This window comes from Meriones unguiculatus, chromosome 12, assembly GCF_030254825.1.
Source record: "Meriones unguiculatus strain TT.TT164.6M chromosome 12, Bangor_MerUng_6.1, whole genome shotgun sequence".
NCBI classification, from domain to species: Eukaryota; Metazoa; Chordata; class Mammalia; order Rodentia; family Muridae; genus Meriones; species Meriones unguiculatus.
The window spans coordinates 83,826,274-83,898,362 of record NC_083360.1 but is presented as its reverse complement, the minus strand read 5'-3'; the positions used below and the strand labels follow the sequence as shown (position 1 = coordinate 83,898,362).

Here is a 72,089-nt window from a genome sequence, read left to right as displayed (position 1 = left end):
CTTCCGGTTTCACAGTCTGTGGCTTTGCTTCTGAGCCTCATCCGTGTCCATATCCATATCACCAACCATAGAGCTTAAAAATACACTGACCCATCTAGTCGAAGATTGTTCTTTTGTGTTTTTTCCATGACATACAGGATTGAGTCAAAATAGTATTTTCCCCATGAAACCCATGTCTTACATTTTATTCAACTGCTTTACAAATGGCATCATCAGTTCCATATTTTAAGTACCAAAATTAGGAGGTCTTTAAGAGTCTACCTTTACTCAGTTAGTGTAACAGGCAGCTCATCTGACCTGCCTTCAGGGGCCTTCAGGGGCCTGGCAATGTCTAATGTCGTCACTAGGCATGCTGCCAGTGAAAAGGATCTGCCCACCTCTGCTTACTCTCTGTTTTGTTCTGTCTCTGTTTATTTTCCTTGGCCTGTCTCTCAGCCTTTCCCTCTGTCTCTTTCTCTCTCTGGCCTCATGGCTCACTCAGACTCTAACTCCTTTCCCCTTCCCTCCACCCCCCCAAATAAACCTCCTTGTACCAAACCTGTTGTGTGGCGTGCAATTCCTCACATATGTTATAGCATTGGTGCCGTGAAACACAGAGGGGCTCTCCTGTTGTCTTGGCACACTGGGATCCCTTCTATACCCACCAGGAACAGATTTGCTTTCTCTCCTGGTGCTTCTCGTAGGCCACACGCCAGAACCCTGTTGTTAATGTGTCACCACCTTGCCTTCTGCCTCCCCGATAGCTCACCACTCCATCCACCACTGACAGTTAGGTCACCAGCTCCATCCTGCCATCCTCGGAGCTGCAGCTTTGCCATTTCTTTTAGGCCCTACTGTGCCCCTGGCCCCCTTCTTGCTCCTCTGTCCCCTCTGCTATGGAGCTGCTACTCTAGGTCCTCATGAATTTTCTGATTCTCTTTCTCAATCCATCCTATGGATGTGATACCTCTGTGAGAACTCGGGTTTCTTCCTCACGTTCTGGCTTCTACAAAAGTACTGATACCGTGTACTGGGCACCAAATCTCTCCAGGATTAGCCAGGCTAAGCTTTTACCCCTGTTCAGTTGAGCTGGGTAATGCTGGATGACGACCCATTGAAGACCTTGTGTCATTCTTCCTTCCCCTTTCTCATCCACAGGAACGGTGTCTTCATATTTTCTCCTTCCCCTTTGGGGAACTTCCAGCCTCAACACCTAAAATCCAATGTGATGGGCGTTAGACATATTCACCTTTCTAATCAAATTTCTAATGTCATTCAGAATCACTAAGCACAATCGAGGATTACGATTCCCGATTCCCTGTTTCTCTTTTTCTCCAAGTCCTGTCTTTCTCTCTGGTCTTCTTATCCACTCTATCTAACATCTTGTCTGTAAGTTGCAACTGATCTGGTGAAGAGATGTTTATTTGGGAGGAAGGGAATGGGAGAGAAGTTAGAGCCTGATTGAGCCATGAGGGCAGAGAGAGAAAGAGACTGAGAGAAAGACCCAGAGACAGACCAAGAGAAAACAGACAGAGAGAGACAGAACAAGACCAAGAGTAAGAGAGTGTGCAGCGGCCACAGGTGATGACATCAGAGGTTGCTAGGGCTCTGGAGGGCCCCTGAAGGCAGGCCAGCTTATTTCACCACCATTCCTCCATTTTTTTAATTAAAAAGTGAGGAACTAGGAAGGGGTGATGAGGTGTGAAGGTTGTGTCCAAAAGGGCCGCTTCCTTCTGACTTGAGGGTGATGACACCTTTGGGGACCCCAAGAGAATGGGGACCTGGCAAAGTCCTGGGAGAGCCAGCTGTTTCACTGCTGTCCAGGATCTGTGAGGACATCTGTGGCTAGGAGGGAAGTGCAGGTCCAGCTGATTCTGTCTGTGAGGTTAGGAGGGGGTGCCTGTGGGTAGCTGCTCCAGGGCTGTCCTGGAAACACCTGAGCCTGAAAGGATGCTGGAACATATATATGAGCAGAAGACAAAGTTAATTAGGTTAGGGATAAAATTCTCTTTAAGTGTATTCTCTCTCTTTAAGTGTATTCTTTAAGTGTAATTCTCTTTAAGTGTATTTGAAACTTTCACACCCACGGTGGGAGGAATAGGCAATTAGGCTGTTCCTTGGCAGTACTTATCTGGAGTTCATTTGACCCATGAGAGGATGATCCAAGTGGATTTCCTGAAGCTTGCAAGAATCCTTTTTACGTTTACAAAGAAAATAAGTTTTAACCATGTTAGCACCACCATTGTTTGTAATCTGCAGTGAAATACACAGTGTAGAAAAAGGCAGTAGGCACACATCTTTGTGTCATAGCACAGCAGAGGCTTGGGAAATTATTCTGGGTTAACAGTATGAACGCTCTTTGAAGCGCACTCAGGGAAGACAGAAGCCTTCCATGAAGGAGAAAGGGCAGCAACTCACTTGATCTCAATTTTCAGATGTTTACACAACATGGAAGAGGGACTTCTCCCTTCAGCGCAGAAGCCTAGATGGATATAAGTCTAGCACAATGAGAAACATTTTAAGGTCTATACTTAAAAGACAAACCAAGAGGAATTTAAAGTCTTGAAGCTTAGAACCACGACAGTGTATTGTATAGTGGAACGTCTTACCAGAGTTAGATCAGTAAGTCAGAGCTCTGGTGACTGATGTCAAAGCTCTGACCAGCATCCTTTCAGGCTCAGGTGTTTCCAGGACAGCCCTGGAGCAGCTACCCACAGGCACCCCCTCCTAACCTCACAGACAGAATCAGCTGGACCTGCACTTCCCTCCTAGCCACAGATGTCCTCACAGATCCTGGACAGCAGTGAAACAGCTGGCTCTCCCAGGACTTTGCCAGGTCCCCATTCTCTTGGGGTCCCCAAAGGTGTCATCACCCTCAAGTCAGAAGGAAGCGGCCCTTTTGGACACAACCTTCACACCTCAACACCCCTTCCTAGTTCCTCACTTTTTAATTAAACAAAAAAAAAAAAAATGGAGGAATGGTGGTGAAATAAGCTGGCCTGCCTTCAGGGGCCCTCCAGAGCCCTAGCAACCTCTGATGTCATCACCTGTGGCTGCTTCCAGGTGTGCCACCAGTCAAAAGGACCTGCCCATAGCTGCACACTCTCATATTCTTGGTCTTGTTCTGTTTCTCTCTGTCTGTTTTCTCTTGGTCCGTCTCTGGGTCTTTCTCTCTCTGCCCTCATGGCTCAATCAGGCTTAGTCTAAGTCCTCTCCCGTTCCCTTTCTCCCAAATAAACCTCCTTGCACCCAATCTGTTGCATGGCATGCAATTCCTCACATATATTATAACATACTTCCTGCTTTTCATCCAACCAGTTTCCAAACCATGATGCTATCTCCTCCTGAAGTTCTCTCTTCCCCATGCCTTTTCCTTTCAGTACCCCTAAATGCCCACATCAGGTGCCCACCACTGATTCCTTCCCTTGCTATTTGATTTCTATTATCCCTATCACTACAGAGTGAAATTTTTAACACACAACACTGAGAATGTTAGTGTTAGTTAATCAAGAACCGCCCACATTTCAGAACAGGAGTTTCCTTATCCCCACCCTGCCAACAATCATGGTCATCACCAAAGGCCAATTGGACACATTTCTAGCAGGCACCACTGTCCATATGCGTGTTCCCCACTCCCCCCATAATGTCCATGCCATCACAGTGTTTTTCTCACTTTCCCTCTGTATCTCCAATATATGACATGTAGATGTAAATCTTAGCCCCACTCAGAAGTGGCCTTTCATTATGCCCCTTCTGTGAAGTCTATTTTGTGGTGTGTGTGTGTGTGTGTGTGTGTGTGTGTGTGTGTGTGTGTGTGTTTAGCATTCCTTGGCACTCTGATTCCGAGGATACCCTTTTTCTTTTGTAGAAACGACTTTGTATCGTTGCGCTTACCACCTTCTGTTCAACTTGAAAATTTTGAGCAGAAAGACCACTTCTACAATTAGCAAGCTTTACTTAATACTGGCCAGGAAGATGAACACTGGACAGGTCTGTGTCATAGAGTTCCAGGGAACCCTCAAGCTACCTTGGCCAGGTGCTTAGAAAGGCCAAACCAAAAGGTTACGTACTTCCCACCTTTGTCCAATCGGAGCAAGCATATTTCCTGGTGCACTTCCTGCCTATGTATCTCCTGCCTACCTGTGAGCTAGCATATCCAGTGCAGCTGAATCCATCAAGCTCGTTTGGAGAGGCGGAAATATGTGTGTTATACAAACGCATCTCATGACGTATCTGTCCTCAGGCAAGTGGGACTCACAGGCTAACTTTAGCCCTTAAACTTTCTCAGAACTCTTCAGTGGTTTCCTACCAGGCTCATAAGAAGATGACTGAGCAGAGGTGAGCAAGACAAATGTTTGCCAGATTTCACATGACAAGGACAAAGGGGACGTAAAGGCAAAAGTGGTAGATGATGGCACATTTGTTGCCCATTTGATCTTTCTACCAACTTTCCACACTTTCTTTTGTGCTCTGTGCTTCTGGGTGCTGACATCAAAGGCTCCCAAGTTCAAAGGCTTCCTTAAATTCACCAGAGGAAATGGGGCCCTGAGGGTGGAAGGAGGCACAAGTGGGCATTATTCTTTAGACTTTCTCTGAGGTAGATCACCTCAGACTGGCAATGTCCTTCATTCAAAGTCATATGTCCTGTCAGGTGCTTTCCCCTCTGAAAATCCTCTCTGGGTTTCTGAAACCATTTCCTCTCCTTAATCCTTCTAGCTTAACCCTACCCCTACAAGCACTTCCTGGTGTCACCAGCCACAGGGCGTTTCACTGTTCTTTGTTCCCCTGATCCAAGGTCCAACTGCTATTGTGAATTGTTCTGTCCCATAACTCTCTCCAACAGTTTGGGAGAGCCATCTGTTTCTAGCCAAGATGTTGACTGATACAGCTGGTGTCCCTTGCATCTTGGAAAAAAAAAATGGTTCTGATTGCCTGAGAGTCTTAACACTACCGCTGTTACAAATTTACACTCCACTGAAGGTCCCAGATTTCTGGATGCAAGGATTCTTGAAGAGAAACAGTCATTTTGTTGTTGTTTGTTTTGTTTTTGATGGAACTGTTAATAGGGCCCTTTACCACCCTTCTCCAAAGCAAAGGACACTCTAGGATATATTAGATGGAAATTTGGATGTGTTAAATTTGCTGTGACCATGAATTCCATAGCTGTGGGCACTGGACTGAGTTGTGTGGCAAAGAACTGACAGCAGCTGTTGCTGGCTGGCTTGTGAGGACAGGGTTGCTGCAGCATAGCAGGCAGGAGAGACTGTGTGCTCTTCTCTCAAACTGCTAGGAGTATTTCCACACCATATTAATAAAGAAAATGCATTCAGCTGTAAACTAAACTATGGGAGAGAGAACAGAATGACTTAAAAGAAACACATATCAAGAACAAGACCCATTTACTCCAGGCCCTCTACAAACCTTCTCTGGTCTCATCCATTTTGTGAGTAGGAGTGTGAGTGGAAAGGATATCAGCTGTCAGAGCAAGACCCTTTTGTAGGCATAAGGTTATTGTGTAATTCAAATGCTAATTTCTGCACCCCACACATCTGGCTGTAATCCTTGTTCTCAGAATCTCCTGTCTCAATGTTGTGTAAACACTGCTCCCCTGATATACCAATAAAGCAGCTTATAGCCAATTACTGAGGAGGGAAGGAAATAAGACTGGATTTCCTGCTAGCCAGGGCAGGAAGACTTAGAAGAGGAAATAGGAGATTCAGCTGTGGGATTCAGCCACAGGCAGATGTCTAGGAAGTATCAGGAGAAGGAGTTGGAATATGAAATCTACAAAGTGCAAGTATCTCTGGATGTCCAGTGGGAGGAAACCAGTTTAGAGGGTTAAGAATAGAGTAATAACTGCTCAGTTATTGTGTTGTGAAGCTTATTATTAAACAAATGTAAAAGAGTCTCAATTTTTGTGTGATAGCCAGGTTAAGAGAGAAACTGGTAAACAAACACAGTTATGTAAAAATAACTTTAACACCCATTAGAAAACAGACTAGAAAAGTATTGATAGGCTTGGAAAAGACATTTCTTAAGTAAACTTACACGTAACTGAAAAACTGTTAGGACTGAGGGCAAATTATTTCCTGATTTATTTTTGATTACTATATGTTATTTGAGATTATAGACATTTTGAGTTAAAAATCATTTTTTCTATTATAGATTATTTGAGAAACAAAGGTTTACTTATTAAATGATGCTACAATCCAAGTGAACAAAATTATATTGGGGCCCTCAGACATATAGATCAATAGATCGATAGATAGGTAGATAAATAGATATCATTAAAGCTATAGATGACAAAAGTTTTAAATGTATATAGTAGGTTATATAGGAAACTATGTGATAATGGTGTAAAATGATTTCTTAAGTAAGAAATAAAAAGCCATCAAGAATATATAAGGACTTCAAAATACTTAGCAACAATCAAATACAATCTAATACATATATAATCTAATTAAAATGTGTAAATATTTGAATAGACACTTTTTAAAAGAAGAAATATAGTCAACAAGCATGTGGAGACTTTCCAATATCAAATCAGGACTACTGTGTGACACCATCTAACCTCTGGTGCAGTGACGATTGCCTCAAACCAAAAGTGTTGCCAAGACTGCAGAGAAAAAAAGAACTCTTCTAAGTTGTTGGCAGAAATATTATTGAACAGCCATTATTGAACAGAAGCTCCTCAAAACCAGAACCAAACTAAAATTGAATCTGTCATACAATCAAGCTATCTCAGTTTACACACCAGCACAGCTATGTTTATGGTGATACTGGCCACAATCTCTAGGAAAAGAAATATCATTTCTGTGCCCACCAACAGATGAATGACCAAAGAAAATGATAGTATATAGACACAATGGAACACTACTCAATCATAATGAATGAAATCCTATCATTTGTAGCAAAATAGAGCTGGTGTATGTCATCCTTAGTTATGGCAGATTCAGAAATCAAGGTTAGCATATACTCTGATAGGTGTGAAAGCCATACTACTCATGATTGGATAAGTCATTGGCCCTAGAGGAGAACCTTCTGTTGCCATTTTCCCAAACCAATGTAGTGTCTACCTGTCTTCTGTATACCTTATCCTTATACCCACAGAGAAGTGACGCTTTCACCCCTCATCAAAGAAACTTTTCATAACAAATGAAGTCTACCACAGAGATCCTTTACTGGGGTCAAAATACAGAGAACAGTGAATGTGGGATGCTCAGCTCCAATTGATACATCTACAATACAACCTCTAAACATAAAGATAGGAAAAATCAGGGAAGAAGGGGTAAAAAGATGGTATTGAAAAAGAGCGTGGTAAGACACAACTCTGAAGGACTTGTATATCTACACAGCAGGGTACTGGGCACTGAAGATGCCCTGTGTGTGTGTGTGGGGGGGTGCCTGACACTGGAGGTGCCCTGCTTGCTCAGCTTGTTACCAGCTTCCTAGACTCTTCCACTTTATTGTTGTGCTTTCTAGCTTAACTACATATTCTCCAACTAAAATTACGTAGGTAGGTGGGTGGGAGTGAGCATCAGAGTTTTTGTTATTTGCACTTGCCTGTAGTTCTGGGATTTGCAATATTTCATAGCAAAGCCAGAGGGAAAAGATAGAAAAATGTGAAAAACTCACTCTTGTTATGAGTGTTTGCCAGGAGTGGCCGTCCTCGGCAGTCTATGAACTTTTGAAATCCTTAAGTGCTCGCTTTTCTCATATTGAGGGAAAGCTTTTACAACCGGTGGAAGATGCATAAAGGCTGAACTGAGTGTCCTCCATCCTGAATAGGCAAAGTCCACTCCTTCTTGCTTTGTTGTTGTTGTTTTGTGTATTTTAACCCATATAATACTATGTAACACTATAACCGTCAATGGGACCCCATCTGCAGACGATTCCATCCTCCACTTGGGTAGACACATTAAACAAAGCAATTGATGGAGTCTGACTCTAACAAGAAGAAAAGAAATACAGCGGAGATCAAAAGGGGCAAACAGTAAAAGCAAATGGGGAATTACTTTTATTGAGACTCAGTCAAGTTGGGTCCATAGCTCTGCTATCATTTCATATTTACTTCTGCTCAAATGCCTGAATAATAAGCCACAGGAAAGCAGGTTCATACCTGTGTTATGTCATCCTTCAATCATCCCGCACAGCCGGTGGTCATGCTACATTTGCTGACAGACTCTGTCTAACTTGGCAGCGCCCGCCTTGCCAGGGCTCCTCCACATCCGTTTGCCCCTTCCTTGAGTACACACCAATCCAAGCTTCCATTGCAAACTCTGGAGTATCTCTGCCCACAGCCCTCATTTCCCTGCCCTGGGTACCCTAGTGCTATGAAATTAATTTCTCCTGGAAGAAGAAATTCAGCTGTCAATGAGTGACAGCTGGTTTATACATCCTCTAGTACCTTGTCTCTGGGAGAGGGTTATTTCCTCAGCAGGGTGAATGTTAGTTATCTTTACTGGTCATAGGCTTGAGTGCTAAATGCAGTTCAGGGGCTACCTTCTGCTCTTTGGTGAATTTATTTCTCTTGTGAGGTTTCACTGTCCTCTAAGTCAGCCTTTCTCAACCTGTGGGTCATGGTTCCTTTGGGATCAACCGACCCAGTGATAGGGGTGGCCTAGGACCATCCTGCATATCAGTGATTGCATCACAGTTCATAACAATAGCAAAGTTTACAGTTAGGAAGTGAGCATGGAAATAATTTCATGGTTGAGGGTTGCCACAACCTAGAGAACTGTGTTAAAGGGTCACAGGATTAGGAAGGTTCCGAACCACTGCTCTAAGTCAACTTCTTTCGCTGGGCTCCTTACCCCAAGGTCTACTTCCAGGGCGGCCCAGTGGGTACAGCTGCATCGACAGGAATGAGACTTGTATTCAGTTTCCCTGGCTGCTGAGATGGCCCAGTGTTTAAGAGAATTTGAGGCACAAGGAGCAGCATTCAGATCATAGCATTCATATAACAAGTCCCTTAAACACAAGTATCGCCAGCTCCAAGGGCCTCTACACACCCTCCCTCACCTTTGAGCACACACAGTGTACGTACCTCTAACACACACCCACACACACACACACACACACACACACACTAAACATCTCTTTGGAAAGAAGTATCATTGCAGCTACTTCTGGACTTCAAGCAGGGAATTGTGGTTCATCTCCTGACTGGCAAGGGAGCCTTGGGAAAGCCACTTGATTCCTCTGAATCTTAGATTTCTCTATTTGGAACACAGAGTTTAATAAAAAAAAAATCTACCTGAAGTAAAATTCAATAATATATGTGAAAATGCCTTTTCAAGAGGGCAGCGTGAAGCAGGCATTCACGCATGAGGGGGCGCTAGGTGAGTAAGGTATGAAGATATCTCAGAGATATCTCAGATGCGCCTCTTTGTGGTTTTTTTTCCCCAAGGGTTTGTATCAATATGCTCAGTCACCATCAGGAATTGCTAATTGTCGGGAAACACTGGGGGGCTGGGTCTTTTCATCTGGAGGAGTGTGCTTCTAATTAGAAGAGGCTGTTTTTGTTTCAGCATAAACTGTGACTCAGCAGCTGGCCCAGCTATTCCCGAGTCCCAGTGTGCGCCACAGGAAATGGACAACAAATACTTCAGAGCCAGCACATTGTCTCTTAATTTATATAGCGCTCGCTTTTATTTGAGAATTGCTCCATGAAGTTTTCATGGCTTGAGAGAAGTTTGAGTCAGAAGGAACCCAGTGATCAGCAGCGCTCACAGCCTGCTGTTTTATAGGTTGTACGTCAGGACCCCAATAATGCCCCTCCCTGGGAGTATTCTGGACAGATCTAAAGATCAATGAAAAGAGAAGGCAAGGTTATTATGGTGAGTTCAAACCTTAAAGGAGAAAGGCTTTTTTAAGATAAGAGGGAAAATTCTATCAACCAGAGCCACGCGGCAACAAAAACTGATGGGAGAAGTTTTGCTATCCCCACCACCGAGGTACAGGATACTGAACCCCTATGGAACATTCTAGAGAAACCCTCTGCTCTGTGAGAGAGACACTTGGCTGTACTCAAGTCCCTTCTCCTATCATGACTCCACAGTTCTAGATTTTTTTTTGCCGCAAACACTTTTGTCCTGTCCAGAACATATAACTTCTGATAGGATGCAACGGTGAAGGTATGGGTACCTTTGGAAGGCTGTGTTAAGGTGTGCTGCTAAGAAATTACTCCGAGAGGAAAACCCTAGGGAGGATGCAGAATGGTAAACAGGACAGACACCAGAAGCAGTGGAAGAGAGCCAACAGGATGGGAGCCTGCTATAGAGGGTCCTCTGAAAGGCTCCACACAACAGGGGATCGAAGCAGATGCTGACACAGCCAAACTTCGGGCAAAGCACAGGGAGTCTTGTGGAAGAAGGGGGGGGTCAGAAGGACATGGAGGGGACAGGAGCCCCACAAGGAGGCCAACAAAACAAAAATCTGAGCCCAGGGGGTCCTGAGAGATTGATGCACCAACCAAGGACCATGCATGGAGAGGACCTAGACTCCCTACTCAGATGTAGCTGATTGGCAGCTCAGTCTCCATGTGGGTTCCTGAGTAAGGGGAGCATTGGCTGTCTCTGTCATGAACTCTGTTGCCTGCTTTTTGATCACTTGCCCCTGGCGATTCGGTCTTGCCAGGCCACAGAGGAAGAGGAACCAGGCAGTCCTGATGAGGCTTGATAAACTGTGGGCAGATGGCAAAGGAGGAGAACTCCCCCTTTCAGTGGACTAGGGGAAGTGGGAGGGGCCTTCAATTGGGATATATAATGAATAAATTGTGAAAAAAAAATTAAAATTAAAAAAAAAAAGGAATTACTCCATGAAACAGATCTAATGGAAGAGGTTTATTGAGGGATGGGAAAGTGAAACACCATCTTAGAGTAGGGACATGTGAGAGACAGAGATGCAGAGGGACAGAGAGAATGAACAAGACAGGGAGAGTGGGAGAGAGGGGAAGAGAGAAAGAGGGTAGAGGGGAGAGAAAGAGAAAGAGAGAGAGAGAAAGAGAGAGAGAAGGATAAATGAGAGAGCTTTTATGAGCTGCACCTTGCTGTGGCCAGTGATGACTTAAGCTGACATAGGTCCCTGAGGGCAGGCCAATGAAAATGCCTAATTGCTGTGGTTCAGGCTTGTGAAGCAGCATCGTGATTGGTGACTGACTACCAACCCCCATTCCACGGTCTGCCTAGGACGGCCACTGACTTCAAGCATTGCCACCCCGTTCTAAATATCTTCTTTCTTTAGTTTGTCACTCTATTCCTTTGAATTCTGTTGACCTAAGACATCCCAAGTCCTGCTCCCATCTCTATTTCTAAGCAAGACAGAAGCCCAGATATTTGTTGTCGGAGGGAACCTGGAGGCCAGTCCAGCAAATGGATGAAGATAGCTGTAAAAACAATGAAGGTGCCACATTTAGCCCTGCTTAAAAAAAAAAAAAAAAAAAAAAAAAAAGATTCTGCTGACCAGCTGCAGTGAGTGACACAGTAAGTAGGTGGGTGGCAGCTGCAAGTCATTAACTTTAGGAGCCAGCTTTAGCCATGATCTGGCAATTCCTAGGCCCACTGAAGATGACTAAACAAGGTCCTGCCTGGCCGTTCTTACCTGATTCCAGGTCCCCTGTTCTGTAGCTCCTGGTTAAGGGGTACGCGCGTCAGACCTACATCATGATCCGAGGCTAGCCCCGTCCCATCTTGCCTCTCCTCTCTCCCTTTTACTGCTTTTGGATAAACGGTAGACCAAAGGTTCTCTTAGCCCAACCTCCATTTCTCTTGCTGTCACCTTGCGTAGACACTGCTCTCTAGAAACCTCTCATACTATTGACTTCATCTCAGTTTGTGTTCCTAGAAGGACTAGTTGGTTCAGTGGGTGACCGCACACCTGTAGAGTCACTCATAGAAGGAAACTAGAGTCCGTGTATAAGCGGGAGAAATTGAATTATTTACATATACAAAGATATTTGGAAAGCAAGAAAGACACAGGAAAATAGGAAGCTTAAGAAAAGAAACAGCAGTGGTCTTGGGGAAGAGACCCTGGGGAGAAGCCCTGAGAAAGATGTCTTCAGGGAAAGGAATGTGTTTGTCCATAAGGACTCATAGCTTCACACTCAGGCTTGAGTTCCAGGGAAGAAGCCCACTAGTGCTGTGTCTTGATGAAGACCAGGGAAAGGGAAATGATCTGCCTGTGTTCACCGCCTTGGCCCTTGGGCATTATATAGTGCAGGTTAGGAACATCAGTAATGGGCTTCACAGATGTGAAGGTGCCAGCCTTTTATGAGAAACGAATGAAAACAATAATTGCTGACACTTCATATTATTGTGTGCATTAATCACTTATTATTAAGCAGCCACTGATGTCATGATCCCGGGAGGACCAGCTGATCAGCATCTTCATTTGGTTGCAGTCAAGATAAAGGGTGCAACCAAGTGAGAGTGAATGTGTGGTGGGAGGATGTCCATCCAAGGCTGCTCTTTATAACAAACCTGCCAGATAATTGCTCTAATTTATAGACGCTGGAAGGAAATTCAGAGAAACTCAGCCAGTGCCTTTTCATAGCTACACAGGGATACCCAGTAGAGCCAGACCCACGTCTTCATCTGTTAATCACTGAGCTTTCACCTATGCCTCCATTGTTCTTGCTACTAAGATGGAGGACAAGTTGGTACCTCAGAGTCTCTGGCTAGTGAGTAAGATGACTGAAATCAGTTAGAAACCTGCTCGTTATTCATGAGGTGAAGGAGGCCTGAACTATGGGTAGAGACAGAGTTGGGCGTTCCCCAGTGTTTCTTGGAATATGCAGAGAAAAGTGCATCTCATAACTACGACCTTGCTACATTTTCATATTTAACAGAACAAACAGAACAAGCCTCGAACCCCAGAGTCCCCTTTGCTTCCCTTTTCTGTTACTACACACACACACACACACACACACACACAGGGACAACCACAATGATTTCTGGAAGTATCAGTTAATTCTGCTAGCTCCATGAGATGGGCAAATGGAATCTGTAACTAGTTTTTCTTTTTTCTTTTTCACTTGATGTTATATTTGTAAAACTCCCCTGTATGGCTTTGTACCTGAGTATTCTTGTTGCAATGAACTTTTCCACTGTACGGATATGTAATTTTTCTATCCATTGCCCCTGGACTTGGCAAACCACAACCATTGGGACAAATTTCACTGCGCCCATTTTTTTTACTAGGATCAGAAGGAAGGAAAAGAAGACCTCCCCTATCAGTGGACTTGGGGAGGGGCATTTATGCAGAGGGTGGAGGAAAGGAGGGATTGGGACGGGAGGAGAGAGGGAACCACAGGGGGGAGACAAAGTGAATAAAGTGTAATTAATAAAGAAAAAAAATTTAAAAAAATGTTTTGCACATTAAGTATTTAAAAAAAATCTAAACAAAAATACTTCACAGCGTATGAAAATGTTATAACTTTTAACTGTCATGTCCATAAATAACATTTCATTGGAACGCAGCACACATTCCGTTTTGTGCTGTGTGTGGCTGTTGTCACATTACAGTGGCAGGGAGAAGCAGTCCCAGAAGGCGCTGTAGGCACCATTTCATTGCTCTGCACTGCTTTCCACTCAGGGTAGACGGAGCTGGGCTGCAGTCGATGCCGATTTTTGTCTTGTGGCCTGCAGAGTCTATCCAATGTATGGTGTTTTAGAGAAAATGCCGGCTGGCCCCTGCACTACTCGTTTGCTGCACATTGCATGCTGTGCTAGGATGAACAGTGCAGCTTTAAAAGTATAGTTGATGCTGTTGATAAATATATGCAGGTGGTTATGCTGGGTGCATACTTAGGAGTAAAATTGCTAAACAGGAAGGTGTATTCCCTGCATCAAGCTCTGCTAATAGATGCACCAATATTAGCATTTAGAGACAAGCCCCATTTTTGCAGGGGTAGAAAATAGTGTTCATTGAGATTAAGAAATGTTCCTGCAGAGACTGATGAATCAACCAAGGACCATGCATGGAGAGGCCCTAGACCCCCCTCTCCACCTCAGATGTAGGCCACGGGCAGCTCAGTCTTCATGAGGGTTCCCTAGTAAGGGGAGAAGGGGCAGTCACTGGCATAAACTAAGTTGCCTGCTCTTTGATCACCTCCCCATGGTGAGGTAGCCTTACTAGGCCACAGGGAAAAAGGATCCAGACAGTTCTGATGAGACTTGATAGGGCTAGGGTCAGATAGTAGGGGAGGAGGACCTCCCCTATCAGTGGACTAGGGGAGGGACATAGGGGGAGGAAGTGGTGGTGAGGGTGGGACCTGGAGGAGATGAGAGAGGAGGTTACAGCCTGATACAAAGTGAGTAAATTGTAATAAATAATAATAATAAAGGAAAAAAATGTAAAAGAAATGTTTTGCTTTGTTGGGTGTTTTGGTTAGGTTACTATGGCTGTGACAAAATGCCATGACCAAAGGCAAATTGGGGAGGAAAAAGATTTATTTGACTTATGCTTCAACATCACTGTTCATCAAAGAAAGCTAAGAAATAAACACAGGCAAGGCAGGAATCTGGAGACAGGGGCTGATACAGAGGCCATGGAGAGGTGCTGCTTACTGGCTTGCTCTTCCTAGCTTGCTGTGTTATAGCAGCCCGGGGAAGCAGCCCAGGGATGGCACCACTCACAACAGGCTAGGCCCTCCTCCATCAATCACTAATGAAGAAAATGCCTCACAGGCGTGTCTGCTTTAGAGCCTCCTTTCCTGTGAGTATAGCTTGTGTCAAGTTGACATCAGACTTGCCGGCACACACAGCCATTTTGTGGCAGGATGAAGAACCGAATTCACACGACCGAGGGCATGTTTTCTGTGTGCCTCCTTCTGCTGCACTGGGTGGCCTCTCCACATGATGGCTTAAGGAAGTCCCCACACGCTTGAGGACCAGTGACAGGAACATCTTCAGCTAGCATCCAAGTATTTGTTAGAAAGAGAACAATGGGTTATGAAAAGTAAGAATGGGTGAAATGTGGGCAGACATTCCCTCTTTCAGCCACAGTGGTTAGCTGTGTTCTCTGCCTCTCTCTAACCCTCTGGTGTGTTGTGTTTATTACATATTCTGACAGTGAAGACCAGTGGTGAAAAATGATAACAGATTTGTATTCTCAAGATCATCTCCAGATGCTGGCCAGAAGCACCTCTGGATTCATGAGATATTTGTCTTTAGTACTTCTTGAAGATGGATGATGGGGAAAAAATGCTCTAGGAACATTTTGGTATAAATCATAGGGCATTCCTTTCTTTGGCAATCTGGAATGCATTTCTCTATTTCTTTAAGAAGAATAATGTGTGTGCTAATAACTTGGTTGGAATGGGGTCTGGGCCAACACGAGATGATCACGGAAATAGTTATTGATGGTTTCTTGTAGCCAGACAATCTGTTGCTGCAGTCCTGAAGTTTGTCATCTGAGGTGAATGGCCGCTGAAAGGACACATCTGAGCCACTTGCGTGAGTCCCCACCTCTCCATTTACCCCAGACCGCTACTCACTTTGCCCAGTTACTTTGTATTTCATCAGCCCAATTTACAAAAGCCTTGCACCAATTTTAATTTTCTCTCCCACCTCCTCACAAACGTTCACGTCAGTAGCAGTCTTATTCTGGTATTCCGCTTACCATATCACCTTAATGAGTTTCACTATTGCCTACAGCACGCTCTGAAGACAGTTTGGGTTTCGCAGGTTCCAAGTGTGCATGGCTGCTGGGGCTCACTGTGATGAGTCTTCACCTACCAACGACTGCATTTGACCTATGGTGCAGTTTGCAGATGCCCACACCGTGTTCTGCGCATCTCTGTTGACTTTCAGTGCAGCCAACGTCAAACTCTATGCAAGAACCTGAGTATTTCTGGGTGTGGACTTTGTGCTCCCGTTACTGTGGGTTGGCTTCTGCTCTGATGCCTGCTAGCTGGTAAAGCTGAGGAGCATCCCGTCCTGGCTTTCGCTGATTTTGCCCAACTACAGGCTGGAGTAATTGTGCTGTGCACATTTAAGATAGTCTAGATTAAGCCATGGCGCCAGTCTGTGAGGTATATCAAATGCAGCTCTAACTCACGATATTTTCAATTTAAGATATGTTTATTGGGTTGGGACCCTATACATCAGTAGCATGAACTCATTCGCCCATTCTGTATTTGCATTTTTATTTCCCAGCAGCCTTTGAAAAAAAACAAACATTATTCATTTTTATAGCATATCTTATCATCGTTTCCTACTGTGGTTTATATTTTTTGTATCCTGTATAAAACCGTCTATTGAAGTTTGCTAGGTTTTCTTCCAGGAGTTCTATAGTTTTATTTTAAAATCAGGTCTATGAGCCATGCAAGTTGCTTTTGTTTCCCAAAGATAAGATGAGAACCAACGTTCACTGACACTCAGTTTCTCTGGCACTGTGTTTAAGGCTCTGCCATCTTTGTTGAATTATTGTGACACATTATCTTTGTAAAATTAGTTTTGAAGTTTCTAAAGTTTATTTTAGGAACTTGTGTTTCTCTATTTGACTATTCTTTCACAAACACCATACTCTCATGACTACTTTTTTTTTTTAATGTGGGGCCATCTAAAGAAATAAAACTGATAAGGTACATGTAGTGAATTAAAAAGGAACTATATTAAGGACATTAACTCACTTGATTATGGCTTCTGAAAAGTTCCACAGTGGAAGGAGGGACCACGTGAGAGGTAGAAGCAGGCAGAGTGACTAAGGCCAAGACTCCAGGCTTCAGGACTCAGAAAGCCACTTTTAGCCCAAGATCAAGGACTGGGAACTCAGGGACAAGCTGTCAAGCCAAAAAGATGCAGTCATAGGAATTCTGAAATCTAAGAGCCTCTGATTTCCAGAAGAGAAAAGAATTTTCCCATCTACCAATTTTCTTTCCATTCAGGACCCCAAATGATTGTATGGCACTCTTACCTCCATTTCAGGGCAGAATACTCTCTCCCTTCTAACTAACCCCAGGGTCCTATGGAAACATGCATTTGAGATATGTTGGACTACCTTGGTCATTTTGATTAAATTGAAGCCAGCCCAGCATGGTGGGACAAGCATTTAATCCTAGCAGAGGCAGACAAATTTTGAGTTTGAGATTACTGTGGTCTACATAGAGTTCCAGGCCTGGCAGGGTTTACACAATGAGACCAATTAAGTCTCTCGAGTTTCTCTTAAAGCAGAGAAGGGACAGACAAACCCAGGGGCTCACTCAACACGCAGCATAGATCAAGCTTTACCACCCATCCTGGCATTCCCCAATCAATGAAACTGACGCCTATGCCAAAGGTCACATTGTAATTTAAGAAAATTACTAAAAAGCAGGTATCATAATGCCTCTAACCTTGATCTTTCTATTCTAGAACTCATTTTGACTATTTTAGGTCATTTGAGCTCACTATAATTTTTAGAATGGGCTTATATATTTCTGTAAAAAAAAAAATCCATTGGAAATGTTAAGAAAATTCATTCACAACAAAATACTCCGTTTGAATTGTAAGAAGCAACAGTCTTTTACATGGTGTGCTCATACCTATGTAAACCATGTTATACTATTTTACTCACCTCACCTCAAAAGTTAAAAAAAAAAAACAACAGCAAATAACTTTTTACATATTAGTAATCATTTCTCCAGAGCTCACAACAACCACTAATGTGCTTTGTCTGTAGAGATGTGTATCGTCTAGACAGTTAACAGACAGGGGATCACACAATGCATGCTCTCGGGTTTGCCCGTGTGTTGATGCAAGTCAGCATCCCACCCACTTCGGCTGACAGGTAAGATCCCAGCATCTGGATATGCCACGTTTTCGTTAGTTATCCATTTTGTTGTATTTACGGGTGGGCATGTAGGACATTCCCCGTCCCGCACACACTTTGGTTATTACGGGGACTATTGCTATGCACATTTGTATACCTTCCTATGGCTTTGCTGCACTTTCTACACTTCATAAAAATTGTTGTATCACACGGCACCTCCGTGTTTAGCCTCTGGAAGGGCTATCAAAGTGTTCTTCAATCATTTTTGTCATCCTGCCAGCTGTGTATAACGCCCCCTTTTCCATCTCTTCAGTTTTTCTTGCTACAGCCCTCCTGTAAGACGGCCTTTTACTTCTTTCTGCCTGTGCAGTGGAAACTCACTGTGGTTAGGCTTTTCTGTGAGGGTTAGCAATATTAGCCAACTTTTCAAGTGCTTATTGATCATAAACACTTTTATTTAGAGAAGGGTTTATTCAAACCCTTAGTCCAGGAATTGGACTACTTATCTGATACTGTTGAGCTGTCAGAGCTCTCAGAAAATTACAGGATGAGTCCTGTAACTGGGTTTGCAAACCCATTCTGCAGATGTTCATTTTGTCCTCTTCGTGGTCTCTTTTGAAATATTAAATGCTTTTACTTTTGGTGAAATCTAATTTTTCTGGTTTTGTTGTTGTTGACATGTGTGTATTTTGTGTCGTATCTCAGAAGTACTTTCCTAAATTAAGGTCATGAATGTTTATTCTTATATTTTCTTAGTCATAAAATGTTAGTTCTGGTTCTGTGCTCCACTTTCTCTGTGTACCCCACACTCTAGTTCTGGCCTGTGCCATTTCCTGGGACCCACCCTGATCTGCAGCTCTAGAGTCCAGCATGGATCAGTGAACAGTAGGTGAGAGCTGCCTAACCCCCATCTACTGGACTTCTGCAACCTGCCAGCAACAGTGGTGAGGACTGCCAAGGGTTCTCTGTGCTCCACTTTCCCTGCATGTCCCATACCCCGGTTCTCTGGCCTGTGTCATTTCCTGGGACCCACCCCAATCTGAGGCCCTGGAGACCAGCACAGCTCAGGGAGTAGCAGGAAAACCAGAGGACTGTAGCCATCTGGGACAGGAGCTCTACTTACAACCCCAGAGACCTATTACCATCAGAGACCACCAGGCCTGCTAATAACAGAGTAAACCAAATGGCCAGAGGTCAGTGCAAGAACACCAGAAACAAAACCCAGGGCCATATGACATTACCAAAACTCAGCTATCCTACCACAGCAAGTCCTGTGGATTCTATCACACTGGAAGCACGAGAAAAGATCTTAAATATGAGGTTATGAAATGATAGAGGCCTTAAAAAAAGAAAATTAATTCCTCAAAGAACTTCATGAAAATACAACCAAACAGTGAAGGAATTAAATAATTAAATAAATCCTTTAAAGGGTTACAGAAAAAAATACAACCAAATGGGAGAAGGAAATGAATAAAACTGTCCAGGACCTAAAAACGGAAATCAAAGCAATAAAAAAAAAAAAAAAAAACACAATCTGAGGCAATTCTGAGGATGGAAAAACCTAAGGAAGAAAACAGGAATTACAGACACAAGCATCACAGAATACAAGAGATGGAGGAGAGACTCTCAGGTATAAAAGATAGGACTGAAGAAATCAGTACCTCAGTCAAAGAAAATGTTAAATCTAAAAACTTTCTGACACAAAACATCCAAGAAATCTGGGACAATAAAAAAAAAAACAACCCTAAGAATAATAGAACTAGAAGAAGACTCCAAACTGCAAGTCCCAGAAAATATTTTCAACAAAATCATAGAAGAAAACTTCCCCTACCTAAAGAAAAAAAAAATGCCTATAAACATACAAGAAGCCTACAGAACACCAAATAAATTGGACCAGAAAAGAAAATCTCCCATCACATAATAACCAAAACATTAAATATACAGAACTAAAAGAGTACAGAGGTCAACCCAGACTACTATGCCCAGCAAAATTTCCAATCACCATAGATGAAGAAAACAAGATATGCCAGGACAAAACCAAGTTTAAACAGTACCTAGACACAAACCCAGCCTCCAGGACAATTGTAAACTGAAGTAGCAAGAGTTAATCTCATTGTCTTGCACTTCATCTTCAAACCAAAACTGTACCTCACACTTGCTACTGGTATTTACTCTTTTGACCTTGTAACTATTCATTTCACTGGAATCTTAAAAGATCCTGTTGGAACTTTGAGAGACCTGTTCAATCTTGGATAGATTTGGGAAGTGATCACATTGTAACAGTGTTGAATTTTTCAATGTATCAATGTCATATAGAGAACATTTCTGTTATGTGGCTCTTATTTAGTTTCCCTCAGCAACATTCTATACTTGTATCAGTTGCTTTTTCTCTTGCTTTAATAAGATACCTTAAACAAGGAAATATAAAATAAAACATTTAGCTGGACTTAGAGTTTCAGAGAGATGGAGTCCATGACTGTATAGTGAAAGCACGGTGGTAGAAAAACAGAGCCCACGTCTTGAATTGCAAGCAAGAGGCATAGAGTATACTGGGGATAGAAAAAGGCTTTTGACACCTCAGAGCCTTCCCAAATAACAGACCTGCTCCGTGAAGGCCATACCTCCTAACCATTCCCAACTGGGATGTTTTGGCTACTGGACACCAAGTATTCAAACATGTAAGCCTATAGAGGTCATTCCCATTGAAACCACCACAGAGCCTTTCAGCTCTATGTGATCGTTGTAAAATTTATATCTATTGTGTTGTATTGTTGTCTCTAGAAATTCACATTCAAATGAGTCATGTGTATGTATTGAATTTGAGGTATTAATAATACAGTGCAGTGTTGTTTTTCTTATTCTAAAATACTCTTTTAGTCTTTAAATAACATTTAATATAACTTTTTATATGCAACATATATCATCTATTTTCATTCTTATTAGCACCTCATGTTTTTCTTTCACATCTTTTCTTGCCATTTAATTACTTACAGATTTTTAAAAGTACACTTCAAATAATTTATTTGCTATTTAATCACTTATTGTAAGTGGCCTTACTATTGTTTACACCATTAATTTCTTCACTTCAGAAGTTAACATTTGAGTAATTCAGGCTGGAGACATGGCTCAGCAGTTAAAAGCACTTGTTGCTCTTGCAGAAGACCAAGGTTCAATTCCCATCACCAATATAGTGGTTCAAAACCACCAGTAACTCCAGTTCCAGGGGATCTGACACCCTCTTTTGACCTCCGAAGGCACCAGGAATGCACGTGATACATGTAAACACTTGTAGGCTAAAACACTTACACATAGTAAATAAAAATAATCTAGACGTTAACGCGTTAACGTAAACATTAAGTAATTCATACTTAGTATAGAAATTTCATAACTGTGTAAGTTTGTTGCCTCTTCACTATCCTTTGTGTCAGCTTCCATAGACAATCTATCTGTATTCATTTGTAAGGCTCTTGTGAGAATGCTATATTTTGTTTTGTTTTGTTAAATGCAGTATTTTAGGACAAATCCCTTACACTAACCCTTGTCTTTACTCTTGCAGCTTCCCTTCCTCAGGACATGTAATTCTTCTTGTTGCACTTCCCTTGATCCTGAAGAGCATCCAGCCTCCTTTCTAGCAATACTGTTCTGGAGGTAACACCTTATCTTACCTTTCCTTAATTTGAAAAAAAAAAAAAATCTTTTTTTCATCTTCAGCATAGAAATGCTCTTGTTGACTACAAAACACCAACAGCTCAGGCACTAAGATCAACAATTAATAAATGGCACTTCATGAAACTGAAAAGCTTCTGTAAGACAAAGGTCACTGTCAACAGAACAAAATGGCAGCCTACAGATTGGAAAAAGATCTTTACCAACCCTAGATCCAAAAGAGGGTTAATATACAAAATATATAAAGAACTAAAGATATTAAACAAACAAACCAAATAATCCAATTAAAAAATGGGGCACAGAGCTAAACATAGGATTCTCAAAGAAGAATATCAAATGGACAAGAAACATTTAAAGAAATGCTCAACATCCTTAGTCATCAGGGAAATGCAAATCAAAATGACTCTAAGATCTCATCTTATGTCAGTCAGAATAGCTAAGATCAAAAACTCAAGTGGCAGCACATGCTGGCGAGGATGTGGAGAAAGGTGAACCTTCCTCCCTTACTGGTGGGGGTACAAACTTATACAACCACTTTGAAAATCAATTTGGCACTTTCTCAGAAAATTGGGAATAGTTCTACCTCAAGACTTAGCTATACTACTCCTGGGCATCTACTGGAAAGATGCTCCATCATACAGCCAGGACATTTGCTCAACTATGTTCATAGCAGCTTTATACATAATAGCCAGAAAGTATAAATAACCCAGATAACCCTCAACTGAAGAATGCATAAAGAAAACGTGGTACATTTACAGAATGGAATACTACTCAGCTAATAAAAACAAAGAAATCATGAAATTTGCAGGCAAATGGATGGAACTAGAAAATATAATCCTGAGTAGGGTAACTTAGACCCAGAAAGATATACATGGTATGTTCTCACTTATAAGCAGATATTAGCTATATAGTACAGGATAAGTATACTACTATTCACTGACCTAAAGAAGTTATCAAGGAGGACTCAGGGAGGATACGTAAATCTCACTCAGATAGGGAAATAGAATAGACAGCTGATGCAGTTGAAGAGAGGGAACAGGGTAGGACACCCAGCATAGAGAGAAATGAGGGTTGACATAAGACAAGGGGAGGGTGGGTAAGAGGGCAGAGGGCTTGCCAGGAGAAGAGAAACTGTGGGTGAGGGCATCTCTGAGACAAGCTGGAGACCTACAACAGCGTAGGCTCAGAGGAGGACATAGGGGTGATTCTAGCTGAGAATCCTAGTATCAGGGGGGTCATGGAGAATGCAGAGGCCACCCTCTAACTAAACACAACTCCTAGTGGAGGGAGGGGAACATCAACCTACCCACAAAAACTTTGACCCAAAATTTACCCTGCCTACAAGATGTGCAGAGATAAAAAAAAAAAAAAAAAAAACAGAGATTGAGGGAATGTCAAACCAATGCCTGGCCCAACCCGAGACTCACCCATGTGAGAGAGCCAACCCCCGAGACTATTAATGACACTCCGCTATATGCCTAGCATAGCTGTCCTTTGAGAGGCTTCACCCAGCACCAGATCAAAACAGATGTTGAGACTCACAGCCAAACACTGTGAGGAGTGCAGGGAGTCTTGTGGAAGAGTAGGGGGAAGAATCATGGTTATTATCAAATGTTAGTCTCTTTGGAACTCACTAAGCTTATTGAATTAGTTTCTTTCCTTCAGAAATGAAACACTATCAGAAGTCATAGATCATTATTTCTCTAAATAATTTGCCCCTTTCTCATACTCCTTTCCTTTCAGGACTGTCACTACCTATGTGATTGAACTTTCAAAAAGCTCCATGCATCTTTAACAGTCTCTCAATTTGTAGGGTCTGTATGTATTTCCCTTCCTCAGATTGTTCTTTGTTCTTCTTCACTTTGCTCTGTCTACTGTATGCTCCATGATTTTTCTCCTTGTCCATCCTGTTGATGGCTTTTAAATGCCAGATGTTAACATTTTAATTTCTAAAGTTTACATTTAAATTTTTAATTTTTCTCCTGAGAATTCCTTGCATGCCGTCACTAACATTGCTGATTTCCTCTAGGGCCACTGCCATGTCTTCTTTAAAGTACTGATCTCAAACATGAGCAACCAAGTAACCTCAAGGTCTGATACCTGTGGATTGTCTTGTCCTTTGAAGACAGGTCCACATTTTCCTGACCCGTAGGATGTTGAGTAATTCTGGGTTGTACTCTGAGGCTTTCATATGTGGTGTTTCAGAGATTCCCCATTGTGTTATATTGCTAAGAATATGTGTGTTTTTGCTGCTGTTGGTTTTGTATTTATGTTTGTGGTTCTTTGAAGTCTACTGGGGTTCTTCACAGGGATTTTAACTTGACTTGATGTAAATCACAGATTGTGGGGCCAGTGAGGGATAGGAGCTTCTATTCAGGTCAGATTTCTCAGCCTTGTTCAGGCTGATTTTCAGTTGCTTGCCAATGCATCATTTAGGAGTTCACTAGAAGCCAGGCACAGTGGCACACGCCTGTGATCCCAACATTCAGAGAGACAGAGGCAAGTAGATCTCTATGTATTTGAGGCCAGTCTGGTCTACAAAGTGAGCCCAAGAGAGCCAAGGCTACACAGAGAAACCCTGTCCCAAACAAACAAACAAACAAACAAACAAACAGTCCACTAGACCTTGAGCTGAGTTCAAACACTAAATTCAGGGGTTCTTATTATTTAACTCACTCCTTTGCAGCTTTTCCCCCCTAATTTTCCAGCAGCTTTGGTTGCCACTTCTCACTTATCTCATAGCTAGTTTATATCAATTTCACATAAAACTAGACATACCTGGGAAGATGGAATCTTATTTGAGAAATTGCCACCATCAGATTAGCCTGTGGACATGTATGTGGGTCATTTTGTTCATTGCTGATTGATACAGGACGGCCTAGACTACTGTGGATGGTATGATAGGTAGGGCAAGTCATCTTGAAGTGTCAAAAACACAGGCTAAGGGAGCCAGCAGAAGCAAGCCAGTAAGCAGCACTCCTCCACAGGCTCTGCTTCAGTTCCTACCTTAGGTTCCTGCCTTGCTTCCCTTCATGATGGACTATAACTGCAACACAGACAAAGCCTTTCCTGCCCAAATTGCTTTTGTTCGTGGTGTTTATTAGAGCAACAGAAAAGCAAACTGTAATAGGGAAGAAAAATATTTCTCTAGGGTTCTAGCCACTGGGTACCACTGTGGTGCACACCTCAAAGTAAAGCTCCGAAAGCCAGGGAACTCCCTCCATTTGCTTCCCTCATCTCCTCTAAAATTTGGTCTCCAGAACCTTTTTATAGTCCATCTTTTGTGTTTCTTTCAGAGTGCTGCTCCTTGCAAAAGTAGTTCACTGCTGTGCACCATGGATAAAATATTAACTCCATTTTTCATATGGTAAGTGGTCAAGTTTATGAGTCTAAAAATCCAAGAAATTAATTAACTGAGACAAATAAAACTGTTTTGCTAAACATACCAAGTCAGAAATTAAAGTTATGATTCCCACATGGCCATCTTGTTTTACTGTCAGCACTCAAATCACTTTCCTATTCTATCTTGTTTGCACGGTAATGAGAAATCATGATTTATGAGAGGATAGAGTTGCAAGAGATTTTTAAGAAAACAATTTGTCTTGAGATATCAGTCTATAAAATAGAAGCTTTATTTGAAGGATTTTTAAAGAGGAGGTATATAAAGAGGAATCAAATTGGTAACATGATCCCCTAATCCAAGTATCTTACAAACATTCCATGAGGAGCAGACATCTGTTGTCAAAATTTGCCTGGTACATTCCAAGAGAGAATCACAGTATATTCAAGGATCCAAGATGTCTTTTTAATGTAATTTAACCCCAGTGTCTTCCAATACTATTTGACACATAATCTTTATTTCAAACAGTATTGATTATCAGTTTATAGACTCAGTCATCTGTTGGTGGATATGTAGTTTGGTTCCATATTTTAGCTATTATGTACAGAACATCAATAAATACAGATGTGCAAATACCTCTATGGTAGGATATGTATATTCTCAGAAGTGAGAAAATGGATAATAAAACTGTGGTACATATTCACAATGAAATAGTATTCAGAAAAAAATGGCATTGTGAAATTTGCAAAAAAATCAGTTGACCTGGAAAATACAATATTAAGTAAAGTGGCCCAGGCTTAGGAAAAAAAACTCATATGTTGTCCTTTATGTCAAAATCATAGCCTGTGGTGTATGTGTGTGTGTGTGTGTGTGTGTGTGTGTGTAAATGTGAGTAAAGTTTTAAAGTGTAAAGGAGCCCAAGATAGTGTGGCATTAGGTGATTAGAAAAGACAGCATAGGCAGAAGAACCCATGAGTCGTGAAACAGGATGGATTTCTTTTTCCTAGTTTCAGCTCTGTCATTGCCCTCTCCACAAATGGTGGATATGTAAATTTGTTGTTCCATGGATTGAAGTACAAGAATAATTTTTTACATTGCAAAAAACCGACCTTATCGGACGGGTCTGATGCTCTTTGGGTGGATGACACCTAAATGAACATCGGTACAAAGTCCCAATTTATTTCTAATATCAGAGATCAGACCTCTACTCTTGCCTGATGCGTCTAAAACAAAAAGGGGGAACTGTAGAGAGCTGCGGAATGCTATGCCTTAAAGATGGAGCTGGTTTCCGCCTTCCACCTTCCCGATGGTGAGTGCTCTCTGTCACGAACAATTCCACATTTGGCTAAGGCTGAGGATCTGGCTTGCTTCCATGTATGTGGACCTATCTGCATTGCCCACGTGGCACGCTTGGGTTGGCTACCCAGAAGCTATTTAAGCTGTGGGCTGGCTTTCCCCAGGGTCCGAGGATTGTTCAAGGTTCCTGAATAAACTGCATTGAAAAAAAAAAAAAAAACCGACCTTGTGCTCTTCCTTTGAGGAAGGGATTCCAAAGCCGGGCTTTCCTTTGGATTCCACAAACTGTTAATGCAATAAGAATCTGAATAACTGAATGTGTTTGTCTCATTGATTCACTTAGAAACAGTGTTTTGCAGTTGTGCTTAAAACTGTATCAAAATCATTCCATTGCTGTGCTACCTAATAAGTAGACTGTATTGGTGTACATAAAATAAAATGTTTCAAAAACAAAACATTAAACATTTTATAGAATTAGTATTCCAAGTTTAAGCAAAACAAAAACAAACAGCTGCTAGTCCTGAGAAAGAAGGAGAACAGAGGTGTGATCAGGCAGACCTTACTGGATGGTAGGGACAAGATAAGATGGCTGTCAACACATGTAACTTTGTTTAGTCTTTAAAAAACAACTGAATTTGGAAAGTTTTATTTTCATATTCTAAAAACATACACAAAAAAGGTCTTACTTGCCCAGGTCTTGCAGCGTCCTTGCTCAACCAAAACCTGTTGCTGCAGCTCCACCAAGCGTGAAGATGAACGTGGGTGGATGGAGCTAACCAAGAGTCCATGGATACTCAACAGAGTGGCCAGGAAAGGGAGCCAGCCCTGTTTTGAAGAAGAATCACAGTTTCGACCAGGAAAAGGGTGTGGGCTCTAGAAATAAAAAAGCTGAAAGAAATAGAAAAGTCTAGCAGGGACATCAGTATTTGAGGAGTAAAGGAATAAGATAGACTTAAGGACGAAGGTGGGAGAAAGAGTCACAGAAACTAAAGCCATCTCACAAGGTGATTAGAGTCTTAGGTACTGATATGTCTAACTCTTTCAGTGGTTAATAAGAGAGGTAATACATTTTCAAATGAGTTAAAAACGATACTATATGCTGGAGGGAATAAAGTGACAGGTGAGAGATTACTTCCTTGATGAAATGGGTTATCAGTCAACCCTTTAACTGAAGATAAGGATCACCTAGCCACAGAGAGAAGGAGGGAAGCATTTACATACTTGTTAATAACTTGTCTTTTTCCTACATGTAGAACAATATAATCATATGATATAAAAATTATAGTAAAGGGGCCAGGGAGATGGCTCAGAGTGCAAAGGCTCTTACTATGAAGGCCTGAATTTGATCCCCAGAACCCACATACAGATGGAAGGAGAGAGCTAGAAACACAGGGTTGTCCTCTGACCTTCACACACACAGAGCACACACCAGCACACATAATACACACCAACAAACACACTCTACACCAAAACATGCAGCATATACTCCTCCTACATAGCACAAACACATACACAGCACACACCAACACACACATACCAAGCACATATTAACACACATAGTATACACACACTTATTTTTCTTAATTTAAAAAATTCCAGATACAAAAAAACAAAAACAAAAACTGGTTTTCAGTTGGAAATGTAAAAATAGTTTTTTAAAAAACCACCTCATAATTGTATAAATCTGACTGTCAACGAACACTGCAACTGTATCAGCTACTTTTTGCATTGTTGTAGCAAAGTGCCCAATAAAAAGAACTTAAGGGAAGGACCTGTTGGGCTCCTGGTCTAAAGGTAACGTCCATCATGGAGGAAAGGCACAGCAGCCATGCCATGGCCACAGTCAAGAAGCAGAGAGATGACTGCTGATGTTCAGCTCACGCTCTTCTTTCTGTTCATTGTGGGACTCGTACCCATGGGATGTTGTTAGATATAAATGGAGAGGTTTCATTTATCTGTCTGTCTGTCTATCTGTCTGCCTACCTGTCTATCTACTCTCCCTCCTCTCACTCTCTCTAGGCTATTATTTATGCTGTCATTATTCATGCTCTTTTCTCAGCCTTCTGTGTTCTTTCTTCTCCTTTGGTCTTTAATTCTAACAGTTTAAATATATCATTTTGTATACTCACTTAACGTAATTATGTTACATCTACAATCTAATGCCAATTTGCTTCCACGTGTAAAGGCCTCACATAATTGCATGCATTTATTTGCCTTCTGCCCCCGGGAGGACGGCAGCATGCTTGATGAAGGGTGCTGCGGGGCAACTCTGATCTATAAGAAAGGTCTGTCTCTGGTTTCTAAAAGGTTTTGTTTTGAAAGAAGCACACACTTTAACAAACACCTTTTCTGCCATTCTAGTGAGGATACCATTGTCTTTGCTCCATTTTTTAAAGATATTCATCTATTTATTTTGAATTGTAAAACAAATCAGTCTAGATGTGCTGAGTTAACATTTTATGTATGACATTGGATTCAATATGCTGATATATAAAAGATTTCTACATTCAGAGAAACACTGACCCATAATCTTTTTTTTCTGTATAATGTCTTATCAAGTTTTGTTAACAAGTTCACTGTAAGCTCATAAAGTGAAACAAAAAAAATGTTTTTAGTGATCTGAAAAAAAAAATCTGGCTCAGATGTAGCACATAGACTCAGTCTCCAAGTGGGTTCCTTAGTAAGGGGAGCAGGGAATTTCTCTGACTCAGTGGCAGGCTCTTTGATCACCTACCCCTGGAGAAGCCATAGAGGAAGACACTGCAACCAGTCCTGATGAGACCTGATAAGCTAGGGACTAATGGAAGGGGAGGAGGACCTTCCCTATCAGTGGACTAGGATAGGAGCACAGAGGGAGAAGAGGGAGAGAGGGTGGCATTGGGAAGAGACAAAATAGGGGGCTACAGCCGGGATACAGATTGAATGAATTGTAACAAATAATAATAATAACTAAAAATTAAATAAAAAGTTCTGGGAAAATAATTTGTAAATTTTAGATATTTTCAAGTGTTTACTTTGTGGAAATTCTCAAAGAAATGTCATGGTACTTGTGTATTTTAAAGTGTAATGAGTAATTTTACTTTCCTAATCCAAGTAAGTTTTGCAAACTTGTATTTCATCATTCAGTTCTTTTAGGTAGCTAGGCATGTATGTGTATGCATGCATATGTCTGTGCGTGCGTGCGTGTGTATTGAATTAGAATACATGGAGTGGAAAACAAATCACCCATTTTATGTACTGCGCTATGTGACTTCCTGGATACAGAGTCATTTTCCACTCTTTAATTATCTATGTGAAACTAGCGACAGTTATCACAATATAATTCTTTAAAAATAGAAATCTGGTTTTTCCAACATCCTTCAGTCTGTAGTAAAATGCTTCCTAGTTTGCACTTCTATTACCATGGTCCACTCTGTGCTCAGCAGTCTTTCCAAGCTTGCTAGAGACGGATTGTGCACTAAAAGGTCATTTTCTACTTGTGGAAGAGTTGTGGGGATGGTGGGCGGGTGGAGAATAGAAGCACCAGGAGGGGACAGTGGCTGCATAAGAAGACCAACAGAGCCAACTAACCTGGCCCCAATGTTTATGGACACTGAAGTACCATACACGGACTCCACCTAGGCGCCTTACACGTACATAGCCGACGGGCACTTGGTCTTCCTGTGGGTCTCCTAGAAAGAAGAGAGGGGCTGTCTCTGACATGGACTCTGTTGCCTCCTTTTCAATCACTTCCTCCTGGCAGGGCTGCTTCACCAGGCCACAGGGGAAGAAGATGCACTCAGTCTTGATGCGACTTGATGTGCTGGTGTGGGTTGGTGGTGGTAGGGCTCTCTTATCTGAGGAGTAGGGGAGAAGGGACAGGGGGAAGAAGGAGGGAAGATGGGACTGGGAGGAGATAAGGGAGGGGGCTATGATTGGGATGTAAATAAATAAATAATATCATTTCCTATTATGGAAATGATTGAATTGAAACAAAATTGGCACAAATGTAATATAGTCATAGTGAAATCTATGTAGAGTTTGCAATTCTTTTAAAATGATTTATTTTTCTGCTGTCTACCCTCAATAAATGTCATCAGCTATTATAAATAAAATATTCAGAGTTCAAAATTATTATATTTTCTGTGGCTGCAAAGATGGCTCGGTGGTTATACCATTTGTTGCTCTTCCAGAGCACCTGAGTTCTGTTTCCAGCACCCACATGGAGGCTCACAAACATCTGTGCCTCCAGGTCCAGGAGATCTAATGACCATTCCTGACCTCCACGAGCACCAGTCAAGCATCAAGCATGCGGTATGGTGCACAGACATGCATGTAAGACAAGCATTTATACACATAAGAACAAAAAAAAAAAAACTAAAAACAATTATACTTTCAGTTTATTGTGCTATTAAAGGATAATATTAGGTAGTTTGAGATTTTAAAGAGTGAAAAAGAAACCATAATAACATGAAATCTATCCAGAATTTTCATTTTAGTATTTCTTAGAATATTTTGTAATATTCAAATGTTTATTTTATGTTGTATAATTTTTAAATATATATATATATATATATATAAAATAAATTAAGACATTCCAGAAAGGAACAAAATGTATGATTGTTTAAAAACTGAGTTTGGGACTGGTTATATTTGTAACAAACTGGTTTCAACTCACAGCTACTGTGATGGTTTTCATTACAGAAAAGTATTTTAAAATGGTCCTAACACCGAACAAAGATGAATATGCTTACATAAACCAACCCTAAATCATTCCACCATCCTTGTTTATATGTAGGATGGAAACTATTTTTTCCCTTTAGTAATCTCTGTATCTCAGGGCATGGCTGACATGCAATTGCTTGGTGGTTAGGTAGCAAAGGCAGAGATGCCGTGCTCTGTGTGACTCCACTGAGTGGCAGAGCACTGGCAAAGCGTGTTATGTGAGGGGAAACATTTCTAATCCTGGGGGATTACAACAGAAATAGCATCGTGGTCATGTCTGCCGCTTCTGTGATGCTTGCTGTTTGCCAGGCAGGCTCTTAACCACTGCACACATTCGGTGTAGACTCATCCACTCATTTGATGTATATCCATTGTCAGGGATACAATAACAAGAGAAGAAGCCCACCTAAGAAGGCTGTTGATTTGCTCTTCTGCCACTTAGAGAAACACAGAAGAGTTACACTAACAACCAAATAGTTACACACCAAAGACTTAGAAAGCAAACCCCACTATCTTAGAGTTTCAATAGCAGATAAACCTTCTTAAGCCTAGGGATGTAGGGATATTGTCTGAGGAGTCAGCCTTTCTAGGTCCGCACATTGACAGGCAAACACAGCAACGGAGAGAATGTGGTTGGATGAAAGCAATATATATACACGGTGATTATAAATCAGGTGAAGAAGGATTTCTGCCTTTATTACAGAGGCAATGTGATTTACTGAAGTGCTCTCAGACACGGAGGTGCAGATCCACATGCTTGAAGATTATATAGACACAGCACGTGGTGAAGCTAAGAAAGAAATGGATATGTATGAGACAGCCTAAGCTAGGGCAACGGCAGCAGAGACTGAGAGCAGTGAGTGTGCCCAGGGGAATTCCAGAGGAGAAAGGAGAGTCATTGGGATCTGGGCTGGGTTGGATTCTAGGGGTGTGGGAAGCAGTTTCAGAGGTCCAAACCCACTTCAGGGTTTTTTAAATATCTATTCCTTTCTGTTAATCAAAGCTAAAAGTTTCATTTGACATGGACTTCTTACCTACAAAGGTGGGGGGGGGGAGAAAAAGTGGGAGAGAGGGAGAGGAAAAAAAGAGAGAAAGTGTGGGGGGTAGAAACAATAAGGAAGAGGGAGGGAGAGAGGGAGAGAGAGAAAGAGAGAGTGAGGAAGGAAAGAGGATGGATGGTTGGAGAGAGAGAGTCAGGTTTTTCCCATCAACTCACTTAAGCTTGGGGCATTCAGCTCCTCTGGTGCTGATGGACAGAAAACAGGTAGGGAGTTAAGCCAGGGTACAAATGTGGCCAACTGGTCCTAAGAGCAGAAGACAGAACAGAGTGTTTGGGGGTGCTGGCAGGAACCTCATAGATACAGCGGACTGTCTAGGTTAAACTAGATAAGGAATAAAGTAAAACAGACAAACAAACAAATAATAAATAATGTTTGAGAGTAGTCGTCCATAAGTCTCCAAGTTAAAAAAATGTTTGCAGCAGTCGTTCAGTTAACAACCATAACAAAACTAAAGGTCGCATGGTGACCTTTAGAGAATTTACGGTGACTGGACTATTATTGTGGAATTGAAGATATAAGATAGGATCACATGATGCAGAATGAGACTAGTAGAAAGAGCAGTTGAAATGAAGTAAAGGAGAAAGGTGTGAATCCAATTGAGAGGTCCAGTATTGGCTTTTTCCCCCAAAGGGATTACCGGAAGTGGGGTGGTGAAAGGTCCCTAATTTAGCCCAAGATGGTCAGTGAGAGACTCAGAGCACAAGATCAGCATCTGGTGCCTGGCTCAGGGTTGGAGTGTGGATGTTGCAAGCAGGCACAAGGAAAAGAGAGGTTTTGCAAGGTTCTGGGGGGCAATGGTAATATGGAAGCAGAAGTGGAGCATAAGGCTCAGCAAACTCCGACTCTAGTCTTGAGGCTCACCTTTGAGAATGAAGGGCCCCTGCTTGAAAGGGCTACCTCGGAATTGAGGTGGAGACCAGAGAAGCCAGGTCTACACTGAGGGGAGAAGTGAAGAAGGCACTTGAGACTAAGCTACAACAGAGGATGTTGCCTGTGGGGTGCTATTTTCCAGACAGAAGGCAGGATTTGGTCAAAGGAACAGAGTCCATTGGGTACTGGTGTATGGGTGCAGGCCAGTGCTGGCTTCTGCTACTGCTGTTTTTGTGAATGGTGTCACTAATCACTAATCAAAAGCCCTATATGCAAGTGTGAAACTCAGGCAGTTTTGAAGAACTGTGAAAGGGCTATTTGGTTTTGTTCTTTTGCTTGTAACTCTCTGTGAAATGTTCATTTGGCAACAAACCCCACCCTGTGTATGAGGCAATCTTTTGAGTTTATACATACCACTTATTGTGACAATTCAAACATTTGCCTCAGAAAAATAAAGAATTTCTTTTATTATGGGGTTTTCCCTGGGCTCTGTTTGTGGTATTTTATAATATAGGATTGTCAATCCCAAAGTTTCTGAATTCCTTAGCACATGTGGCTGCAAGGGTTTACAGATGCCCCGTCATGGTCATCAGCTTGCTGTGGCCTTTTCCTGATGACAGTGCGGTTGGTTCTATTGTTCTTCTTCACGTATTACAAATGAGAATGATCACAAATGCTATCAAGGCTGTGTTATAAAAACTAACATTTAGGATTGAAGTGTGTGTCCGTGTTACTGCACTGCCCACACTGTGCACCAGTGAGGGGATTCACTGACCGAAAGACCTTTTTCTTTCAGGTGCTGGTGAGGTTGCCTTTCTCCCACCACTGTCAGAAGATTGCTCGGAGATCACACACCGCACAATCTGACACATTTCACATGTGGCTTCTTCCTTCTCGTGGGCTGTGGTTCTGGAACCATAGACACAGAACTGGGAGAATTTTAGCTCATAGGAGGGACAGCTCTTGTGGCTCTTCTGTCTCCATGCCTTCTGGAAGGGTGCAGTTTGTCACTGCCAGCAGTTGGGCACATGTCTCTTTCCCAGCCACCACTGTAGTAGCTATGGCCTCAAAAATAAACAGAAGAGACATTCTTCTAAGGCTTTGAGCTGATTTTTCTTTTCCACATTTCTGGCCCAAAGTTAGGTGATCTTGATATGTAACAACTGTAACTTTTTTCCTTTCTCTACATCTCTCTGCTTATTTTATCGTGAGGTAGCAAGGAGTGCGGGGTCTGCAGCTAGGTAGACATAGTTTTAAAGCAGTAACTGTGTCCTACGTCTTCTGATACATTCTTTCTCCCAAGAGTCTTAGCAGGGTGTCTGCTTTAGAATACCATGAATTAGTGCTAATGAATTATTTGATTTATCAATGACTGGACCTTCCTGAAAGCCCCAATCCCTGCTTGCAATTTTCTTCAGCCTTTACACTCATGGGTTCTAAGTAAAAATTGAAACTGAAAACAAAACAGAGAAAACCAACAATTAACCAGAATTTCCCCAGGATAGCTTTCATTCTGCAGTCGTATGAAAGTCTGCATGTCTAAAGAAGGGGATTATGGGAGAAAAAGAGTTTATTGACTGACAGAAGTTGAAATGGGAGGGCAGATGGTTGAGTGTTGACCCTGGCATTCACCCAATGGCTCAATTTCATCTAATCATTAGCGTCATGACCACAGACAGATTACCCGAACTTTGTACTGTTTGAATGTGGCTTCCTTCTTAACAATATGGCAGTAAAGCATTACCTATCTTGTTGGGTTTAGGATTACATTGAGCTAATGTACACAATGCCCCAAGCTAGCACCAGGCCTGGCACATTGTGAACCTTCTATGAGCTGACTTTGTCACACACATCACATTGTAATACTGATTTATCACTTACAGTATTTTTATGCGTTTAGATAACTATTTTAAAGTTTCCTAAAGCATGGGTTAGTAACCTATGAAGTAAGAGTAATAACAGTCACTTTTAAAGAGGCTCTACCCCCGTTGCCAATGACTTCATATGTACTTTCAGTTCACTGTTCTAATTTCCCAAATCCACAGCCTTTTCTAGCCGTCTTTCACTCTTGACTGTACAAAGGCAAGAGTGTGGCCCTAAGCAAGAGGAAGCTAGCGAGAGGTGAGATGGCCTATCATCAGGGTAGCCATGGCTAGCCTGAAACTTCCGATGTAAACCAGGCTGTCCTTCAACTTGTGCTCTTTCTACATCGGCCTCCCTCCTGAGTACTAGGATTACAGTCATGTGTGCCACCATGCCTGGTCCGGGCTCTTTCGTCTCTTAGCCAAACTTTCTGACATGGAGGGGGGCGATGAAAATATCTGTCTCACAGGACGATGTTAAAGATTAAGTGTTGTAACTCAACCCAATGGCCACCCGTGTTAGGTGCCAGCTCCCTTTTACCCTTGCCGGTGTATGTCTCAAGGAACTGGAGTTGCCAGTCTGTTAGGTCCTTCCCAGATGGGAAAGTCTAAGACTCTGTGGGCATGGAAGGTAAACACTCGGCAGTGGATCACATTCCCACTCCACAGCTCTGGAGGTTCAGATGTGTCCGGCAATCCCTCTGCTCCTGTTCCTGGCTCTGCGGTGACAGTACTCTGTGTGTACTCAGAGGTTAAACACCATATATGCTCGACCGAATATGCTGCCGTCACATATTAATTATGTGACTCACATAAAACGGGATAGAGTTTCTTAGCAATTAAAAATATGGCATCTGCAGAGTATAAGGACTTTTTTTTTTTCATGCTCTGCATGCAATGAGGCATCTGTTATATCGCCATGCTGGTCATTCCGTAGCCCTCCCACTCATATTAAGCCCTCTATTTTAGAAGCCCCTAGAGGCAGGCACACAGCTCCAGATCCTTCTTTCTAGTTCTTGGCGTTAAAAACGCTTTTACTGCTCAACCAAACAATGTTTGCATTTGACTTTTAGAAGTGAAGAAAGTTACTCTTTAAAAAACTATGATTACAGTTCATTGTTTCTTTTTTCTTTTTAACTCTAAGACGTCAGAAGGTCTATGACAGAAAGGATATAGTTTTACGGATTCTTCTTTAGTTTTCAGGCTAAAACTGTACTGGCGACTGAACCTAGAACATAGATGAAATATTTTAATAGTTAATATTCTAGCTATATTTTAAGTAATGTTATCTTTGTTAGTGACAAGATGCTCTATTCTTTTGCCCTTTAAACACACGCATGCACATGCATTCAGGCACACACAAATGCCATGACTGCTATAGAGACAATGCTATTGTTTCCAGCAACTGTAAGGCCAGAAGGGGCACTACCAACACTGATGCAGGCTCTCAAGTCCCAAATCCCTAATGCTTCCATTTCATGGTAGGTTTGCCAACCATAGTGTACAGTGAGGATATAATCAATATCCTTTCTTTCCCCCAAAATTCAGTATATATCATAATTTCTAAAAAAAATATCTGCCAAAGAATGAGTGAAAGAAAGGCTTGCTCTTTACAGACCTTTTACTGTACCCTTACAGACCTTTCTGAACCTTACAGATACAGGAGTTTTACAAATAACATTTTGATTAACATATCGGTTTTTAAATACCACGGTATGATCCTCTCGGTAGAGATGAAGGGACGGAACACAAAGAGCTAAGCAATGACTTCTAAGCCCCACAGCCAGTAAGAAGGAGGGAATCAGGTTCTTCCCTTTTAAGCCACATGGAATTGAAAGTATAGCTGTGCCTTAGAAGAAGCATCTTAGCCTACACTGCCAGCAGGAATGCAAAATTCAGCGGGCACAACTGACGGTGAACAGAGACTCTGAGAAACTTAAAATATTTGCAGAGCTCTGGTTCACGAAGGCCTCAGGGTCCTGGGATGTAACGAACAGAGCAGTGAGGGAATAGTCATGGATGCCTACAGTGGCATCTGAATGATTCACTAAACAGGAGAAGGAACACGTTGCTCCCTCATGCCCAACACTGCAAAGACGAACCAGCTGAGAGGTGGTTTCCAGGGCTCCAGTGGGATTCACAGGGCCACCTGTTTACTGAGAGTGCAGCCGTTCGTTTCAACATCTCAGAAACCAGAGGGAGCAGCAGCAGCCTTAAGGACTGAACCGTCATGAGAAAGAGAGCAAATCGCTCGAAAGGGCAGACACCAACAGCATTTCCACCACTGAGATAAGCTTATGCCTCCCTCTCCTCGATGCTAACAGAGGGGTGGGGCCTGTAAGCAAGACTGTGGAAAGGGGAGCCAGCTGCGTTTCTTATCATGTCAGGGTCATGATCGTTTTGAGATTTCAGTCATCCTGCTTAAAGTGGCCATCTTCCAAAGCCCGTTAGAGCTAATCCATAGTACACTGGAAAAGCAGAGGGGGAATTATTAGTTACATCTGTATATATTTTTTATTGCCAAGTACTGCAAACCCATTCAAATAATACCTTTTTATAAAATCTGTGTGTGTGTGTGAGAGAGAGAGATATGTGTGTTCCTCATGAACCCCTGTGTGTGTGGTTGTGCATGCCTTTGCATGGTCATGTACAGAGGCCAGAGGACAAACCAGGTGTCCTGCTCTATCACTCTCTCCTTAATCTACACCTACTCGGCTCCACTGGCTGACTCTCTGAGCATCAGCTATCCTCCTGACTCTACCCACTACAGCACTGGGGCATGCTTGGTCAGGCTGGACTTTTTCCATGAGTGCCAGGGCTTTAAACTCAGTTCTCCATGCTTGCACAGCCCAGCTTTTATCCACTGGGCCATCTCCCCATCCCTTTAAAAAATAGTTTTGATTTCCTATTGTAAGTTAGTGGTGGTGGTGGGGGGGCCCTGAATTCAGTGTATAAAGTAAAGTGGAGTTCTTTAATAGATGGTCCAGCTTCAATTAGCCTCTGAACTACAGGACAAGGATTGAACTTGGGTTACATCTGATTCCAAAGCTCACACATTTTCTACCTCACCATAGCAGCTAGATATAAATTTTAAAACCATAGCACCCTACGCTTAACCTATTGACTCGTTTTAAAGACCATACATATAAGATTTTCTCTGATCCTCATTAAGGAAGAGATAGTTCGGTGGGTAAAGGCTGTTGCCTCACAGCTTTATAACCAGAGTTCAGGTCCTGGAACCCAGGTAAAGATGGGAGGAAAGAGTCAACTCTGAATAGTTGTCCCCTGAACTCTAGGAATGCACTATGGAACATTGCTTCCCTGCTCCCACTCTGACACACACACATGCACACACATTGATACAATCACACACAATAACAACTAGTTAACAGAAAGAAGTCTGGTGTCAGCTGGCTAGTCACGCAGTTAACATTGTCTCAGGCAAATCCTACCCAGTTCTAAGCAATTAAGTGCCACAGCAGGGGCTCTAGGGGTGACCCCAGGATTACAACATCCAACTGACTTGGAGCTCCACCACATGAGAAGCTGGGTGTAGACCCGGCAGTACATGCTTTAATAAGCTCCTTAGACGACGATTAGGTTGGTAATGTTGACAAGATAGTTTAAGAATCACTGTTCTACAGGCAAGGGGAATGATGATTGTTTTCTTGAATCTGGACATACCTCGGAGACCTTAATGCAGAAGACCAGGGAGGTACTTCTAGGATGCCAGATTGCTGCCTACAAGGATACCTATTTGTCAATTAGAAGCGGCTCAGCAAACAGTTTCCATAGAATCAGAAAATGAACTCTAGAGAAAGTGATAAAAACAAAAACAAAAACAAACAAACAAACAAAAAACAAGCTCACAAGGCAAATAGAATCCATACATGATGGCCTTCCTGGAGCAGTATTTGCTGCTGAACTAGAAAGTGGGGGAAGCGGAAGGAGTTAATGATTTTTAAAGGCCAAGAGATGGGATCTGGTTTAGGAACCAGCACACAATCAAGGGTTGAGATGGAACTTGACACCCAGGTTGGGACCAGGACAGGCCAGCACACAGCAAGAGAAGGAAAGGAGAAACCTGAGAGGGAGCTGGGAGGGGGCATCTCCCCCTTGCCCCATTCAGGAGGCCCCCGACCCCACCTCTGCTATGCCATTTGGATGAATTAGCTCACTCTGTGCCTGCTTCCTGGACCCTCCTCTCCGCACAGCTGCAGGATCTGATCTCCATCCATCTTCCCCCAGGCCAAGAGCCCCGAAGAGCTCAGGAGAGCATCCAGCCCACAGCAGTAATGAAAAGCAGGACTTCCAGGAGCCTGCTGCTGCTGAGAGAGTCAGGGAACCTGATCACCTAATCAGTGGGAAATTACCAGGTGTGACTGGTCAGGTAAGGAATGTTTTGCTTGTGGGATCTCCATGATCTATCATCTTTCCTAGGGAGCAATTGTTGACTTGTTTTGCCTAACCAAGTCCATCTAGAACATCATTGTCTAGAAAACACTAAGATGTCTCAGCTGAGGTTTTTGGGTTTGTTTGGTTTTGGTTTTTTGTTTTTGTTTTTTTGTTTGTTTGTGTGTGTGTGTGTGTGTGTGTGTTTCCAACTTTGGTACAGATGCTAGTAAGTTTATCACAGTTGCTATTTCTATCACTTCACCAGCCTGTTAAGATTTTTAAGTATCAGGATGTCTCCACCAAATCCTTTCCATCAGAGCTCAGGGACCCTTGCAGAGGAGCCAGAAGGAGCTGGGTAGACAGAGGAGCTGAGCAAAGCTCAAATAAGCTCACAGAGATTGAAGCAGCAATCAGAGGGCCCACACAGGTCTGCACCAGGTCCGCTGTGCAAATACCACAGCTTTCAGTTCAGTTCTTTTACAGGACTCCCACATATGTGAATGAGCGGACCTCTGATTCTTGTGCCTTCTCTTGAGGTTCTTTTATTTTTCTATTTGCTTGTCTTGTCCAACCGTTAGATATAGCAGTTTTCCTTTTATATCATTATGTTTTATTTTGTTGGTTTTTGTTGTTAACTCCTAGAAGCCTGTTCTTTTCCAATGAGAGACAGAAAGGGAGTGGATATAGATAGGACAGGCAATGAGGAGGAACTTGAAGGAACAGAGGGAAGAAAACTGTATCCAGATTATATTGTATGAGGAAAAAAAAATCTATGTTTAATAAAATAGGAAAAGTATTCGAAGTATCTTCAAGCCCTCATTGTCTTGAGTAAATGAAGATAATGATTGAAATAATTTCTGCACTAGCCTCATCACAGGCTGTGGTAATGTGTGAGAGGGCTTTGCAAATGTGTAAGTTATCACAAAAACGTAAACTGTCTTATTTATCCTTATTTCAAATTCCCTTGAATGTCTTCCCTAGCTCCAATTTAATGATACATTTTATGGCTATTGCATGGAGCTTATTGTCCCATCATATACTTTAAATTTTAATAGGCAGTTCCCTGGCCTCAACAGCCTATCACCTCAGTTTTCTTCTTGTAGCTACCTACCACACACATTCTTATTCATCTTATTGAGACCTGCTAGCCCTTCGATCTTTCCCCACTGCACTCTCCATTTGCTGCTTCAGTTCCTTTACTATCCCCTGAACTAGGTGGTCCATCACTTTAGGCATGTGTTGCTAGTAACCTCTTCCTCCCAAGATCTGTATCCTCTCTCTCTACCTCGTCTTGTATCAGTGCCAACTCTTTCATGTCTTTCCTTGCTGAGCGCTATTGAAATGAATGACTCAGTTGAGTGGATTGGTGCCCTCACGGATGTACGATCTCCAAGCAGGTTTGGACTCACTGTCAGAGCAACATTCCAGTCATCTTCATGATTTCTCCTCTGTCTTTCACACAGACTGGCTGACACTTCACAGAGAAATGAGGCTGTCAGATGAGTACCTGAACACCCTGCTTAGATTCACATCAGCACCTGATCTTCCCTCCTGAGATTTTGGACCAGAGCAGTGGACTCCTTCTCCTAGTCAAGGCAAATCCCTTCTCCCAGTCACTTACCATCTAGCTCCCCAGGAGAGTTGATTTTCCCTAGGTGTTTCATCTCTACCCAGTTATGGGGGAAGGGAAAGCCACCATTATATCTTACACTAGCACCTTTCCTCTTTTTCCTCTTTCCTCCTATTGAACCCATCTTGGTTATTCCATCCTCGAATATTTTGCGACATCTCATAGATGCTCCAAAATTCATCTTCTAGTCAATTCTTAGTCATTTCTGAAATGTGCATTTGCTTCCTCTTGGCCCACACTTTCATCTCTAGATACTTCACACCCTGGAGTAGTTTTGGCTTCTCTTTGACCTTCATGCTGGCATTGAATGAGTCCTCCAATCCTGACCACTTCTCTTTTTCCTGTCTTCTCCATCCTTACTACATCCAGCCTTTTATGATACCTTCTTCAGTATGAAGAGAAATGCTTAGAAATATCATGTTACTCGACTAATGCCACAAAATGACTAAGTGGGCTAATCAACAACAAAGGCTTGGGCTCCCCACCCCATCCTCTAGTATGATTCTCTGCCTCAAAGGCTCTGAACTCGTGCCAGCTTTCTTGATACTCACCTCAGCAAAGCTTCTTGCTTCCTCTGCATGGACCTTTCCCTTCTCACCTTGAGACACTTGAAGAAATTCCTGGTCTTTCTTCCATGACCCCTTTGGACTTTGTAAAGACTTCCTTGCGAGTACCAGGACAATCTCATTTTACTTGGCAACTGTTTTGCCATGAGTTTGTGAATTTCTTGAGATCATCTTATTTCCAGGACCAAACGTTATTTTTACGTCACATAGTACATGAGTTGGTGAGTTACAGCACACAGACTGTTTTTGTAAATAAACATAAAACAAAAATAACGCTACTTCTTGAGATAATGCAACTTCTGTTCATTTACATGTGATTTATGGCTGGTTTTGCACAACAATGGGCAAACCTTCGTAGTCAACAACCCCACAATACTTTCTATCTTACCTTTTACAGAAAATGATTGAGGAGCCTGATGTAGTAAATTCAAAGCTAATAATGTTGAGTAAATGAGCAATTTTATGCAAGGCTATCTCAATAAAAGTATGAATGAATGAATCATTTTTAAGTACAATATCTTTTAGAATAAGAATTTAAAAAAATCTCATTTGTGTGCAATTAGCAATCATCAAACTATTAACTTTTTGAAATAAGTTTCTCGTATTTCAATGGATATAACAACTCCCACTGGTACAGTAAAAATGAATCTAAAAGACCTTTTTAAAAGACAACAAGTAACAAATGTGATAGATTATATTTAAGGATAGGCTTTGAAATCAGCACCCAAAGTTCAAGCCTCCCTTCTGCATCTTCCAACCATTAACAATGTGACATTGTGAAAAATACTTGACCTCTTGGCTCATGATTGCCTTCCATGTGTAGGTTAGGAATGGCACATCAGCCATAAAAACTTTTGCAGGGATTTAAGATAATATTTTAATAATTAGACTGTGTAGGTTGGAATCTCAGCACCAATGCTTGCTAGCTTTGTGATCTTAGGCACATTGTTAACTTTAGTACATTTTTTTTTAATTTGTAGAATTAGGACAATTCCAAATTTATATACTTGTTTCAGGCACTAAAATAGCACATATAGATATTTCACACAGACCTTGATATATAGATATTTGTTTTAAGTTGAAAGTTTGTGTTCTCTTCAAACTCACCTATAGAGACTAATGGTAACTAAGATCATAAGGATGGACTCCTCATCAGAGAGGATTAGTGTCTTTCAAAGAATAGATTCCAGAGCATACTCTCCCTCCCTCCTCTCTACCTTTTTAACCCTTACCTCTCTGCCTATCCCATACCTCCTTTGAGGGTGTTCACTAAGAAAGGGTCATAAAAAGATTGAGCTGGGAGATGCCATCTGCAGCCTGGAGGAAGAGACTAACCTTACTAGCAAAATGACCTAGAAATTCCAACCTTTACAACTGTGAGAAGATAAACTGATGTTGTTTAAACCAGTCACCATATATGGACTAATATAACATTCGGAGAGTGTTACTCTCTGTCATCATCATCACCATCATTATCACTACTATCACCAATGGGTCATCATTTGTCATTATGACTGGTAAATTTCTTGACATATTAGAGATATACTACTTATTGTTATTTAAATTGATGTTATATTTAAACATTATCTGACAGCTTAAACCAAAAGAATTTTCCAAGGTGTCTCAAAGCCAACATGGAAGCCAATCTCACAAGAACCAGACTTAAAAACAAACTCTACCAGTCACTAAGCTCATGATGTGGACCTAGGGCTTTCACTTGCTGTGCCTGATTGCTCAGGAATCTTTGGGAATTATGATAATGAGTTCCTGGTGATGATACACCAGAGAATGGGTGGATTAGACTTCTACAAGGCTGTGAGCAAGTGAAAGGCAAGCTGACCCTCAGCACCTGGGATGGGAGCAGCTCAGACCATCAAGGATCCATGGCTTTCCCAGTTCACAGACTGGCAGTTGTTCCCAGGCAGCGCTGCTTGGAACCTGACAGGCAGGATTTATGGATGGAATGTGCTCAATGGAGGGAATTTAGTCAGCTCACAAACAGTGGCATGGAGGCCAAAGAAATAAATGCCTACGTCTCATTCTCCTATCTCCTTTGACTATCTGGCGGCATCTGTGTCCACATTAGCTAAACAAATGTAAGCCCTGAAAGCACAGTTGTCAGAGTTTCCTCTCCTGAAGCACAGAGCTGGGTTCAAAATGGCAGAAGACCTGGAGAAAGATAAATCAGTAGACATCCAGCTTTGGCCATCATTTTTCTATTTCCCTGCTCAGTGTGGAAATGGGCATTATCCCATATGAGGTATTTACCATTGCAAGTGTTCCAGAGATGCTCAAAGACTTTCCTCCTATAGTGCTTGTTACCCTTTCAACCTGAAAGATGGATGATTTCACCCTCTATTTCGTCCAAAAGAAAAAAAAAGTAGTAATAACACTAATGACGCTCATCAAGGAGAAATTTTAACCAACCAATTCATTTTAAAATGTTATCTCTACAGCCCAGGCCATGCCTTTCCACCCATGAACACGTAGCCCAAAGGCCACTCTTACATTATATCTCTATTCCTTTGCATCCTGCCATCCTCTCCAGTCTGAGCCTATACACAACAACTTTTTGTAGACCTCTATGATGAGTTTCAATTATTTTATTTACCCCTGCAGAAGTCTCAGGGATGAATGTTGAATTCGTGCTTTGAAGCATTTCCAGTGACTAGAGCTAGCCTCTCTGTTTGGATAAGGGGCGTAGAGGCTGCCCTGGCCACATCACACCCATGTAGATAAGGGAGACAGGATACTGCATCACCTTCTGACATTTGCTCTAGGCCAGCAGTGGAGCAGGGGGAACGGAGCATGTGGGCGTGCCTGGTTAATCGGGCAGAGCAGACTAAACAAGCCCACACATTCTGACTGTTTCCTTCCTTTGGCTTTTTAATGAATGTCCTTTCTACCAGAGAGTGAAAACAGTCATTTGTTCATTCATTTAGCGTGCACTGAGTACCTAACCCAAGACAGGCCTTATGCTAGTACATGGCTGAGGAGGTAAATATAGAACTTCTCCTCAAGGAGGTAAGGATTGATGGGCAAGACAAGCGCACAGACACTAGGAATCCAAGGTGATGGACACAGTGTCACAGCAACTCTGAATAAGTCTGGAAAGTGAGCAAGTTCACTGGGCAGGGACGTGGGGACATGGAAGAGCCTCACAGAGGAGTCTTCAGTGGGTCTGGCTTTTACAGAATAAACACAAACTTAGCGAATGGATAAGACACTACTATGTTATCAGCCATTTCTCATGACTCTAAACTTACCTAAGTACTCAGTACTCTTCATTAGGAATCAGTACTTCAGTCTCACTTCAGAAATAGAACCAGAGTTCAGCAAATCATCTCATGCCCAAGTTCATAAAGGCCAGGTGTGAAGCGGGATATACTCAGCAGAAGGCAAGAAAAAAAGGGCATTTGGACAAAAGAAGCATACTACCATAGGACAAACATGAGGGGGCAAGCCAGAAGGTGACAGAGAGCTCAGGTAATTGAAAGCCTCTTTGTGTGTGTGTGTGTGTGTGTGTGTGCGCACGTGCGCGCGCTGCCCATTTATATGGGTTTTCCTTGTCATTCCTGGGAAGCTAAAAACAGACTTCTGCCTTAGAACTGTGACGCTGGCAGAAGGGAGGAGAAAAATTGGAAGCAGATGGAAGGCAAGGAGATGAACCAAGAGGCTGTTGCCTTCATCCAGGCCAGAAGCACTAGAGAACAGAATGAAAAGGTTATGTAACAGAGTCAGGGATTGCAAAATCTGAGTGATCTGGGGCAAGTGTTCCGGGGTGGTTCCCTGGATAAAGAACAGCTTCATTCAAATGTTCCTTGAGATGTACATGAATTTTGCTCCTGGCAAATTGAAGTCCAGAAGGATGAGGAAGGTCATAGAGGGTGTCAGCCCTACGACTGCCCCCCCCTTTCCAGATGGAGTTGGAGGTCCTCTGTTCTCTTCCTGACAAGCTCTCTCAGTTCAATGACACATCATCAGATGCCCATCCTGTGGTACAGCCATGACTGCTTTCTAGCAAGTCATTGTGGGATATCTCTCAGAGCATGGACAAGATCCAGTCATGTGGAAAGGCTGATGGTGGAGGAAGTCCCTAACAATGAGCAAACATTCAGGGAAAAACCCCTGGTGACTCCCCGGAGGAGCTCAAGCAAAGCAAGCCTTCCCTGAGCACATGCTTCACTGAGAAGGCAGACAGAGACGAGCTGAGGGGTGACAAAAAGCAGGATGCACCAGCCTCCGATGCCTGAGACGAGTTTTGAAGAGGAAGCCTGGGTACAGTCACTAGAAATAAGGGCTACCTTCCTCTGAGTGCCAGTCGGCAAGAAGAACAAAGGGATACTGTGCAGAGATGCTCCCTAAAGAGGGGGTAGGGAGGTCAGAGACCTAGGCTTGTTAAAGGTTCCATTCTGTGTTAAGAATGACCACAGCAGCTCCCACATCCTGCACGGGCTCCTGCTGGCCTCCTGTGGCCACCTGTCTAGCTTCCCAGGAGGCGTTACTGACTAGCTTGCTTTTGCTCCTAGTCAACTCCTTGACTCTGCACCCAAGCAGACAGAGAGCAATGATCCTAACTTCAGACCCACTTATTTAGGAGAAAGCCAGCAACAGGGAGGGCAGGAAAGAACAGGCCAAGAGTGCCCTCAGCTAACACAACCACTGTCCCCGGGACCCTCCTCGGTCTTCAGGTAAGCTCAACTTAAGGACAATGTCACAGCCCTGTCCCTTAATATGGACCTGAACTGGCAGCCACCAGTCTCCCAAGCACCTTGCACTTCTCATTAGAGGGGGGAACCCTGTACTCAGTGGTTAAGCAAGGGGAGAGTAGTCAAAATGAAAACAAAATGAAATAAGAATAAAATACACAGTAAAAAAATGGTATGAGCCAAAAGGAGGCAAGCAGCTACGAAGGCAGGTGATAAATGGGGTAGCTGCTAACCCTCAGACTCCAGGTGCAAAGCCCCCGTAACAATGTCACACAAGTTCGTGTGACAGTTTATACAGATAAACCAAGGAGGTGGTAAGGCCTCTTTCCTCATGTTCTCCCTGGGAGCTTATGCCTAGGCCCTTCCATGAGTATGAGCCTACTACATCACCCCTTGAAAATGTCCTACCCACTCCTAACTCCCTGTCTTAGATCATTCCTTTCTTCTGCTGGTCATGCCCTCTGACCTTTTCCTTAATTCTCAACTGTAGCTAATGTCCCAGCTCATTTCACCCCTCTCTTCTCATACACTTTGAGTCTTTGAGTCACCCGGAAAACAAAAGACCAAGTCAGAGACTTGGATGCTGGTAGTTTTGTTGAAGCCAATCCCAGGAAACAGAAGTGAGACAGCGTGATGAGTGAAGGGAGGAAAAGAAAGCCGATGTAAGGCACGTGGGTCACACTGCCACGTAGGAGTATCCTGAGGTGTGGGACGCGGAGAATGCCTCTTGGAATTATCTACCAGATGGGTGAAGGTCAGGTGTTTTATCTACAGGCTTCCGTCTCCCTTGACCCTTACCACTCTCCCTGAAGAAGTCTGTCATGGGAAGACTCTGTCTTAGCTTAGCCTAGACTCTTAAACCTAAGACACAATAAAGGTCCTGTAAGAGGAAATACAAAGAAATGTGTTCCTGAAAGCAGAGATTTGATCCTGAGGGAACAAAGCCAAGTGAATGCGTGCTAGCAGGTAAGTTAGCATTTGACAGTTCCTAGGGCATACCTCCGCCTGAGACACTGAAGAAACCTGTATAGAAAGGAGCCTCAGAGCTGGCCCTGCATAGAAGAGAAGTGCCAGAAAGGCTGAAACCACCATTTCCATCAGTCACTGTTGGAGCTTTGAAGCCTGTCCCTGGGGAGCTTCACTCTCTGATCCTTCCAAAATTCCCAACCTATGGCATACAGGGAGAGTAGGGCTTAACTGTTGGGGAAAAACCAAAGGGCATGGAATTATCCCTACTGGTTTTTGGAAAGCAAGCATGGAATTATCCCTACTGGTTTTTGTGAGCAAAAGGACCATGGCTCTGACATTGCTCCGGGTGTGCTTCTCTTCTAGGAATTAGGCTAATGAGAAGCTGAAAACCAGGGGCCCTGGCTAAGACAGGTGACTCTGAGCTGCCCATCAGAACTGCCGTGGAACTCAGTTGACTGGAGGTGGGGAGGTGGCAAATGGGAAGACTGAGGGTGTGTCCAATGCCAGTGGTTCACTCTGTCAGGCCAACTGACATGTGATCTCTAGATGCAGAAGCTTTCCTCCATATGTGTCAAAGCTCCATACTTGAAAGCAGACTGTAAACTCTCAGGGGTGGGTGGGGGGTTCAGCATTTGCAGCAAATCTTTGTATCTGGCTGTGATATTTGTGTGTGTGTTCTAGAAAAAAAAAAAAAAACAGAAGAATCCTTGCATAATCTTCCTCTCTTACCTGTCTATAAGGTTATCTCCATCCCACCTACCCCATCTATTACTGATTTATTTATCTTTGTATCTGTCTGCCATCTATATATCCATCTACCTCAGTTCTTAAATCTATCACATCTCAGAAACAGCATGAAAGCCATCTTTTTTTTCTGTAAGTTAAGTCCATCAGCTTGAGATGCTATTGACTTCCCTTTTCTCCCATGATCCTCTCTTCATCAGCATCCCTTCCTGTCAAGGTATCTGTATACCAGAGATTTGGGTCGGGTAGTATCCTACAGCATGGGCCATTCTTCTCCGTTGTTTTTCTGTTTGGAGTCACAGTCCACCTAAGAGAAGCGCTAGAATTCAGTGTTGCATCTGGGGTGAGCACTCAGTTCTGGCTCAAGCAGGGCAGTTGGTAGGCCTGCCTCCTGTCTGACTTGGCAAAGGACACCGTTTGGAATGATCAATTGTGTAACATTAGCTTGGGAAATGGGACATCTGCTCTTTCCTTCTCTTCAGTCCTGACAGGATGAGGATAAATGGGAGGGGTTCGAAAGACTGGAATGAGGCGTAAAAATGCCCCAGTCATGCACAACACACGCTTCATCTGCAGCCTCTCCCTCCAATTCCGAGGGCTGTTGTTTGCCTAAGCCTTCAGAAAACAAATTGCTTCTTGTCAAAATAGCTTGGATTGTTTCACAATAAGGGACATTTCTGGTGGCTTCTATAAACTCTCAGAAATAAGTTAGCTTGAAGAGGTGGAACTGGACCTGGGCTGTATGACAGGTTTTCTGCCACTTCTTCTACCTCATTAAATGTTTTTAAAGACAATGCTGGGTATGAACAAATAGCCAGAAATTATTTTAAACAATTGATTCAAGCAAACTTGCCCTACTCTATTTTTTCTCCAATAAAATTTCTATTCCCCTTCTTGAAACATGGTAATGAACTTGAAATATGTTCTTAAACATGCATGTATATATGTAAATATGTAGGGTTAAATTTTGGGTGTGTATAGGTCTTTTAGAAATCACCTGCTATTATAAAATTCATTCTGGATTTCACTTCTTTGTTAACAACATTGGGATTTTGTTGTGGTGGAAGTGAGTATTATTTGCTTGGTACAATCATTTTTCTTTCATTTGAAACAATGACATACGGCTGGATATACAATTGCGCATTTATGATAGCAGATATCTCTCTATCCCTCTCTCTCTTCTAGAGAAGTCATCTAAACCAGATTTATGTAAATCACTTTCTTCTTTGTTACCTTTTCTCTTCAGAGCTATTTCCTCTGGTTTGTCTTTATGTAAATTACTCAGAATATATTCTTTTGTTGTTTGTTCCTTTATTTCAATGTTACAGTTTTTGTCTGGGTTCACTCATGTGAATGGTGAGGCTGTGCTTGATTCAACCTCATTGTTGGAGGGTATGTTCCCATAGTCTACTCTGTTATTTGTTTGTTTGTTTGTTTTATTTTTGCTGTTGATGGTATTCCAATCTGTTCCTTGATGAGTACTGTGATCCTGCTCCCACGTGTCACCGGGCAGGAGATCATCTAAGGGAAATACTGAAGACTCAAAGTGGCTGAGTCATGTACACTTCTGCTCTAAGCAATGCCAAACCGCCCTTCCAGGATGCTGTGTTCATTCATACCCTCCAATGGCTATGAGAAGTTCCTTTGCCACATCCTTGGTTACACTAACACTGTCATTTTTTTTTGTTGTTGTTAACCTAGTGGCCATGAGAAAGTGTTCTTTGGGGTTCTAGTGTCAGGAAATTAACTCAACTGCCAATAAGCTTGAGTCATCTTTGCATACAAGACATTCACATCATTTCTCTTGGAAAAAAAAAAATCTGTTTGCATTTTTGCTCATTTGACCTTCAAGATTTGGCTTCTTCACATTCCCTTATGGGAAGATTTGGGGCAGGATCATTGTCCCCTCCCTGGAGATTCTGGTCATTCTGGTCCTTTCATATATTCCCCACAGCTGCAGGCATGCTAGCACTTACCTCTTCCAGAACTCGGGAGACAGCCAGGCTGGAGGATCAGAAGCTAAAGGCTGTCTTTAGTTCACATATACATATATGATTTTATTGTCATCAAGATAAGGCCAAGCATGGTGGCTCATATCTATATTTCAAGTGCTCTAGAGTTGAGGTAGGAGAGTTGCCTCGAGTTAGAGGCTAGGTTGGGCTGTATGGTGAGTTCCAGGCTATGCTGGTCTAAAATAAGGTCCCGTCTCTGTCTCTCACTGCATGTGTCCCTCTCTGTCCTCTCCCTTCCATATAAATCAAATGGGAAAATGATAATCTAATGGCCCAACATGAATTATTTATCTTCTCTGAAACTTAGTTTGTAAAATACCATGTTATGGGAGTTTCACAACAAATGCGTGTGATGCCTGTGTGAGAGCTTCACAAAGCATTTCACACATGACTGGCCCTCGGTAAGTTACTGGTTTATTCTCTGGCGTACAGTCTAGGTTCCTGTTTCAAGGCTGTTAGATTTTTACAAGTTAGTCCATTTAATGTTCACTTTGTGATAGTTACATCCTGAACCTTTTGTTGAATATTTTATTGTTTGCAATAGCCCTATAAAGTACATGATATTAACACTGTTAAAATAAAGTAATTGAGGCCCAGAAGAATTAATGGTCAGCCTTTGGACACACGGTGACTAGCTGGCCGTCTTTGTATTCCATGCCTTCCTTTCTGGGAAATGGTTCAAGGAAGATTGGTGTCCTTGGTGTACAGGGAACGGCATAAGGCCAGTGGTGAATCGGTTCTTTCCAGGCATATGGTGTATATCTGGGGGTGCAGCAGAAGGAAGAAATTATGGGGTGTTCCATTTTTCACTTTAAGACCATAAGATGATTTGCTCTGGTCTGCGTACAACATTTCCCCATACCTGACTCAGAATCTCTTAAAAATGGCCACTTACCTCTGCAACTGTCTGAGCTGTCAGCCCTTCTGGTTTACATCCCTAAAAAGATGGCCATAATTTAATCAACCACTTTGTTCCTCTCAGAAGAACACTGCCCCAGCAGGTAACGGGGCCCCAGTGATTATCTTCCTGTCAGAACTTCAAGCCACCTAGGCTACCTGTGTCAACAGAGTTTAAAATTCAATTGATTTGCCTCCTCAGACAGAGGTAGAAAAGGATCTCCCACCGCCAGCCAGCAGCCCAGGCAGCCATGCTACTCAGTAAGTGCTTACTAAAGCTTATGCTCTCTTGGCACTTGGTTCCCACAAGATGAAATACAGCAGTGTGCACCGGGTTTATTCAGAGCACTGATATTAGATCTGGAGAGACACCTCCCGTACATCAGTGGGAAGGGAGCATGCTCCTGAGCCTGGGTGTGCAGTTGCAAATCCCTTAACTGCGCATCACTGACCGGATGCAATTATATTACTGGGTCCCTCTCACCTGCAAAATGAAAACTTAACAACCACGCCTATTCTGTGGTTCAGAGTTTTGTGGGAAATTGGCAACATATGATGATTCTCCCTTAACCCAGGCATAAAACTGTATACAAAAGAGGAGAAAATGAAATGCAAACACTCCTCGGTAAGTTATGGATTTTGAATGTTGATTTTTGAACAATCTTTTTCCTGAAAATACATAACATGGGGCTGAGAGTATAGCTCAGAGACAGGGCATATGCTGAGCATGCAGGAGGCTCTAGGTTCATTTGGACATTTTTTTTGCATAAAAATGGATATCATGAAACGAGTACATAAGGTTTGCAACAGCTCCCACAAGAGGAAGGAAAGGGGAGAGAAGAAAGAAGGGAGAAAATGTAAATGGCATTAGATTGGACTGTCCGGGCCTATGGAGGATCCTGCCGGCCACGAACTGTTCTTTTCCCAAATTTGTGTCTACCTGGTTTTAAGGAATCTCTTCAAAATAACATTCTAAGAAGTCACCAATAACTATATCTTAAAAAGTTTTTAATATTGTTGAGAAACAGTGGGTTCAAGACTAATACTAAATGTTCTGTTCATTAGCAACCTTTGGGCAGAGTGCAGGGAATCTTATGAAAGTGGGAAACAGTAAGATCTGGAGAGGACAGGAACTCCACAAGGAGAAAAACAGAACCAAAAAATTTTGCGCACAGGGGTCTTTCCTGAGACTGATACTCCAACCAAGGACTATGCATGGAGATAACCTAAGACCCCTGCACAGATGTAGCCCGTGGCAGTTCAGTATCCAAGTGGATTCCATTGTAATCAGAACAGGGACTGTCTCTGACATGAGCTGATTGACCTGATCTTTAATTACCTCCCCGTGAGGGGGAAGCAGCATTACCAGGCCACAGAAGACATTGCAGCCACTTCTGATGAGACCTAATTGACTAGTATCAGAAAGAAGGAAAAGAAGACCTCCCCTATCAGTGGACTTGGAGAGGGGCATGCATACAGAGGGTGGAGGAAGGGAGGGATTGGGACAGGAGGAGGGAGGGAACCACAGGGGGGATACAAAGTGAATAAAGTGTAATTAATAAAGAATTTTTAAAAAATGACAAAAAAAATAAAGTCTCAGTTTTCTTTTGCAGTTAAACTTAGGATCCCAAACAAGAGCCATTGACTCTGAGGTTGGCTTACGTGGTCCCTTTGAAAGCTTAACCTAGACTAACTTGTGCATCTTCATCCAGCTACAGCCCTGGCTATCATGCCCAAAGAGAGCTCCATTCAAAGTCTGGGTGCTGGTACTGGTTATCAGCTAGGTGCCACAGTTCTTCACATACTCTGACATTTTGTAGAGGATGAGGCTGACTTTCCTTCAATGGCACCCTAGGGCAGCATTTCATGTGGGCAAGGACTTGGAAGGCTGAACTTTAGAAGTCACATAGCTCTGTTTACACCATTTGTATTGGTGAGAATGAGTCACTGAGACGCCCTGATTTGGGAGCATGCAAAAATATTCCATGCCTGGATGGAAGGAGCAACAATGGCTCTTTGGAAGTAGGGCATGCATATGGATATGGAAAAGGAACTTGTGACCATTAAATGATTTATTAGTGCCTCTCTTCTTATTACAGTTTACTGTCATCCCTTCGATATGTAAGATGAGATGCGTCTGTTCCAAACTTACATCTGCAAATCCACAACCCCAAGGGTTTCAATCACCCACTAACATGTAATAGAATAGTCCAAAGCTTAGCTGTCCAGGAGAGCAGTGTTTCAGGTCTCACACAGTACTAATGGTCAAAATTCAGAGTCAGCTGAATGCCTTTGAGTCTCTGGTGATGTCAGGCAAAATATCTCAAGTGTGGTCATCTGCAGATCTGAATGTTACTTGAAGATCTGCATTCTTTGGGTGTTGATCACATGTAGACAAGAGGCTATGGTCCTCATTTCACATACCTGCATGGGAAGCTGTGCAAGTGTTCTTTCTTTGGTGTGGATACTGAATTTCCCTGGAATTAAGGGATACAAAAAGCAAGGAAATATCTGAAGCATCTCTCGTGACCTTAGCTCACAGAAACACACACTGTTATTTTGTAATATCTCATGGATCATCCAGGCCAGAATACCACTGAGAGGTTTTGGGAAACCAGTTTGGTTGCTGGTGCCACAGAAATTTTAGCGCCAGGCTCCAAGTCCAGAGTGTATGGGCTGCCTCAGATCTCAATGTACATGAAGTTCCTTAAGTGAGGTTTTCAGGAGAGAAACTCTTGAGCAGCAATTTTTAAGCTCCATTCAACAGCCAGCTAGAGAAATCTCATCTACAAAAGTACTATCCCACTCATAATGAAATAATAAGGACCATGGGACACAGATTGAGAGCAATGATGAAATCCAAATGATGGCTGCCAGAACCCCAACCCCAAGGGCGATAAATACTTCTTGATTGCAGGCCATAAGTACTCATTGATTCCTCGTGAGAGGCCTCTATGTTCTTGTAGCTCGTCATTCAACTCTCTGAGATCCCTGTCCAGCTTTCTAAAAGGCTCTTTGGTTTCCAAAGGAAGTGGTTCCTGAGGTGTATGAGAAGATTTCTCCAAAAGCAGTGCTTTCTCAGGAAATAATGCTGAAAACTGAAGGCAAATGGAACACATGAAACTCAAAAGTCCCATTTGTCAGTTCTCAGCAAAGGAAACAATCAGCTGCCAGCCTTCAGAAAGGGAAAAAGATCTTGGCCAACTACACACCATACAGGGGATTATTAATAGCTAGGCTATATAAAGAGCTGCCGAAATTAAACTCCAAAAATTCAAATCATGTTATAACTAATGGACTGAACAGGCAGTTCTTGAAAATAGAAGTGCAGTAATAATTAAGATCTTGAAAAGGTGTTCATCATCCTGAGACACCAGAGAAATGCAATTAAAAGTGCTTTGAGAGTCCAGCTCTCCCCGTTAGAATGGTTATCACGAAAAAACAAATGACAACAAACGCTGGTGAGGATGCCAAGAAAGAGGGACTCTTAGTCATCGCATGTGGAGACAATAAAGCTGTGTGGCTATTTGTAGAAATCAGAATGGGAATTCATCTAACACCTCAAAGCAGAAATATTATATGACCCAGCCATACAACTCTTGTGTATACATTTGAAGGACTCTACAGGTGTCAACAGATGAATGGATAAAGAAAATGTTACATACTGAAATTTTATGCAGCCAAAAAGAAAAGGGAAATCATGAAATTTGCAGGACAATTATTGGAACTAGAAATGACAGTGTTGAGTGAAATAAGCCAGGCTCAGAAAGGCAAATATACGCATATATACATATATCTGTATATATGTATATATATTAACCTTCATAGAAAATCTGATTTTTAAAATATTAAAACCACAGCCAAACAACAGCCGAGACTTCCCACCATTTGTTCCCTTAGTCAAATTCCCTAGAAACAGAGCCTAAAGCAAGGGACCAGGTACATTCCTGTGGTTAGAAAATGGAACAGAAGGGAAAGTGATGCAGAGAAGAATGGGAAGTATTCTTGATGCCGTGCAAGGTGAGTTGCTCCAGCAGGAACATCTGTCCAGATGGATGGATACACACACATATATATGTGTGTGTGTGTATGTGTGTTTACACATATATGTATATGTATATGTGTATGTATTTGTACATGTGCATTATTCATAGACATGTATATATGTATGTATTTGTATGTGTGTATGTATATATGTGTATACATGTGTGTGTGTGACGTTTTAGGCCATGGTCCCAGATAGGGGATCATGAGAAAGGAGCAGGAGACTTTTAAAGAGGCAGGAAATAGTGTGGGGGCATTCAGAATAGAGCAATAACTGGGGGAGCAATGGACCCAGCCTGAAGTGGAGGAGTAGAAGGAGCACGGGGAGGACAGCGGCAGGAGGGAATGAATGAGAACACGGTGTAATAAATGGCATCCAGGCATTACGGTTTTATGCAGATGGTTCTTCTGGTGGCTTATAGAGGGTTCATTCATACAGCTGCATTCTGCCAGCCAACTGACTGACTAGAAGGTCTCTGGCAGCCTCTCTTGCGTACTCATTTGGTGCCAGCCGTCAGCTAAGAACATGTTAATTTTTTTTTTTTTTTAATGTAGGGAAATTGTGCTTCCAAGAGATATGTGGCAGGGTGTAAATGGTTTTGGCAGTCACCACTGTGTGGAGGTTACTGCATCTAATAATTAGAGGTGAGCTTGCCGTCATAAGCAAACCGGCCTCTGACACAGTAAGATAACTAGCCCAAAATGTCTACAGCACAGAGGAGCCCAGGGACAAGTAAGTTTACACAAATATCTTCTCTAGTCTTCCCACTAACCTTAACAGGTGAGTGACACCCTTATTATCTTTGAGCGAGAAATCCCTGTGAAGAAGTAAGTAGCCAACAGGAGCTCACTGTGGTACAGAGGAGCTGAGCCGCTCTGACTTCATTAACTTGACAGGGTTAACAGTTTCCCTCAAGACTAACTGTCCTACACAGCGAGTATTTCTCGGATAAGGGGTAAATATTAAAAACAAAAGCCCCTTCTTATGGGAAGGCTGAAGATCAGAGGAGAGCCTGAAGCTGCAGTGTAAGGGCAGACACACCTAAAATCTCAGCAGTGGGAGGCTGAAGAATTACAGTGAGTGTTGGGCTACCCTGTGAGTTCCAGGCAAGGCTGAGGACATGATGCTTACCTGTTCTCCCTCAAGACAGTGGTGCCAATATTTGGGGGAAAACCCCTCTTGCCTCCCCAGTCATCTGTCCTCCAGAATCAGTGGCTCCAGATTTGAAATCTCATTCGTGCGAAGCTATTCCGAGGCATCTCACGAATCTACTGCCCGGATCCTTGTTTAAACAATGCATCAAGTGGAGTTCCGGGAAATGAACTTGATGATTCAGACACATGTGTGCATCAGCGAGAGCAGGACCGGCCAGTGCCCCATCAGGCCACTGTGCTCCTAATAAGCTAGCTGGGGACCACATTCGCCAGTTGGCAGACACAGAACACCATTGCCTCATTCCGTCCATTAAACCTCTCAGATTGTTCATGGGCTGCAACGAAGGCTTCTCTCTTTATCCTGTCCTCCCCCTGATTGGACTTGCTTGGCCTCAACTCACATACTTAGCTTCATTTAATTTATTCTGAGATTACACAATTCTAAGTGCTCAGGGGATGGATTTCTGGGTATTCCATGTGCGCGCTGTTGTTTGCAGAACACAAATACTAAATGCTGCCAGCCAGAGGAGTCAGGCGGGTAGAGAATGTAAGCAAATGAAAAGTGGTCAGGTAGGATCCAGAGCTGTGAGGGAGAAGGTCTGGTGAACTGGGAATTCAGAGGACAGCGTTTCCCAACAGCTGCCATGCAAAACTGAAGCCCAGAGGTGGTGGGTCTTCTGGTTTTAAAAAAAAAAAAAAAGGTTGAAAATTTGTGTGTGTGTTTACTGGATATACTCCATCCTCTTTTAAATGCTGGCCCCTAATTCACAAAATTTTAACATATACTATTGGGGGTGGGGGCAGGGACGGAAGACACCTGTAGTCTGGGTTTTAGCCTATGGCCGGCTCCAAGTTTGCAAGCTTCCCTTGTGGGGATTGAGGGCTTGCTCAACACTGGTTTTAATTGAGACAAAAAAATGTAAAATGACTTGTGTTATCTTGGATTTAAAACCATAACATTTATTTTCAATACGCCACTGTTAATCACAGGCTTGAGCCCTTTAAAGCCAAAAGAATCTTCAGAGGTACACTGTTTGCTTAGTCTTTTTGTTTTACAAGGGAAGACTGTACACTGCGGAAATGCGAAGTCACTTGAATTTTAGATAAATTTCCAGAAGACAAATTTGAAGTCTCAGATTTCTAGAAATGGAAGGAGCCATATTGGCCCACAAATTCAGAGTTTTTCAATATAAACACTATTGCTGTTTTAGACTAATTCTTAGTTAGGGGTGTGCATTTGTTGTGTTTCTCACCACTGTAACCAAACAGCCAACAAGAGAGCACTTGGGAGAGGAAAGGTTTATTTGGGCTCACAGTTTGAAGGATTCTGACCCATCAGGTCAGGAGATTCAATGGAGGCAGGTGGACCCATGATGGCAGCAGCAGGCAGCTGGGTTTCCTTACATTTTGGTGGGAAAAGATGAAGACAAAAGCAAATGATGTAGTTCAGCAGGCTTCCTCATTCTCCCTTTGTAAAGAGTCTAAGATGCTAACCCTAGCCTGTGAGTTGCTGCTGCCTCTCTGGAAAGTCTCTGGCAGACATATCTTACCATGGGTCTCACTAGTGTCGAGTCGAGTTGACAGTTTAAATTAACCACCACGTGATGGCTATTGGACATGCTGTGGGATGCTCAGCCACATCTCTGGTTTCCACCCACTAGACGCCTCTACTCAGCCCTGTGGGCATGAGCGAGCCTAAACACAAAATCACCATTGCCCTTGCAAACAAATGGTGACCACTGGCTTTATCCAGTCCCTTCTTGTGATAGATGAGGAAAACGAGGCTCAGAAAATTGAAGAAAATTTCCCCCCAAGATCACTGAAGAATACAATTATTGTCAAGGGTAAGGCCAAGACTATAGTCTCTTAATTCTTAGTACAGTGTTCTCTTTACCAAGACTAAAGGTTTTTCTTATTATTATTAATTTCATTTATAGTCATTATTATTGTAGTATGTATGTATGTATGTATGTTTATATGATGTGTGTGTATGTGTGTATGTGTGACAGAGAGAGACAGAGAGAGTACAGGTATGGACTTACGCATATGGAGATTAGAGAACAAACCGCAGGAGACAGTTCTCAACTTTTCCTGTGTGAATTCTAGGAATCAAACCCAGCCATCAGGCTTGAACAGCAAACACTTTTACATGCTGAGCCATCTCCCCAGTCGTCAAGCTTGATGACCTTAGCAACGAGTCTTTAAATAACTGAGCTGCCTGAAACTACATGCTTTGGAGGAAGAGACTGCTTACCGTTGACAAAAGACACCGGGTCTAAGACCGAAAGATTAGGTATTGAATTCTCGGCTCATCTAGTTACTAACTTTGTACCACTGACCAAGTGAACCTTCTAAGTCTTTATCACTTTACCTGAAAATTGGATTGTAAAATGTATGTAGTGCTTCCCACATTTGCCATTCTGTTATCATCATTGCCGTTAGAATTAAGTAAACCCTAGCTCACCTACGCATCTGGCCTGATTGTTTTTAAGAGCCTGTGAGCAGAGAATGATTTTTATAATTTGAAATGATAAAAGAAAATAACACTACTCTTTGTGGTATATGAGAACTGTATACAAGTCATAGATCAATGTCTGTAAGTAAAGATTTGTTGAAACACAGTCCTGTCGACATATAGAATCTGTGGCTGTTTTCTGCTAAAACAGACCTGAACGATTGGCAACAGACATGAGATGGTGGGTGAAGATTGATGTACTATCTGATCCTTGAGGGAAAAGACCACTAATCCCTTAACTAGACCTCTGGTCTCTATGTAGAAAAAAATAATTATAATTTGCACAGTGCCCTCTAGTGTGTGGGAGGTAATACAGCAAATGAATTATTTACTTGTTTCTGATGCCACTTGAAGTACCTGAAACCAGAGTATTTAAGATATTTCCCAGGGTCTGTGTACGCCAAGGGCTTTAAAAAAAAAATCGTAAGCTCCTGAGTCATCCATGGGACATTAAAAAACCTTGACTTTTTATAGACGTCCTTTCTTAAATAAATCTCATTGTAAAATTGGTTCTTAGAGGTGTTCTTTCAAAATCTGGAATATTTATCAAAAAGAAAGGAAACGGCTTGCTCAGTGTTAAGCCAACTGCATATTTTAAGTGTTCCATGATCTGGACAGGACAATAAAGAGGGATATCCTGGGAAGGAAAAAACAGATAAGAGCTAGCTGCCAAGATTAAAATTTAAGGGATGTTGTCATGGCACTCTTTTCTAATACCTTGAGCATCTTGGCTATGATTTAATCTTATATAGGCTGAAAGTTTAAATGTCCTGATACCTGTTTAAAACCTTAACTCTGCCAATAGCTAGATGTAGGCTTTTTAGAAATAATTTTAAATTCAGTGCAATCCACATAATGATTGTCTAACACATGTCAGGTATTACCCTGGACATCAGAAGAACAAGGATAAACATTAGTTTTTGCTATCAAGTATTTCTTAGCAGCTCTACTTCAGTTGGTGAAGCTACTGAGTAAAGTCAGGCATTCAATTAAACATTCCATCCAGTTCAAGAAAGCTTTATTGAGGGTCTTTGTCCATGCTCTCCTCTCATGAAATCCAAGTTACCCATATACATTACTAGATAACCAAGAATTGAGTAGCTCCCTGTCATTGTGATCATTTCATTCTAAAGTGCACCTACTCTCTGTCCTTTGAAATAGCTCATCTATAATTACACTCCAATGAGATAAATGCTATACAGGTGTTTGAAGGAAACCTACCAAGTTTCTGTGAATGAGGAAGAACACAGGCTTTACAAAGAAGCCACAATAGGGCAAATGGAAAATGATGAACTCCCCGGTGACAAGGTAGTCTGGGGATGGCATGAAGCCAGACTAAAACAAATTAGAAGCTACAGATGAAGACTGGCTCCAATAAAACCACCCTTCCCCACCCAAACCCTCTCTGTGGAGCTCCAAATCAAAACTGAGTCCAAAAGAGTTGGACAACTGTAAATAAAATATCGATCCAGATGGATAATCTGAAGGACAAGAATAAGGTATGGGCATCTTTTACTGTTGTTAGTGCCTCATGTGAACTGAAAAGATTCATTCAGAAGGAAGTAGCAGAAATGAGGCTCATGGCTCCCCAGGGGAAAGGGCTGACGAGTATTCAGATGGAGCCAGGCCACCAGCCAGCTGCTCTATTTTAGGAATTTACTCTCAATAGGTAAGCCTTCTTATGTTCATATTATTCTCAGCACTCACGCATTTATGGCACAGGAAATTTGTGTGGCTTGTCAGTCCTGAGGGATTGTGAGCTTGTAAGCTTAGGCCTTTTGTGGTTGGGAGCTCAGGCTGCAAAGGGACAGAAGAGTCAGTCTCGGAGATGGGGAAGATGGGAAGACCGTTAGTGAAAGTACAACAGACAGGACAGCAGAGGGGCACTTTAACACTCTAGCAATCCTAGCCTTCCCTTCCTTGTCCTTTTAAGTCACCATCTACCCACGTGTGTGTATAATGGCAACGAGAGCCCCATCACCTCTCCTGAGTAATTTAGCAACAGAAATAGGACTCACTCCCATTGTTTAATGCTGTTTTGGTTAAACCTACTTAACCAAACCTCTCAAACTGTTAGTCCCCCTGCAGGAGGGACAGGACAGAGCTAGAGCTGACTTACACAGGAAGATCCCTATACATTCAGACCCTTGAGGATGCAAATCGTGGATGCCTCTTGCACAATGAAATAACTGCCTCTTCTGTATGTCCCATCATACATTAAGCTCCAAGGGCCCTCTGTAAAGGCCTGCTCCACTGTGGCTGGCTTAAAGTACACCTGGCCATTGCTAGTGGACCCTCCTGCCCACTTCACATGATACTCTGGTTTCACTAGATTTCCTGACCTGCTGTGCCAAAACTTCCCCTTCTCTCCCTCCCCTTCCCCAGCCTCCAACCCACTCCTAGCTGCAGTGTGCTTAGGGGAAATTCAATCCATATGTTTCCTCTTGTTTCTTCAGAACGCATCCAGCCATTGTTTAAAGAGGGAGGCAACAGCCAAGAAGAGTCATGTGAGGCCTCCCTTGGCCTTCCAGTTCTTCATTAGGGAGCAGGGAAAAGAGGACACTTCCAAGAGCAAACCTGAAACATTCTCTTGGGTTCAGTTCAATGCCTGCACATCACGTTCACACACAAACATGTGCCCAGGACTGTGGACGGAAGGTGTTCACTGTTCAAGAATTCTCACAAAGAAGGAAATGGTAGAACTCCCCACCACCATGGGCTTATGTTGGAGTATCCACAAGGTAACAGTTTATAGGAAGCTGTTCTCTTCTTACCTATGTTATCCATAGCTACCTATGATTACTCTGACAGTAGAAACACTCCCAGAAACCAACATACACTAATGGAGAATCAATGATTTCATCTCTGTCTCAAGCACAGAAAAGATATCTTAAGCCCAGAGAGGATAAGGGACCTGCCCAGGGTCATAGAGATGACCAGAGTTCCATGTGGAAACCAGGACTTCTGATTTCACATCCACAGATTTGGCCTTTGTTCCTTGCATTCAGATGTTACAGAGATGCTAAGCACCTGGGTTAGACTTTCTGGCTTGTTCTAGGCCAATCCTTTGAAGAGTCTCCTTTATCTGTTCTTCTCAAAACATGTTGCCAGTTGAAGACCCAAGATCCTATGACTAAAATACAACTGAGAGATCTCGAGTGAAATCATGACTCACCAGGGGTTCAAAAAGCAGCGGTAAAAAAAATCATAGTAAAAAATTAAATTTATATTAATATATTAAGTCATTAGGTAAAATTTTTCTAGAAAGCAAGGTCCTTGTGAGTCTTTTTTAAAGTATATATTTTTAGTGAGAATTTCTTTGGTATCTTATGCACCACATATTCTCTGAAGTGTTAGGAATTTTATGAAAACCGGGAAGGTTTATATACTGATTACTTCTCTGTTGCTATAAGAAAACACCATGACCAAGGCAAATTTGAGGATGAGAGAGTTTAGTTTGGTTTATGGTTCCAGATGAGAGCCATCCTGGCAGCGTCATCTAGCATGGCGGCTAGAATAGAAAGCTGAGAGATCACTTCTTCAAACTGTAAGTGTGAAACAAAAAGAAAATTGGAAATGGCTTTACATTCTGAAAGCCTGCCATTGGTGATAGCTTTCCTCTAACAAAAGCGCTTCTTCTCTCCAAACAATGCTACCAACTGGGGATCAAGTGTTCAAATACGGGAATGTACGGGGATCATTCTCATTCAGACTACTACAGCCCACCACGTCTATGTCCCAGAGACCCTCTCAGCCTTAAACAACCATGACTTTAAGGAAAACCTTCAGGTGGCAGAAAGGCTGCCACTGAGGGAGAGTGTAATAACAGGGTACTTGAGAGCAAGAGAGTGGACGTGACCCTGGAGACGGTAAAACAGGAAGGAGATGAGAGAGTGTGGAGAAAGACAGAAATGGACGTCACAGCTCAATAAGCCTCCCTGTTATCCTGGCTACGTAGCATGGGGACTTGAAAGCCAAGTGATGCAAAATTCTACACTGCCAGCTGAAGAGGTGGGTTAACTCTTGACCGTTAACTGTTCCAAACACCCCATCTGTAAAAGAGCATGTACGCATACACTCCTAAGGATAACCCGAGATCGCAGTAGACTTGAAGTATCTCGCACACACTGGCCAACGCGCAGAAAAGTCCATATCTCACCCATGAGGTGAAATGTACAAAAGGTGGGTTGTTGGTTTGATTTTAGCTTGTCTAGTTCGGCACCAGACAATAGTCTTCTCTTGAGAACAGTATGTGGAAATCAAAACCACAAAAGTATTAAGTTCACGGGCTCAGCACCATTGAATAATTCAAAGGAAAAACTCCTTCCTAACTCAGCCAAGAAGCCTGGTTTTGTGCCGCTTGCGTGTACCTTGCCTTGGGTACAGATGAAGCAAACACAGGTGCTAAGGCACCGTGGAGGTGGTCGACCTTGGTCTCCTAGTGTGCAAGTCTGTGTGTGCAGCTGCACTCAATTATGCAAACCCAGAACTGTTTTGTTCCTTTGTTCCTGGAGGAGAAAGAATGGGTGATGGGTTTTCTTCTTTCATCTTTCAGAAATTTTGTTTTATTTTTATTTCTCCTCATAATATTTAGATAGTATTTGCACAAGGGAAGGCAATCGTAATAAAGTGGTCATGAAACAAAGAGTTCTAAGGCACGGTCACCGAAACCTCCACCTCAGACATGCTTCATGCAGGCAGCAGGCAGCAGAGGGCATGGGAAAGCGTGCCTCCACGAACAGGGGAGTGAGCCGTGACCATCGGCACCCCTTCTCAAACTCTCCGTATGCAAGGTATAGTAAAGTACTCCAAGACACAGCCAGATGCCCTGGTTGCCTCCCGGGGCTGGACCATGCTAGGAATGCATGAAAGCAATGACACACCTGTCACGGCCAAGAGCAAATCTTCATGGGCCACTAAAAACCCAGTTCAGCTGAGGAAGGTGGCATAAGCCTATAATCCCAGTATCCAGGAGGCTGAGTCAGGAGGATCACAGCGTTAGATATCTAGTGAGACCCTGTCTTCAATAATAACAAAGAAAAATCTCAGTTAAAGAAGGTAAACATGATGACAATGCAAGATTGTAAAATAAAAAGATTAATTTAAAAAACCCCATGACACCCAAAATATCAAGAGTAACAAGGGTACTGCTGTGCGTTTGTATGTGTAACTGGCCTTCTGTATCCAGAAAATGAATTTTTTGTAGCTGCCCACCACCCCTGGCTCTTAAATTCTTTTCACCCCTTCTTAGACAACGATCCCTGAGGCTTGTGAGGAGACGTGATATAAATGTAAATTTTTTTTTTCTGTGCACTCCACAGTTCTTTGACCAGTGGGTCTGTGTTAACTGTCCTCTACTGCAAAAAGATGCTTCTCTGATGAGGGTTGAGAAATGCCTTAATTTATGGTCATTGGGAGTGACTATAATAGCATGTCAATTTAGCAAAATAATAGTCCTAGATTCTCTACTGGGGTTTGTTATCTGTCTAACTGTAGCTTTCTGGCCCCTGTAATGGTGCCGGACATGGGTTTCGTTTTGTGGAGGAGGCTTTAAATCCAATCAGAAAGTGGTTGGTTGCTCACATGACATTTATGCTACTACTGCACAGTAGGCATGCCTTGCCAAGCTTGTGTTACTGGGGCACTCTGGGTTCACGACTGTGAAAGACTGACTATTATTTTTCTCCTTTGATATCGTGAATAGCACCTCGATGAAGGACTACCCAGCACAGATGAAACTTCCAGATGAGTACCAGCTTGATTTCTTCATATTCTTGTCTTTGGTCTTTGGTGTATGGTGTCTTTGGCAATTGGGTCTTTTCATCAAGTTCTGGAAGACAGCCAAGGCATTGGCAATAGCTTGTAATATTTGGGAGTCTGTGGGACCTCACTGGTCAACAACAGCTCCAAAAGACGTAACCTATTGCTGGCATTTGGTTTTTCACTGATTAGCCTGTAGTAGAGACAGTACTGTGCTGTTATAGGGTCACTCCATTTAAACTCTTTTTTTGTATATTAATGTGTATGTTTTAGGAAGCTTCTACAATAATAGGTGTCTTTCTCTGGAGAGTCTTCAGTGTCAGTTACCCTTTCTTATATTCCCACTTCAACCTTACCCTCCCATCCCCCACTCCAATATAACCCTTCCTGTTCCATTAGTCACATTTAATCCTTTTATGCCACTATATGCCTAAGATTTAAGCCCTAGGCAGACAGAAGTCCAGCATAGAGAGAGGAGGCAGGCATGAAGTGCACCGCTAGCTGAGAAGCTTCTGGTAATTGATGGGTGATGGGAAGGGAAGAGTCAGTCTTCATTAGGGATGTGACCCCTGATAAACCGACATACTCCGGTGAAAGGCCACACCCCCAGGAGGGTATGGGAAGCACCAGCTATACTTGTCTGTTTGTTTGTTTGTTTGAAGTAAAAAAAAAAAAACAAAGTTGGGCAGGTAGGAAAGGGGGTTTTAATACAGGAGGAATTGCGGCAGGGGGTGAATATGATCAAAGTGCACTATATAAAATTCTCACCATGTGCCAAGATAGCAACTTGCCAGGCAAGACATGTTGACTAGTGTGACAGTGACAGGAATGTCTTGGAAGTAGCCATCCACTGGATTGGAGCCTACATCTGGCACCATTCATTATCTGGTCAAGAACTTGTGGTTAGAGAGATGGTAAGCCCTGCTGCTATTGTTCTGCTAAATGGTATTAAGCCAACTCCTAATGACTTGTCATTACACCCATAGATTAAGGCATCTCACACAGAAGCCTCTGTTGGCAGTAGATGGCGGTCAACACAGAGAACACCTAGCCGAGGTGCAGAGAATGAGAGTGAAGAACGTCCAGCCCCAAATGAAAAGTATACACCACACACAGCCCTCTTGCTCAAGCTCAGGGGTCATTGCAGAAGATGGCTCAGAAAGAGTGTAAGAGGCAGTGACTGAAAGGAAACAGTGACTTCTGCAAGCAGCAGTTAGGCAACTTCACATAAGAACACACAGCACTTGTGACACGCGGCAAAACCTGTGCAGGCTCAACCAAGCCAACCAAATTCCAGCATGCAGAGCAATGATTCACCCCTAGCCAAGGACTATCAGGAGCTTCTTGCTGCTATGAAAATAAGGATCAGTTTGTTTTTGTTTTTGTTTTTGTTTCTAAGAGTGCATCCCCTAATAAGCTGACCATACTCCAATAGAAAGGCCCACACTAAAGAATATTTGGACATCACAAATTGGCCTTGATAAGGGCAGGGTACAAACTTAGGTGGGAATGGGATGCATCTAGAAAGAGCTAGCAGAGGGAATGTGTAGATGATGAAAGCAGGTTGTACAAAATTCTCAGCGAACTAGTAAAGACAGCAAGATTGACATGTTAATTGTCCGTTAAATAGACACTTAAGATTGCGTAACACTTTAGGAAAACCAATATCATTGTGAAAGATAATAATGATACCTTAATCATGAAAGCAAGGCCAGTGCTGAATCTAAAAAACAAATAGATAGAGTCAATAGAAAAAAAAAAGGAAATAAAAACTGTATGGAACAAAAATATGAAAATAACTGTACATATTTCAAATATGTTCTTTAAAGAACATGACCAATTTCCTTTTGAAATAAAATGTCTTAGTTTGAAATTTGGGCATAAGTTTGAGAGTCTCAAAATATTCATTTCCTTTGACTTGAGTCCTTGAGAATGAGATTTTGGGTCTAATCAGTACAATAATCCACTTATGAGGTCATAGCCAAATGTGCCACTTAATATGCCAAAGAGTGTGCTTACGGGAATTTGTAATAAGTGCAGCCAGAATGTGGGAAAGAGTCCATTGTAATGGAGAAAACTCTTAAGTAAGTCTCAAAGGGACACTATCCAGTAATTTAAAACAACGATTATGATGCCCAAGCAATTAAAATGATTAATGGACTATTTAAGGTGAAAAGTAGGATACGGTTTGTGTACCACACCCAAGAGTATATGAACAGCACTAATTAGAGCCAGTGGCTGTGTTGAATACATCCATAAATAAAAATTAGACAATAAGATCGTAGAAACTGCCCAATAAAGCAATGTTTTAATTAGCTACAAATAAATACATAAATAAGACCACAAAACTGAGTGGCTGTGGAACAGGGGCGGATCTGGGAGGAGATAGGGCAGGGTGAATATGGTCAAACTACCATATATAAAATTCTCAAAGAATTAATAAAATGTAAAAAGAGTATTTTGCAATTCTGAAAATAAATAAATAAATAAATAAATAAATAAATGGGAAAATATCTTCACTATAGTAACAAACAGTTATATACAAATAGCATAAAGTTTATATACAAACAGCATATAGGTAAAGTAAATACATCAAAATTCCAATAATTTTAATTTTAATTGGAAATTCTTATTCCTTACTTCCTTCTTTCCTTTTTTTTTTTTTTGTTTTTTGATTTTGTTTGTTCTTTACTAGCTTCCTTCTCTTTCTTTCTTTTTTCTTCCTTCCTCCCTGTCTTCCTTCTTGGTTTTAGGAATTGTTCTGTATTTCTCAAAGTCTGGCCAGGGAGTAGGTGAAACAGTCAAGGAAATGGCTAGAGCAGAAACGGATTACAGGGATGTCTCAGAAGTGTGAGTAAAGGGAAGCAGCAAGTGACAATTAAACACTCAGGCCTCTGACAGCTGGAGCCATCACTGCTTTTGGAACCAAAACAGTGACAGGCTACAGCAGAGCCTGGATCAGCCACAGGGCAGAAGTGCTCAGAGAGGAGCCGGGAAGGGCCACACCTCAGAGTTGTGAGGGAGGGACATAGAGAAGTCAGCTCCACAGAGCTGCAGTGAGGGATGGCCATAGAGAGCTCAATCTTTCCCTCCCCAATAAGCTTCTGCCCTCCACTCCCATTTGGCTGAACACAGCTGACCACCACAGGATAAGAACACAGGCTCATGAAACCACCCTCTTGGGGCACAGAGAGGATGAGAAAAGGGATGAAGACTAGATCTGAAGAGTAAGCAGAAAAGGGTTTAGAGTCATTGGCAGTTTATTTCTAGCATGAAAAATATGCATATTTTAAAAAAAACAAATTGGTAGGAGCCTAGATAGTGCCATGGATAGTGCTTTGATTTCCTAAACCTAAATGGAAATCAAGTCAAAGCTCATTTTCTTCAGTAGTCAAAAACAATTTAAACAAAATTCAAACACACAACACTGTTGACACAGCACTGTAGCCTGTGCCCAATGCCAAGCCAAGTACCCAGGGGACACATCTTCCAAAACATTTACTCAACAAACAAAGGCTAAATGAACAGAGGCTCTCGGAAATGTTATAGAAGTTGGGAGGATCTGGATTCTACGAAGAAGGCAGTAAATGAGCAGTTAGGCAGCTCAAATACTTCACAAGTATCAGATCAAAATGCAGAAGGCCTGGGAAGCAGATAGTACCATTACCCCCATTGCATAGATATGCTACCTGGAAGCATTTAACTGCATAAGACAAATAGCTGCATATGTAGTGGGTGAATGGTTTGGGTTTTGAGCAGACAGCTCCATGTGCAGGGCACAGGCTCTTAGCTGCTACCTCCTTTGTGAAGACTGTCTACATGATAGACAATGTAGAACCAGTGACTGGGGTGGGGGGTGGGGGGAAACTCTAGTTACAATCACTCAGGGCCAAGGAAGTAGCATTAACGAAAGGTCCCAGAGGGTGGGGGGGAACCATCCTAAAACCTTGGTGAGGATCCACAGGCCGTTCAGAGAGCCCCAGCTAGGGCCCCCTGGGAAGGTTCCCAACATGAGCAGACCTGCCATGACACCTTCCTGTCCTTCAGCACCCAACTCACACAGCACCCTAAGGCTCTGCTACATTCTGTGTGAAAATTCACGACAGGAAGATGACTGAGGAGAGGGAAACTCAAAATAAAAACTATGTCAGGGGTATTCAGAAGGAAACAAACAGACAAACAAACAAAAAGAAAAACCCTGCCAGGCAGGTAACACAGGAGAGGAAAATGTGTGTGTTGGGGGAGAGGGGTGTTCATTTGATGTCGTTTCTTTCAAGTAAACATGCTGTTTGGGAACTATTCTGAGTGAGAATCTCTTTGCACCGAGTTGGCAGTGTTTGGCCTTCCTGCCCCTGTCCCCATCACTAGGGCACCTCAAACCCAAAACAGGATGTTAAGTGTGGTTATCTTAATGATCCCCAGCTGCCAGCTTTGGCTGGCCTGTGGTTTGAAGGCCTGAGCTTTCCTGGCTCCTTCATCTGAGTTCTTTGACAGGTGGCTGAGAGAACGCTCTAGCTCAACCAAGTCACCAAGTCACCCCACTCTCTTCTTGCCTCAGTTTACTTAGCTGATAAATTAGGCTGCAAAAGCTTACAGAACAGTTCTTGTCAAAGCGAGGGGACAAGTTCTCACCTGGGGTAGCAGATCTGAGGGTGTGGAGTGGACACTTGGTACACGGACTGAAGGTGGACATTTCAGGCTCTCATAGATAGGGTAGTTGGTGCCATGCACATATTGTCGGGTTAGGGCAAGTTGAGAATCAAAGGAAATTTAAAGCCTGTGGAAATATTAGTGATTCACTCTTAGGAAAACATATGCATATACCCCCACGTGACCATGCTGAAACTGACAGGTAAGTAACTATGAAAAATAAAGAGGACAGGAAGTTTGACGGTGTCTCAGTTAGAGTTTCATGGCTGTGGAAAGGCACTATGACCAAGGCAACGGTTATAAAGAAAACATTTAACTGGAGCTGGATTACAAGTTTCAGAAGTTTAGTCCATTATCACCATGGCAGGACGCATGGCAGCAGGCAGACAAATGTGGTGCTGGAGGAGCCAAGAAGTCTACATCTTGATCCACAGGCAGCAGGAGACTGTGTGTCACACTGGGCCTTGCTTGAGCATAGGAGGCCTCAAAGACCACACTCACAGTGACACACTTCCTATAACAAGCCACACCCACTTCAACGAGGCCACGCCTTCTAATTATGCCATTTCCTATGGGCTAAGCGTTCAAACACATGAGCCCATAGGGGTCATTCCTATTCAAACCACCATAAATAATGGGTGGGGAGGTGGAAGTGGATCTGGAAGGAGTTAAGGGGAAAAATCAGAGGTAAAAAAATGACAGAAAATATAGTGAGTGAAAAGTGCCTGCCACTAAAGGTAAATCTCAAAATTATGTTATATAGTTTTCTTTAGAATTCTCAAATAAATTTTTAAAAATATTTACTTTTAATAAATAATGAAAAGGAAAAGAAATGGAAGGTCTTCTAAGAAGAGGGTCGGCTTTTTAAGTTGAAAGATTTATGTGAAAGTAGCTACAATCATGCCTCAAAATTCATTGATGATGTTTACAGTATTGTCACCAATCTTCATACCCAGGACCCTAAGGGCCCAGGTCATTCCCCATTGGCTAAAAAAACTGATTGACATCAGCTTCCCTGCATCTTCTTCATGTACCTGAGTTGTATATGAAACAACTAATACTTGTTTCTCAAATTTACAAAAAAGAAAAAGATATTGTATAGTTAGCTGGTTTGTTCTTCAGTTTTGTTTATTTTTTGTCTTTTACATTTTTTTCATTGTATTCCTATGAGCTTGAAGTAATGCTGATTTGGAAAATTCCCACTCTGCGTTTGTCTCTGCACCTCCCCCTGCTGCTAGCACCGGCCCTAGCACAAGGAGGTGCTCAACAAAAAGTCATGAAACAATAAGAATTAGTAGAGCATCAATGACAGGACACTCAGAAAAATAAAACAAAGCTTCCACCCTCTGCATAGTCACAGGCATAAATTGGAAAGAATAAAAACATTCACATACATGCTTAAATGGTGTGTGATAAATGTGTCCGAATAAATAAATATAGTCTCTCCCTCCAATTCAGAAGTTAACAGACTGCAGCCAATCCCACATGTTTTCCAATCTATAAGCATTTGCAGGCTTGAAATCTCCAAAGCAGAAACCTAAGGGCACAAAAGCAGATTCAAGTACAGTCAGTAGAGTTCCTTGAAGTGACCCATAAATACTCACCAAGCCTTTCCCCAGCCCTACACATAGTCATAAATTCCCATTTCTTTTCAAGAACTTCTACATTTGATCAACGGTGCAGGGTGATGTTTAAACCAGGCCATTTGAAATATTCGATTTTCATGCATAGTTTTAAGATTTTAATTTCCACTCTGCAAACTGGCTCAGATTTTCCCTGTCCTGAAATAAATCAGGATTTGTACGACATGAAAGCAGGCTCTAAGCACAGAAGGGCTTTCTGAGCGTTCAGCCTGCCTGCACTACTCAGGCAAGTCATATTTACAAACGACTTACCTCTCACCTCATCCCACCCCGGGAAAAGGCCTGGAAAACTGGCAGCTAATGTGGTGAGAGAAAAATGCCCAGCACTCAAAGTCAATCTGTCAAAAAAAAAAAAAAAAAAAAAAAAAAGCTGGAACCACTCATCAGGGGAGAGGGGGATCAACCCAAAGATGTGAAACATTTGCTCAACCAATCTGAAATTAATTGGTCCCCTACTCAGTCCTTCTCCTTTAAGCCTTCCCAGTGGCCATGTGGTCCAAGTGGATAGGGAGCTCTTGGCAGAAGAATGGATGGTTTATATGCGATGCTGACAGTAGGTCACAGCACAGAAGATGTTTGAGCATAGTCCTTGAATTTTCTTTGGACCATTGCTTGGTTTAAAAAGACAAAGCAGAAGAGACAGCAGAAAAGAGATAGTAGAGGGCATCCAGGAGAAATTGAGATCTAGTCTGCGCTCTGTAACACTGAAGCTGTATGATTTTAGGATACTAGTCATCTCAACCAATCTGAAAATTATATGTATTTTTAATCTGAAAAAAAAAGGAGGGAAATGTCTGCTTGCTAGGATTCCACAAGAGTGTGGTAATATGAGCGAATTCACTTTGGGATTTGGACTAACTGAATGTAAATGTGGGTAGAAAGTTATTATCAGATAGGACTCAATAAGGGCTCCCTAAAACCAGTCAGTGCTAGAAGACATCCTCTCAGCTTCTCATCAGAGTCTTCACGCGACTTACTGGATGGAAACCTAACAGCTTCCATTCATTTTGCATAAAACCGATTCTAACACTCTAGGCAAAACTGGTGTATGAGGGACTTACCTCCCACCATTAAGTGTTATTCCACTGAAAATCCATTGTATTTATCCTCAGACTCTCTCTAGTTCTACTTCCGAACATAATTACAGATTTTAACTAAATATCGCATAACCCAATAATATTGTTATGTAATTGTATATTTTAATTATTATAATACAATAAAATTGATACTCATAATATACATAAAATAGAGGTGATAGTACTGTAGCCATGTAACACTTTTGGTCAAATTGATGTGAGCAAGGCCATTATAAAAACATTGGAGGTGATTTTATGAAAGCTTAGAAGATTCCTATCTCCGTCAGTTTTCCCAAATGTCTTCTCTGCCTTGCTTCATTTTAAAGAAATTTAAAAATCAAGCAGCTTGTGAGCACAACTATCAAAGAGAGACATTTGGCACTTGGCTTTCAAGTAGGAAAGCAACCCTACGCTATGAAACAATATGGATAAACCTGGAGGACACTGTGCTAAATAATAGAAGCCAGGATGAGGGAAGAATTCTGTGTGATGCCAGTTGTGTACAGCATAAAATGGGCTTTAAAATCCTCAGAAAGTGGCACAGTGGTTGCAAGAATGGGACATGGGGAACTGCTACTGAATTAACACGAAGTCTCAACACACAAGATGAAAGGGTTCTAGAGACTTACTGGGCGTCACTGCCGGTAAGCTTGTTGGGTTTTGTTAACTTGACACAAACCTAGACATACCTGGGAAAAGAGATAGCGTGTTGATTAATGATTGACATGGGAAGGCCAGCTCACTGAGCGCAGTGCCATCCCCGGGCAAATGGATCTGGGTATAAGACAATAGATC

At 42.3% G+C, this 72,089-nt stretch overlaps 1 long non-coding RNA gene across 1 annotated transcript; it reads right to left on the bottom strand.

Annotated features, from left to right (window-relative positions):
• Window positions 1–14,424: 14,424 nt before the first annotated feature.
• LOC132646761 (uncharacterized) lies at window positions 14,425–56,009 on the bottom strand. The gene is made up of 3 exons (XR_009585004.1): window positions 55,628–56,009; window positions 16,613–16,762; window positions 14,425–14,891 (listed from the first exon to the last, which is right to left on the bottom strand). It is a non-coding gene; the product is annotated as an uncharacterized LOC132646761 (long non-coding RNA).
• Window positions 56,010–72,089: the final 16,080 nt, after the last annotated feature.